The sequence below is a fragment of the Vombatus ursinus genome, unplaced genomic scaffold, assembly GCF_900497805.2.
Source record: "Vombatus ursinus unplaced genomic scaffold, bare-nosed wombat genome assembly UNPS02014773.1, whole genome shotgun sequence".
In the NCBI taxonomy this organism is placed as follows: domain Eukaryota; kingdom Metazoa; phylum Chordata; class Mammalia; order Diprotodontia; family Vombatidae; genus Vombatus; species Vombatus ursinus.
Genome location: NW_020954551.1, coordinates 43,751,090 through 43,805,262, shown reverse-complemented (window position 1 = coordinate 43,805,262; position 54,173 = coordinate 43,751,090). Strand labels below are relative to the sequence as shown.

The 54,173-nt window shown below is 39.6% G+C and overlaps 1 protein-coding gene across 7 annotated transcripts; it reads right to left on the bottom strand.

Annotated features, from left to right (window-relative positions):
• Positions 1 to 956: 956 nt before the first annotated feature.
• Positions 957 to 17,919, bottom strand: CNBP (CCHC-type zinc finger nucleic acid binding protein). Of its 7 annotated transcripts, none has more exons than XM_027863857.1 (5): positions 17,767 to 17,919; positions 8,689 to 8,829; positions 8,504 to 8,596; positions 8,148 to 8,349; positions 957 to 1,317 (listed from the first exon to the last, which is right to left on the bottom strand). In XM_027863857.1, exons 2-5 carry the CDS (start codon positions 8,810 to 8,812, stop codon positions 1,311 to 1,313), a joined length of 426 nt encoding a protein of 141 aa, XP_027719658.1. In that variant the 5' UTR covers positions 8,813 to 8,829; positions 17,767 to 17,919; the 3' UTR covers positions 957 to 1,310. The 7 variants fall into 7 exon arrangements, with proteins under 7 accessions (XP_027719658.1, XP_027719652.1, XP_027719654.1 ...); XM_027863851.1 differs by lacking the exon at positions 957 to 1,317 and adding an exon at positions 2,917 to 5,516 and having other exon boundaries at positions 17,767 to 17,913; XM_027863853.1 differs by lacking the exon at positions 957 to 1,317 and adding an exon at positions 2,917 to 5,516 and having other exon boundaries at positions 8,707 to 8,829; positions 17,767 to 17,913.
• Between the last annotated feature and the right edge of the window lie 36,254 nt (positions 17,920 to 54,173).

The following is a 54,173-nucleotide window of genomic DNA, read 5'->3' as shown; positions in this document are numbered from 1 at the left end:
ATAACCTATTACTCTTATCTTCCCTGTGGCCAAATTTCAATTAAAGAAATACAACTGTTAACGTGTCATTAAGTTCCTATTCAATCCAGGTTACCACAAAGCTTACATGAGTCTCATCATAGCATTTAAATAATTTTAAAACAAAAGTAATTTCCCAAATAGTCACAGGGTTGTTGCATTTTTTTTAGTTACATTTTTAAATAAAGTTATTAAGGGACCATTTTTTTGATACAGCACAAGCCTGAGATAAACAGGATTTTTCATTTCATCGTCTATGTACATGGATCCAAAAAAACAAAAAAATTCATTTTGAAACATCTTCTTGGGATACGAAATGTTCATATGAAACTTAACTGACTTCTATCAGCTCTGGTGTATTTTTAAGGGCAACTCGGAATACTCCTAATACGCATAGGACATTCTGAGTGTTAAGAAAAGTTCTCAATGCTAAGTTTAAATTTTATTTTTATCCATAAGTTCTTAGTCCTTAGCACAGGAGCATTTTATAATTAGAAAGCTAACATTTGCCTTATATTTACCACCACACTTTTAAAACTCATTAATCTATCTTTGGACTTCTCAATGTCTTTGGATAACTTAGTTTTCTCAAAACAAAGTATACCAGTTTCTTTTGTTTCATCTTGGAATGACAATGTTCAAAGCAGCCACTTTCTGAAAGTAATGTGAAGAACTGCTTAGGGTAGGCTAGGTATCACCAGGGATAGGCAATTTGCAAAGTACTCAGCTAAGTAGAGAACTCTACCAGGCAGAACCAGGCCAGTAGAGAGTAGGAGTAGATGGCTTAAGGAACAGTTACAAAGCAGCTGGGGAGTCAAAAGGAAAAGGCAACCAGAGAAGATATATTCTCTATTTCTCCCTAAAACAGGGAGAAGAGGGAGATACAAATATGAACTGGAGATCTTTTGGCACCCCATTAAGTTTCAAAACAAAATGCCTTTCATGACACATTTGTGGTATTTTAATTAAGATTGCCAGAACACCTGTAATCAGAAATCCCCCAAGCCAAGCATCATTTCCAAAAAATTATCTGATCCAAACCCCTATATTTTTACAACTTTAAGTGGATATGCTTTGAAAGGTGTCAAATTGAAGTACTCTGTTGATCCAGAGAACAGGTCATTTTCTAATGCTGAGTTGGATTCCTGAAAGCACAAACCTATCATGAGTCCTTGGTGCATTATTTGCCTTAGATGTAACCAATGCGTCAGTCAGTAAGTTAATTCCATCACCGAAGCCTTTCGTTGCTGAAGGTCACATTAATTCTTTGGGGCAGGAGTGAAGTTCTTGACCTACCACCTAATACAGAGGAAGAGAAAGGGGGAATCTTTTCAATTAAAAAAAAAAAAACCTCAAAACAAGAATACACAGACTGATTAAATTAACAAGTCATTTTATTATTAAAATTTTATTTAAGAAAAAAATGCTGGCATCATGGAAGATGAATGGCACTTCATAGCAAAATGTTAACACAAGGTAGTTTCCTTGCTGGTCATACCTGGGTTGAAAGTAATACTCAATTGGTAAAGAGCATGGTCAGAGGTTGACCTTTCCAGATTTCCTTAATTTCCAAGAGCAACCGTTTGAAAATCAGCATCTTTAACCCCCAGGCACTTCTCCTGTGTGCATGCCTCCACTTCTAAGAGAATAGGTGGCTCAACACAAGCCAACTCACTACTACCAGGAAAATAATTCCTAAGTGCCAGAAAACACAGAACTGCATCATGATGTCAGCTAATTACCCTAACCATAACAGACACTACTAACTACTTCTTCCTTCCACCTCTTTGATGGTATTGGGCAAGAGTAGACTGGCTTTCCCCCCAAGAACTGCCATACAAACTAGGAAAATGACTTACCACGTCGAATGTTTCTATTAAACTCTTTTCCCCTCAAATTCTTCAGTAATGTTCAGTAACAGTTTTATTCAATAGTACTATTTAACAAGTACAACTTAAGGTTTAATCTTTCCTCAAAATAGAATATAAACTTGCTAAGTTAGTGGAAGAACACTGCTCCACACTTCTAGCAAGCCCATGCAAAGTGACATCCAGAAACATGTGGGTCACTTGCATTAAGGCATTGATGTGACAAGATTACACTTCAATGAAATTTGACTTAGCTATGAATATTTGTCATCCAAAGAGTTTCTCTTCAGGTACTACAATGAGTAACCACTTCTCTCCAATTAAACAAGTAAAAGAAATGTTACCAGGATATGACAGGGCAGTGTTAAGAGTAAGAATGATCAAAATCATTAATTAATAGAAGAGAAACATTACTGAATCAAAAAGGCCAAGGAAGAAAATGGTGTAATACAAAACACTGGTTATTTGGAATTTTATACTCCTGGCTCCGGTTCCTTAACCAACCCATGACTCAGGTCTGATTTTAATAATCCACAAAGAGAGGAAAAAATAAAGGGAATGAAGAGAGGACAAAGGAGAAAACAACATTTAATAGTTCCCCTAACAAGTATATTAAGTTCAGGAAGGACAAAAAAGGTACACTAAAGTGCTTCTGAAAACTCCTTAGAACACATCTTAAAGGTTAAGTGTAAAGTATTGGCTTTCTTGTGTTTATGTCTCTCCTCTGGTGGGAGGAATCAATTTCCAGTTAGATAACCCTGCTGACCCAAAGGGAAAAGTCACCTCTCCCCAACACAGACCACATTTACAAAACACCATTCATACATACATCAACAAAAATTTTACATCTAACAGTAGTTCCTACACAGACAGGCTGGACAGTGCCTTCATCCGTTCCAAGGCATCATTCCACACTGATTTTCACACACCCAATTACTCAGGCATAGTATATTAATAATGTTGCACAGCAAAGTGTTTATACACACACACCAATCCATACACAAATAGTGCATCAGCACCCTCAATTAGATTCTTTCTAAAAGGAGCATTTCCATGTTTAATGTGTTCAGGCTACATGAAAGCAAGGTAAACTTAAAGCAAAAATGGAATGTATAACAGAAGTGAACACTTTGTGTTCTGGTAAGAACAGGTTCTTGTTAAGCTCTCCATAAACAAAGTTCCTAGGCACCACCAATGAAAAGATGGATGAATGAATGCAACAGCTCTAAGACCAAATGAAATTCCCTTCTGCCTTCCCAACGTCCAGCTCACAAAGCCTCCTGCTTCCAGTCTTGGCATATGCCTTTCTATCCTATATGTAAGCAACATAGCCTCAAGACTCTTCGCCTGCCAAAGCTGGGCTAAAGTTGATGCATCAAGCTGTTTTACACTGAAAAACAACTAAGGCTTATACCAAAAAAGGCTTAGGCTAATATATTTCTAGAGTAAAAGTTAACATTGCCCCAAGTGGGCCACAATTTTGTCACCTTGCATTTTACGTAATGTTTGGGTTTTGTTGGCAAGCAGTATCCAGTGATTCTCTAAGATTGGAAAAATAATCTTTTTTTGATTTACTAAATAGCAGAACTGTCGTGTGTACACTAAACTTTTGCATTGCTTCATACGGAGTATAAAAAATTTAAGTCATTGTTGTTTTGATTAGTGTTTATACCCCTAAGTTGACTAACCTGCAGCAGTTTTCACTAAAATAATTACTGCTTTTTATTTAAATATTACTTTAGCATCCATTCAACATCCTGGGAAATGTAGTATTTATAACCATATTTTCCTTTCCTTTTGGCCAAGTCATGGTGGCCTAATAGTCTCTGAAACTCTCAACTCAACACATTGAAATACCCACACTACTATGGACCCCCTAAGATGAAGGAGGCACCAAGACCTCAACCTTAAAGTGATAACTTGTCAAAATTTGCATGAAGTGAATAACTGATAGAGGGAGCATATTTAAACCCCCAATCAGAAGGCAAAGGCAGATTAACTTTCCTGGGGGTAGGGAAAGTTTTCCCTTTTATTTGTGTATCCAAGGGGCTAAGCCCAGTGCCTTGTTTATAATAGGCACTTAATTAAACATTTGCATGAACCCCTAACTATATCCATAGTGGAGCTGCAGTATGGTAGTTGAGTTCATGGCAGTAGCAGAAGACCTGGCCTTGACTGCAGCTCTGCCCCTGCCCTCACTGGGCTGACCTTGGGGAAAATCACTGAGAGAGACTTTTTAAAGGTTCTTTCCAGCTCTAATATTGTGGAGGTACAGTATGTCAGATCTACATAAAGACCAACGAAGGTATATGGCTAAATCGAAGCAACTGTGTTGAGATCACTTAGAAATATGTAAAACCTAAAAAACTGCTATTATGAATATGTAAATGGATGATAAAAACCAAAGCTTTAAATATTTTCTATTCTTTTGCAAAATAATCTGACACAATTTTTAACCCCATGCCTTTCCATGTTTTAATTGCTAACTTTTAACCATCGAAGACATGATTGAGTTAGTACAAAAAGAAAAGTCCAAACTGTCAGCTTTTCAGTCCTCCACAGTCCCCTCTTTAATATGGCATTTTGCACTATGTACATTAATGAAAATTTGAAATAAACAAAAGGAACTTTAGTCAAACTCCCCTTCCTCCTCCAGCTTTATTGATAGTTTAAAATTACATTTCTATGTTCTAGGACTTCAGTTGCTTTTACCATCTGACTTTTAAAAACTGATTACAGCAAATGAAACTCAACAGTTGTCTAAGTGATATAGTATACAAAAATAACATCTTGATTTCTGTGAAAATGCATTTCTCTGCAACTCCTGAATAGCTTCAAATTATGCTTGCTCTGAGCATTGATGTTTACTCTGGGTTTTAGATTTAGTTTTTGAAAAATTTATTCCCAACCTTGCCTTCACCATCTGTATCTCCAGCATTCACATTGCGACGGAGTTGTTACTGTTTAGGTTTTTATCCTGATTTCTCTCTCTCTTATGGCCATTAACAGGCATACACATCTTTTTACTCCCACTCGACTAGATGCTCTATGTAGGGCCTGATACAGATGTTACTCGATGTTATTTAACAGCTACTGAGGTCAGACAATCCAAGGCCATCATTATACTACAATTAAAGTTACTTATGGAAGTTCAAAGACACTTCCACATTCTGTTTTACCTCCTGCATGGGATCACATCCAAGAAACCCAGAAAGGGTTTCCTAGTCTGACTCAACTCTTCCCATTCGTTAATCCCTATTCACCAGTGGCGCGGAAAGGGGGTTCTTTAACAAAGCATTATACATAACACCTCTACCAAACTAAACATAAACATTTTTTTGTAGTTAAATGCAGAAAGTCGATTTTTCCACCCCTTTCCTCCTTTTACACGGCAAGTAAAGCTCACTGGCCTGGGAGTAGCCTCTATCTGCCAACCTTTGGCCAGTGAAGAGGATTCAGAGAAAATAATACAACCATCAATCAGAAAAAGGAGGGGCGACAAAGGAAAATAATTAAGCTGTAGCCTCAATTGTGCATTCCCGTGCAAGATGCCCTGACTCGCCACAGCGATAACAGTTGACTTCACTTGTCTTGCTGCAGTTGATGGCTACATGACCAGTTTCACCACACCTAAAAAAAGAAATTAAAGAGTTTTCACATTGATGCTCAGAAAATGTGAAATTGTCTACCTAATCATTAGCCATTGCACAAAATTAAAGCAATGATGTTTAGTGCCCCAGACAACTCTACTAGTTCTTTGAGACAAGACAGTATCACACTAATCAAGCAACTAAGGGGAGGAAACTTAATGGTAAGGATGAGGAAGTTTTGCACTATTATTCTATTCAAGCTTTGATACCTAGTTCATTCAAAGTTTATTCTGAAAGCAACCAAAATCAAATCCACACAACTGGCCCAAATTTTGTCATACTTCTGTGTGTATTTAATTCTAACGGTATATGTTGTGACAAAGTAGAGGAAGGAGTTTCTCTTCTGATACAGCCTCACAAAATGACATGGTAACATTTGTAAAGATATTTTTAAGTTAGCAAAACTAACACATGCAACAGATTCACTTACGAATCAAGTCAGAACTGAGAAAAACATAAACTTAAGAACATATAGAAAACAGTGTAGCAGCACAATCCTTTGTCAGACAAGAACTAACAACTCTCCTACAACCTGAAATTTTATTAGTTTTCATCTACACTAAATCCTGAATAAATGGGCTTTTTGTTGATTTGATGCCGATGCAAGAGTTGGAATGGAGAAGCAGCTCCCTACTTCCTCCAAGAAACATGTTTCAATAAAAACCCAGAACTGACTGTTAATATTACTAAAACACACCAAACACCTCAGTTATGTTCTCACTTTTACCGCTTACCTAGTAAATCTAAGTTCTTGTTATCTAGACAGTTTCTCATCTCTCGTATAATCTATCAGTATCTAATCACCATCACTAGGTTTATTCTCTACCAGAGCTGTTAAACCAGACCAGACTCTCTATAAAAATGATTCTTGAAGAACACCTGGACACCAATCCTCCAAGTTTTACAAAATGCTTCAGTATAAAGCCCTGTAATCCCTGACCTAATTCAACTGCATGTTAACATTCAAGCCAATCTAAACCACAAGATATTTGCCTTAGATTGAAATCAAAGTACCACCACATGATTTAAGAACATACTACTCGGATGTCTCTTCTAAATATCAAAAACTAGGAATTTCCTATTAAGAATTTACCTTTACCAAAGAACATATACACTCCAGCACTAAGTGGCTTAAACATCCACATAATAAGAAACTAAACTGGCTAAACTGGCAAAATTTCCCCCTTGATTTAAGGTAGGTCATCGACCTCAAAATTCTAGTGCTAGATAAAAGAGGGACTCAAGATGTTAACTCTTCATTAGTTATAAATAAGATTGACGACATGCACAAATGAGTAAAAATTCCTAAAATTAAACCAATAAAAAAGTCTTCCTCACATCCACTAAAGGCATAGTCATACCAAAAACAACACCGGAAATCGAAGACTAGGATTTGAACCAGGACTCCATTATCTCCCGGTTGTGTAACTGGACAAATACCAAACTCAGATCTTAGTTTTTCTTCATCGCAAAATGGGAACTAATATCACTTGAGGGCAGTATACTACAGCAGACAGGGCACTGCTACATTTGAAGGCAGGAAGATTTAAGATGTTCAGATCCTACCTCAGACACTAGTTTATTTGACCCCTGGTAAGTCACATCTCTCTGGTGGTGCTGTGGATAGAGCGATGGGTCTGGGAGCCAGTGAGACCTAAGTTCAAATGTCGTCTCAGACACTTACTACGTGACCCAGGGCAAGTCACTTCACTTCTGCCTCAGCCTCCTCATCTGTAAAACGGGGATAACAACACCATCTACTTCCCAGAGTTGGAAGATAACATAAACAGATATTTGTAAATTGCTTTAAATAACGAAGCACTATATAAATATTATTACCTCAAATTTGTCATATATAAAATAAGGGAATTGAACTTGATAGCCTTTAAAGTCCCTTCCAGATCTAAAATCAAGTGTTCTACGTCCCTCTCCCCATACTTAAGGTGTCCCAAAAGTCTCAGTACAGTTTAAGGTATTAAAGCCTGAGTTTAGGTAGGTGGTATGTAGCAGTACATCTATTGGGGGGGAAGAAAGACAAGAGATTTTGTGAGCTAGGTTAAGAGAGAAATACGGCTATACAGAAATTCCTAAAGAGGGATGAGAATGACTCTCAGAATAAGCTTTCTAAATGAAGACAAGGAAGGGGCTAAAGAACAAGAGTTTACACGCAACTACACTGTGCCTTACTAACCCACTATTCCATTTCACTTTTTCCTCACTGTCAAAACCAGATGCCGATAAAAAAGTGCTGATGATCTATCTAACACTAGCAAATCTTTTGCCCCATATTTTAAGGAATATAGCTGTAGGATCTATCAAGTGCTTAACAAATAGTGCCCATCAAAACAAAAGTCCAGATATTTTTGTCATCTTAGATGACTTTCTACTTGTAAAATGAGAAAATTGTATGTAGCTATAGAATACTTTCTTTTGCCCCAAAGTCCAGCTCACATACCACAAGAGGACTCTGAGAACAATGTTAGAATCTCACCTGGTCACAAACAAAACCACACTGTGTGAAGTCCTCTGAGGTACAGGAATTTAAGTCATAACTTCAGGACACTGCTACTGTCCTTATTTTTCTAATTTAAGATTACACAGCCATCCTTACCTATAGCATTTCACTTTGGTGCAATCTTTCTGAATGTGCCCAAACTCTCCACACGAATAGCACTTCTGCTCGTCTGCATGGTCACAGTCACGAGCCAAGTGGCCAGGTTTGCCACAATTGTAGCAGCACTGCTCTCTCTCCCGCTTCGGTTCCTTGCAGTCCTTGGCAATGTGGCCACCTCTACCGCAGTTATAGCAGGCTTCAACAATAAGGAAAAGAAGCAGACCAAGACTATAAAACCTTTATAAACTGAAGATGAATTTTATACAATCTGCTACACAAAAGTCTTAAGACGGCTTCTTTTTATGCTTACCACTCTGCAGAGGAGGAGGAAAAATGAAGTGTTAAATACTTACCATCCTCCTGAAGATCACAATCCTTGGCAAGATGACCAGACTCACCACAACGGTAACAGATGTCTGGAAGAGATGAAGAAACAAACTGGAAACCTATTACAGACGGGAAACAAAGAGTTGGGAGATTAGACCAACCTTGGTAATTGTATGTTTTGAAATTTCAAAATTTTTTCCAACAAAAATACCTCTCGCTGAGGTAAAACCACCTCTTCCACGGCTCCGCATTCCTCGGCCACGGCCTCCTCCAGTAGGGCATTCTCGGGCCCAATGGCCAGAGCGTCCACATTTGAAACACTCGTTGCTGCTCATTGCTGCACTTAGATCTTCTAAACATTAAAGAATACAACCATTAGAACATCAGAAATAACTTTCAGTGACTAAAAACATGCCAGCGGAAACTGATAATGACTGCAAAAGGGGAAGGGATGGGATGATGACATCCCTCATATTAGTAATTTCTTACAAAGTATGAGTATGTGGAACCATGTGATTTAGGAATCTACAAAGAAAGTTAAATACTCTTAGCTTATAAATTAGTAAAAGAATTGTTACAACAATTCTTTTCAATTTGATTATACACAAAAGGTTTTTTAAATACTGCATGGCTTCATAAAATAATTACTGTACATTTAAAAATATTTTGTAGTTTATATATTTTCTTATTTAATGAGCGTATTTTCTATCTGTTTTATCGATGATCAAACTGCTTCAGAAGTTAAATGACTTACCAAGACTCATAGATAGTGACTAGAATTCTGGTTCTTAAATTCAATGCTTTTTCTACTAAGAGATTATTCTAAATTCAAAACAATGTAGTTCTAATTAGGAAATTTTGAAAGACCACCTGTCTTCATTTGTACCAAGCATAGAAGCATTTTTAATGTAAAGAAGAATTTCAAAGTATAAGGCCTTATGTATCATTGCATTCACTAAAGCACTCATATAGTTAATGAGGATTCAATTAAAACATATTTCTTGAAGTTATTGTTATAAAATATGCTGCTCTGATCCTGGGGCTGTAGTTACATGTCAGAAACTTTAGAAAAACAAAACAAATCCACTCCAATAAATAAAGGAAAAAGAACTTAAAATACATTAAGGAAAATACTTTTCTAAATTATAAAAGAGACAGATGGTTTCTCAGTACTGACTAAATTACAGCTCTTACATAGTACTGACATCACAAGTGCCAAATACTTTTTATGTCTACAATTAAACTAAGAACTGTCCCTTAGCAAACAGTCCATAATTCCCAGCAATAATGGTGTTCCATAATAATTTCAGCAATTACTTAACTACCATAAAGTTCATCTTCATCTGACCTTAACATTAAGCTCACTACTAGAATGTATAAATGTAATTCACAAGCAGAATTTGACTTTTAATCATCCTCCAGGACTGTTTCCTCATCTGAAAAATGAGTTGGACTAAATCTTCAGATCTAAAATTTTGTGACTGCACAGGTCCATTTTTAAGTCATCTATAAAAAGCCTTAAGAGGGATGGTTTATACCTCAATAGCTTACTTCTGTAAGCTATGTGAACAGTTATTCACATAGCTCTGCTATGACTAATCTACCATAGAAATACCTTTGCACCACTCACACAAGACCAAGAATTTGCCAAGATATTTAAATCTGGCAAGGTTCAGCTTCCAACTGGTCTGACACTGGAGTGGGTTGTAAAAGGGGTCTGAACAAGTTCATTCCCAATAAATTTTTTTGTTAGAATAGGATTTTCCTTGGAGACCCAGGGATGTACTAGATGACCTCAAGATTTTCTTAGCCTATAATTATGTTATTAAAGCAAGGATAAGCTCAGGATAATAGAGCAAGTCATACCAGAAAGGAGCATGCCTTGGGGTTTTTAGTTTGTCTTTAGTCTTTTAATTATTACTCCCTCAATACTAGAAATCAAAAGATACTTAAAATCAGATTGTCGTCTTAGACCCTCCCAAATTCAGAACTGTTTTAATTGTATTTCAAATCAAAACATTTTTCTTAGGTTAACATGGTAACCTCATTTTAGACAACTTACTGTCATTTGCCAGTATAAGAATTAAACCACAAGTGCAAGGTACTAATATTGATATTTAATTGGAAATTGATACCATCGGAAGAATGGGGGGGGGGGGGGGGGGGGAGGGCAATGGCATTAAGTGACTTGCCCAGGGTCACACAGCTAGTAAGTATTATATGTCTGAGACCAGATTTGAACTCAGGTCCTCCTGAATCCAGGGCCAGTGCTCTATCCACTGTGCCACCTAGCTGCCCCTACCATTGAAAGAATTTTGATAGGTCCAGTTATCGCAAGTCATTCTAATGGAAGAATTAGTTACTGATTATTCACACTTCATGGTTTCTTCTAATTTCTGCCAATAGTCATTTTCAGAAAAAAAGAAATTGTTTTTAAAGTTTTTTTCACTCAACAATGCTAATATACAGCATACATTAAATATCTTCTAGGTTTTTCAAAAACAAGCTTACAAATCGATAACCCACAATATGATAGTATTTTATGTATCTCATAATAAACACCAAGAGTATGCTTTCACGAAGACAAATACAATTCCTTCAAGATTCCTTGCAGTAATAAATCTGACAGGACATATTATCCTATAATGTGTGGTGCCTCCCCCATCCCCAAGCAGACATGCTAAAACAAAAACAAAGTAACCTCTGTACCTGCCAGTTTCTGCAAGTATACATTTAGTACACATTTAACACTTTTAACTTTGGTGCCAAGCCACAATGAAAAACCTTAAAAAAGCAATTATAGAATGTATTGAGTAAAAACACCAAGACCAAAGTCAAGAAGCACAAGGAGCTTAATATAAGGAAGCCTCAAGAATACTACATACTATGCCTGTATATCAAAATCAGCAAAACTAATTCATTTCCTAATCAACAATCAACAGTTCAAATCCATGTTACTTCATGGAACAAGAAGAGCCTGCCCGCTTTCATCTTAAAATTTCTTTGAAGCCCTACCAAACCGTTATATATAAGACAGAGACAGGGATATCTACAATGCCACAGAACACACACTTGCACTTACAAAAATGGTGCTGTTAAGGAAGCAAATTTAAAATTCACATATAATAGGAAGACTCTTACTACAGGGAATTACATGATCATCCAAAAAAAAAAAAAAAAAAGAGCTGCTACTTAGTGGCCGTTTTTCAGATACTGTTTACTGAGTGGAGATCCTCCTATACAAAACATGATTAGAATTTAACTTTTAAGTTGATCATTGATTTGTATGGTTTTATATTTTAGATATATACCTTTGCTGGAAATAAAATTTTACATTATGAGCTTTCCACTAGGGGGGGCTATAAAATGCAACACTGCTCAAAGTCAAAAGGTGGGCAAGTGAACAGCAAGTGAGCTTTTTCTTGTCTGTGGCTCTAGTCCCCAGTTTACAAGGTCCAATACTTGCACATATGCCAAAACTTAATTTGAGCTCTCTGTGTAGGAACTCTCTACCAGCTTGTAAAAGTTCCCAGTAACATGTCAAATTTGATGGGTTGGCTGGTTTTGCTCAACTGCTGTTTTTAAATTAATTTTTCTCTTTTCAAAATTATTACAAGGGATAATTTGCCAGGTAGAGGGGCATATGCAGAAATGAGAATAAAACGAGAGATACCAATAATTCTCAAAAAGAATTTCTAGTATCATTTTGTCAAACTTTTTGATCTGTGATTTTCAGGGTAGGGAACCCCTCCCCACCTCCCAACACTGAGAGGTTTTTGAAAAGCCAGCTAGCTAGACAAGACTCAAAACCTAGCTCTTAGTGACCTCCAAGACTACTTGCTTTCTACTACTGATGCCCGGTTGATTCTTTCAAGACAATTTTGAAAATTATAAATTTTGCATATATGTCAATAAGGAAAACAAAGTCCCTGATGCAGATTAGCATTAGCCCCATTCCACTAAGGACTTTAGATTTAAAAATTTTAAATTCCTATTCAAACGTCCTATTCACAATGCTATCATTATAGCTGAAAATTTGTATTTATAATTACAAAATTACCTTTTTCCAATAGTCAATTTAGAAAATAAGTTTCTAATAAAAGGAGATTCTTAATTCCCTTCTTTTGACATATTACTTTTTAAAAACATGATCTATCCTGTGTGACCTTAGGAAGAAAATACTCAAAACCTACATCGTTTGTCTAGGATGCACACAGATCTAGTTTCTCTTTATAAAGGCAACAGACATCTTTAAACAACATTTTATTTTATTCTTTAATTTTTTTAAGGCAATTGGGGTTAAGTGACTTGCCCAGGGTCACACAGCCAGTAAGAGCCAAGTGTTTGGTCTGAGGCTGAATTTGAACTCAGGTCCTCCTGACTTCAGGGCCGTTTGCTCTATGCACTGAGCCACCTAGCTGCCCCCTAAATTACATATTTTAGAAAGATAACGAAATGTTATTTATTGATGACTGTCAAATTAGTAATTGAAATTATTTTTTTTTTTTTTTTACATTTCATGAGATTGAAGGCATTGTAAAAAAGCAGGACTGGAGACCAAGCATGTTGAGTGGCCCAGACACAAACCTAAATCTAACTATGAATGTCAAATCCTAAGTGTTTGAGGGAAAACCAGAAAAGTTCCTTTTATGACAGGCATATATGTAACCACATATTTGCTAAGTATTAAATAAAGTCACTGTGGCAAAACTCTCTCAAATACTGGCAAGTTAAACTCACCCCAAGTTTTTCCAACACCTACAGAATTCTTTACCTACCATTCAAAGACTTCATGTTTGTTACTCTCCAAATAGGTCAGCATACATATAATTTCCAATGGCATCCAGCCAATGAACAAACTTAGAAAAAGGAACAGGCAGTTCTGCTTAGGCTCTACTACTTTCCTATGTTTCTAAGCAAGGTTGTCCACTGCTACAATAGGCCAGTGATCAAAAGGGTGGTCTAGAGAAGCTCTTTGAAGAATTGCATTTTTTTTTTTGCTTTAAGTTTAAGATTATGCCACATTTTCTTGACGTGAGGCATTTTTGTATTGTTAGGACAACTACTACAAATTGAGAGTTTAAAAGCAATTAAAAAAAAACCTTAGTTCCCCCAAAGATTCTTGAAATTGTACAACAGGCACAGATGAAAAAGTAAAATAAGCTATTTGGGTTTACTTTTCCAGCACATTATCCTTGGGATTGGGCATGAAGACCTGGTGACGTCCTGGTGTCATCTCTACTCCAGAAGGCAAACAATTATAAAGAAATTATAACATTTTGTCTTTTACATGTCACTATAAAACACTTCTGACATATTCTAAGTATCATAGCAATTCAAATGAATCTGTTGTATTTAATATGGAGTACATACTGGGCATTAGGTTCTTACCTTATGAATAAAAAACCAAATAATTTGACTTCTTTCTTTTTACCAGATTTTTCACATAAATAATGGCAATCAGGAAAACTACTTGTATCCTTTTTCATCTAGGAGTCAACTGTGTCACTATAATTTTAAATCTTGCTTCATCCAATCTGTATAGTCAAAGCACTCAATTTATTCATGGCTCTTCCAATTTTTACAGGTTACAGTACAGGCCATTTTCCTTAAATGGTATAAAACAAATTAGGTTATCTTAACCTTCAATTTATTAGTTCCTTTCCCAGCTGAAAAACTTACTACTTTCACCTTAAGAGGAAAAATTAGTAAATTTATTACATACTCTACCTTTTAAAGATCCTTAAGAATATATTCCTTTTTATGGCCAACTCTGAATTATCAAAAAATACCTATGAGCTCCATTATTACAGAGAAATATAAGTCAAATATTATAAAATTTCATTTTACCCAATAGTTTCAATCTTCTCCCCTTCAAATCTTACCAAACTTGACGAAAATTTTCAAAATTGTCTTTTAAGTTTCTTTCATTGGTCCATCCTCTGATGAAGGAGTCTAGGCAAAAGGCAACTAATAAGAAGCCAATGACAAGGTAATCGGTCATTGAATCAAGCAAAGATACTGTCTACTGAGCAAGACTTAGGAGTTTGCTCATACCCCAAAATTGGTACCCCCTCATTTATCTTATGTAAATAAAGTTACAAACTAAATAGGTAAGCAGTTTTTATAATATGAAAATTCTCTATGCATAGGATAGGTTGATCAAACGAAGTAGTGTAACTGAAAAAGAACTGACTGCTTCAGAAGACCAGAACCTAACACCTTCCCCAAACTGAATGGCCAGTGGTGCTGCAGAGGTGCCCCTCCTTATCTGCAAAATGAGTGCTGGCCCAGAACTGAGATGAATAATTAAAAAAAAAAAAAAAAAAATGAATGAGTCACTGCCAGGCCCTATTTAAAAAAAAATCTTGCAGATAATCTATATGGGGTTGTAGAACCTTTGATTCTAGTCACACCACATGAAATAAAGAAAAATTGGCAACCCAAATGTCCAACAGAATGGCCACAGAAATAAATCAGCTGCACATTAACATGACAATAGAGATCTGGGGGGGGGGGGGGGGGGAAGAAGCATCCAGGGAAGGATTCAGACTTTGATTAAGGTAGAGCAAGGTACCACCCCCATTTTTAGAGATAAGAAATCAGGCTCCAGAGTTTAAATGTCTCACCCAAGGTTCCATAAGCTTTGAAGGGTGTGGGGAACAAGAGGTACCAGAATACTAAAGCCCTAGTTATATCAACTGTCAAAAGGTAGAAATGAAAATGACATAATGTTATGAAATAACATTAAGTGAGGAAAAAAAGGCAGGACAAGTTATATTCAGATTATTAAAGGTATATATACTAATCAGTGTTTTCTATGATGGAATCCTACAATTAGAGTTAGACATAACTTTGGCAATAACCTAGCTCAACCCTCTAATTTTATAAAGAAAATTAAATTAGATTTAACAAAAATTTAAAAAAAAAAATAATCTGAAATGGTACATTGTCCTAAAAGAGAATTTAATGTTAAGATTGCTTTAAAGGTTCTATTTTTTGAAAATAGCTTTCCATAACACAGTGCTCTCATTGCTTTAATAGCTATTTACATCAAAATACTGTGCATAGTCATTCTTTGTTTCTCCATCTATAAAATGAGCAGTCCATTCCACAACAAAGGTTGTTTTAACAACTTAAGTAGACTAAATCAGAATGTTTACTCTGACAACCAAAGGAAACTTCAATAATTTTAAAATACATAGGCTTAATATCTTTAAAGTATTAGGATAGAGATGAAACATAATAAAATCCATATACCTTATTGAAATGGAATTGAATTGTACCCCATATTGGTTACGTTAAACAAGTGGTCAAATACACTGAGTTTTGAAAATTGCTCCAAGACTATTTAACTAACACTTTGAAAGAAATGGAATTTTTTATTTGGCTTTACATTTTTTTTTTCAGTGTACAAGTATTATGCTCCTTGATTTAAAAAAGTAAACAGCTTTTTGAATTGGGGGGAAAACCCACTGAATTTCTCCTCTTACCACTGGTAAGAAATGTGACTGACAATAGTGCTTTGCAGAACACTAAATATCATTTAGAGGACACTCAATTTTTAATAAGAAGTCATACACACTTCATACTTGAAATAAAAATCTTTCTCCCTCTCCCCAATAATCACACATGATAGTGTATTTTTTACAGATTTGACTTAATCTTTTTACAGGTACAGTCTACGTAACTTGCTGAAAATTTCAGTACTGCAAATTGTCAAATGCAAAAGAATATTATGAATGTAAAATACTGCAAAACAGTAACCTCAGCATGGAAGAATATTTATTCAGTACTCAGTATTTTCATGGAATATATTCTAAACTGAACAGCTTTAAACCTGCTTTAAAAAAAAAAAGGATGACCTCATAAGAGCATAAATTACTATTTGAAGTGATGCAGATATCAGCCTCTTACCCCTCCCCCATTACATCACATAGGCCAAAGGCCAGTGATGTGGGGGGGTTGGGGGGAGGAAAAAAGACATTGAGAATATGGCTTTAGGGAACCCAGAGAGATAAGGTTACTGATATTCCGTGACTTTTAGTTTACCTTTAATTAAGCTAGTAAATGAAAGTATACAGTCATACCCTAATAAGCTAATAAGCTCTTCCAGCTTCCTTACTATCTATATTGTTCCGATCTTCCTTTGGGTGGGAAAAATCGAATATTACCTACCAACTGCCTTAGTCACGGCCAATTTAGGCTACAATTATTTAAATAGGTTTTTAAGACTCTCAAGGCCAGATGTAGCTATTTTACTTTAAAAATGCCTTCCAGCTCAGGCCATGTGGTTAACATGTGGAAACATGACTATATTTTATACAAAATATAATCTCAAAATCTTCAATTTGGATGATCATCTAGTTCCAAAATCATTCGTGACCAGATATGGATATTGACTAAATCATTTTTAAATTCTTGCAAAATCCAAACATTGAAAAACCAACTTGCATTAAAATTTTCGAAAATTTTTTTTAAGGCTTAAATGCTTTGAATAGACTAATAAGTCTAGCAAAAATCGGTGGGCTTTGGGGTTTTCTGGTTAACTTGTTTAAAGAACTTGGATTATGTTGTAAAGAAGACAGCCATAAAATGCTCGCCTTACGTCAATAAAGACGCAAGTAAATCATTTGCTTTTGATAACCTTAGGACCCTAATGAAGTTACCAGACAGACTCCTGGAGGCCAAACTTCCAAAAGCACAGGTCTAGTCCACGGGGCGCCCCGGACCCATCGAGGCACATGGCCCTCGCCCGGGGGCCCCTCCGCCCCGAGCACATGGTCGGCGCAGAGCCTCCACCCCTCCCCCTACCCCCCCCCGCACCCGGACACTCTCCGCTGCCACATGGCCCCCTTCTCCCAGGCTCCCCGCCACCGCAGCGGCCGGCCCTCCCTCGTTCCCCCCAGGGACGTGGCCGCGGCCGCTCGGGCGCCTGAGAGGATTCGCCGGGCCCAGCCTCTTCTCGTCGTCGGCGACCCCGCGCTCTGGCGGCCTAGAGACTCGGGGCCTGTGCCCCGGCCCAACCGGCCGAAGGGCGAAGGGTCGCCCTTGTACCGCCGCCGCTGCGGGGCCAGAGCCGGGGAGGGCGCCAGCGGCGGCTGCAGGGCTTCCCGCCTGACGCAGCGGCGGCGGCGGGCCAGAGCTCGGCCGCCATCGCTGCCGCCTCAGCGCACCCCCCCCCCACCCGCCGCAGCCGCTTCCCCTGCTGGACTCGGGCAGCCCGCCCGCCCCGGCCCCGGCCCTGCCCGACCTCCGCCCCGCTCCCCGAAACCAGACGGGTGGTTACCTAAGACGTCGAACAGGGCCCGCGGAGGTAGCGGGGTCGGACGCTTCAGCTCCCGAGGAGGGTAGGGGGACGACGGCGGCGGCAACGGCTGTTTATTTTCGGGGTCCCAGCCTGCGCCACACGCGGATCTGCACACGGCCCCACACACGCCGTTGCGCACGGCCCCTCCGCCTCGCCCACGCGGCCAATCAGCGCCCGGATTCCGGTGGCCCAATCAGCGCCGTCCGCAGGGAAAGGAGGCTCCCCCTCCCTCAACGCCTCCTCCACCTCAGCTCAGCCCCTCCCCTTTCTCTTTCCCGCCTTCCCCTCAGTCCCCTCCCGTCAGGCTCCAGGCCCTGGCTCAGTCAGTTCCCATTTCAGGAGCGGCTATGGCGTGGCAGTGTGTGGAGCCCCTGCCTCGCCCCGAGGGTCCGCTCTGCTCAGCGGTCTTTCCTTCCTCGCCAGGGCCCGGCAGGGAGCCCAGGCCCCTCTCTCCCCAGCCGGGTTTGGCGGTCGCTTGGGGGCGGGGGTCTGCGGAGGCGATGCGCACATCACCTACTCGGTCATAGACTGTGCCCCGGGCCGGGGCTCCCTGCGCGCTGCCGGCAGCGCAGGCACGGCCAGCGCGTGTCACAGTGCAGCTCTGTGAGCACGCGCACACCCCCTCCTCCCCCCAGTAACGGCCCCTCTAGCTCGAGCCCGGCCCCGCCCGCAGCCGCCGGGGAGGCCCGGAGAGGCCTGAGGTCGGAGCGCGGGCCACTGGCGCAGGAAGAGCGCAGCCTCGAGGCCTCGGGCCTGCCCAGAGCCGTGCTTGAAAAAACACTTTTGACCCCAAAACCCAGGCTAGGCAGGAAACTCCTGAATGAGGCCGTGAGACCTGTCCGTCCGGAGAGCCGGGCCTCCGCTCCGGGGCTGAAGGTCCCCAGCAGTCCCCCTTCGGCCCCCGCAGGGACCTGCCTGGCCCCTTGCCCTGCGCCCCAGAAGCCCCCTGACGACGCAGAAGCGAAAGGCTTCTAATCTTTGATGTGCCCTCATTCTCGTGCTAAATGTGCTTTTAACAAACGCCGAGCTGTAGAAGCCGCTTCTCGAAATAAGCAGACTGAATGGGTTACTCTGAAAAGCCATTACTGGGGGAACAAAAATTAGCGGTCGTTTAAATTCAATGCTTTTTTTTTTGGTGGGGGGGGGGGACCCTGGTCTGGACCTGTGGTTTCATTGTTGTATGAATGAATAAAAGAAAAAGCATTTCTTAGGTGCTTACTGTGTGCTGGCTACTTGGCTAAAGCATGGGGATTACAAATACTGACTTGTGGAGTTCTTGCCTTCAAGGAGCTTACATTCTAACCAGGGACAAAACAACCCATATATGAGAGTGGGGATGGTCCACAAGTAATTTAAGCACCGTGTTTGTCTGTTTCTGAAAATGACGTAACCTGTGATGTCTTGACTTGTGGGTGAACTAGATTTGAGCGAGGCAGAGTTGCACAAAGTCACCAGCCTCACTCTTCCAGAGTCAACAAAAGTCCAGTGGCAAGGCAAAGTCAAGAGGACTGGCGATGACCCAGGATGCAGTGGCTGACCTGCTTCTACCATTTCTGACCAAGCTCTAAGCTCTTGGGTTGCTTTCATGACCATTGGAACAAATTGTTCTCATCCACCCATTCCAACTGGACATGCTTGGGGTAGATGTCCCCCTAATTCACGGATGGGTTTGAGGCCTGTCCATTGCCCTCAGCCTGTAGGGCTGCTTGTCTGCAGAGACAGTTTTACTACAGTATGGCTGCTGCTGGTGCTACAGCTTCTTGGAGCCACAGGTGAGAGCTGGGTGATGGGTGGATACCAAAGGTGGATGAGCAGCCCTCACATCAGAGATGCTAGTCCTCCCTGAACATCGTTTACACCACATAATTTTGGAGGGAAGTCAAAGAGAAGGTTGATTGGAAGGCGATTGAGATATCCTTACCCTGTCATCTCCATGTCACTTACCCATTACTGTTCTCAGAGCTAGAATTAAAATGGGAAAAGAGAAGGTTCATATCATGGACATGACCTGGAAGTTTTGTGGTGATGGGCCTGACACACAATCTCTGCCCAAAGTCACAGAGCTGGGATGTACAGTTCTGCATTAAAGTAGGTAGGTCTTAGAGAGCAACAGGCCCTAAGACATTTAGGTGACCAGGAACTCCAATACAGAAACTTCTCCCAATGCAAATTGACAACCACTTTACTTTTGGTCCTAGAAAGGTGCACTGAGAAGTTGTGACTTGCACCAGGGTCTCTGCTGTCAATAATGTTTACTTAATGAGCAAGTCTTTAACATAAGTCCTCCTCACTACCAGGCTCAGCCTCTCCATCCACTAAGCCAAGCTGCTGCTTCTCTATGGAAATACAACAAAAAAATTAATTTAGTTCCCATTTTTGAATCATATTGAATAAAGTCAAATATTACTGTATATCTGATATTTACCTACTAAGATATAACAATATCTGAATAACAATATACTTTTTCATTCATATAGGCTTATTTCCAAGGAACTTACATAGCTTTATATGTTTTTTCCTCTAATTTTATTAATCTTAAACCAATACCCTGAATGAGTAGGAAATAATTTTTACTACTGTCTTTTCCAGATGAGGACTCAAAATAAAGTGAGGTTGTGAATTGCCTAGAATACAACATAATAATTTATGTTTAAATGGCTATAGTTTATGAAGCTCTTTCCTTACAAAACCAAACTTAATTATCCACATTTCACAGGTGAGAAAACTGAGTTAAATTGAGAAAACCCCAGAGAATTAAGTGACTCGTCCCGTACAGCTAGGAAGTGCTGGGAGAAACCCAAGTAGAGGAATTCAGGCAGAACACGGACAGGAGCTACAGGGCAGGAGCTATGTCTACTAAGTCCTGATCTGTATTGTTGGGGAGAGTTCCCACACTGGAAATCACAGTCCCATTATAGGATGAAAGTGAAAATTATATGTTATAAAGTTCTTATTAGGATGTTAACCCTTCCCTGACACGGTCCCTTGCATATACTACTAGGTGGTTAATAAATGTACATATATTAAATAGAATTGAATTGCCATCAGTACAGTCTCTTTAGTCACTTTAACTTCACACAGTGCAAGAGCTCCAACCTTCCAAAGGGTGATACGATTAATGTCCTATCTCTCGTATCTGTGGGTTTTTTGAGGCAGCATGGTTTAATAGGTTAAGCTTCAAACCAAGAACCCATATTTTTAAAGACCTAGTTCTTTAATTTATCTATTAATTTGATAAAGTGACATTGTAAAAAATGTTAAACTATAATATAAGGATGAATTAGCGTAATGTAGGGTTTTATCATTAAGTACTCCAATTTTTAGTTTAACCTTATCTACATTTCTTAATCTAGCAATAAATACTTTATAAATAATTGAAAATTAGTCACACTTTTTTTTTAAGCTAGAAACACTATAATGAAAATGGAATACCTTCTAGCTTTATAAATAAGCCTGAGCCAAGAAACTACCAAAGTCTAAGAAATTTAGTTGGGAAGGTAAATAGTGGAATAATAATAATTACTCTGACATCAGATTATGTCTACTTTTTTTGGGGGGGGCTGTTTTTAAAGGGACTAAAATCCATATTTTAATATCTGTGATACTGCTACCCAAAGACACTCAAAGAATTTGAAAACCAAAAGGCGCCTTATAGATCATCTGCTCTAACTTCCTTATTTTTATAACCGATGAAAGAGGCCTAGAGAGTTTAAGTACTTTATCCAAGGTCACCCAGCTAAGAAAGAGGCAGGGCAAGACCTCAAACTAAGGTCTTTTAAATTCTTCAGGTTATCCAAAATACTCTAGTCAATGAACCATGCTAGGAGTTCCTCTATAATATAGTTTGTAATATTGAGTGGGTTTTTTTTTTAGTTCTTTCTCTACTAGTAAATAGAATTCAGCTTTATCAAATAATATTTTAAAATCACTTTTCTAGTATCCTTACACTGATATTCAATTTTCAATTTTAATTGAGTCAAATGAAAACTATAAATCAAACAGTCAAATTGTTATGTAGGCATTAGAGTTCTAAAAGTAAGATTATTCAAATTTTTTTTTTTTACTGGAACTTCCAGCAGGTTACCATCTAATTTACATATGGGTATAAAAATACATTTTCCTACATCTCTGCTATTGTGTTATAAAGATCAATGAGTTAATGGTCATAGAGTACTACTAGCTCAATCAATTTAATAATTTATTCTCTTGAAACAGTCTTAATATGATTTTCTAGGCATAAACAGTTCATGAGGTAAGCAAACCCTACGTATGATAGACCCTGAGAATTTGTGGACAAGCTTTTTCTAAAAAATGACATACTTAGAGAAGATATATATATATATATATATATATATATATATACACACACACACAGAGTAATATATATATAGAGAGAGTTATATATATATATATATATATATATATTACTTGTTCAAACTAGTACACTTCCAAAATATTATCAAAGTGTCCTTATTAAGAAGATTAAAGTGTCACAGATTTCATCAAAGAGAACTGGGGGTTTCCATGTGTCATCGGGAAGACTAAAATGAAACTAATGTATGATAAATTATGATCTAATTAATTATATTGGTGGTCTGCATAGAGTCTAAAAACGAAGTTTAAAAAGTCTTGAAAAAGAAGAGACAAAGAATAAGAATTTGTCAATATGTTTTCAGCGCAGTCTAGGATAAAAGATCCTCTAATTTAATGTCCTGAAAATGGAAAAAGGCAATTCCTGAAACCACCATAGTATGATGGAAATAGCCCTTAAGACTATCCAACTACTTCTGTTTTAAGTCTATACTCACTAAGTAACTTTCTGATCTGTAATTTTGTGTCCTGAATGGATGTCATCACCAGGAAAGCACTGTCTGTGCAAATGAATGGTAATATAATCATTTGAGGCTGGTATGTCACTACTGTGATGAATAGAGGCACCTTGGCTTATCAGGTTAGTTAGTGTGAACTAATTCTCAGAGCTTGATAGTTTCTGAGTAAACTAACAAAATTGAGTTTCTGCCTTTTCCAAGGTTGGACTCAAACAGTGTCATCAGGTATAACCTGTGCCTTTCTATTCCACTGCTACACGTTCCCATGTAGCAAGTAATAGTCTGCCATGATACTTTGATTTATCTCACTGAGTACTATTTTGGAAAGTTCAAATTACCTTCTGGGATTTTGACGGTTGTTTCTTGCAAATTTGGTTTAAAGTCTGAGAGGATTTCTTAAACTTGGATTTATATGATCAACAATGGCCTTCGGACTGACTTATTTCAGTGATGTTTTTCTTTAGTGAAAGAATAATGTTGGGCATGTAGGTGGCGCAGTGTGTAGAGCACTGGCCCATGGAGGACCTGAGTTCAAATATGGCCTCAGACACTTGACACTTACTAGTTGTGTGACCCTGGGCAAGTCATTTAATTCCATTGCCTAGCCAAAAAAAAAGAATAATGTCAACCCAGCCCACCTGAAAACTCTGCAGCCTCAATCCTGCTTTATAGGTAAATGCAATACCCTTCTTTGTGACCTATCATCTAGGTAAAATGCACTACAGTTACTAGTTCCTGTTCTGGAGGATGGAGGGCCATTTATCCATGAGTATTCTTTTAGAAAATGTTTCCACCATTTAGTAGCACATCCAGATCCTCAATGTAGCACAGGATTTGTCCACCGAAACTGGGCAGTCATCTTGATGTAGACTACTTCACTGACCTTGCATTTCTGAAGCACGGCTAAATGATATTTAAGGTGTTTTTATCTGTCATTGCTACATCTCAGGGAAACTGGTTATTTGGGTAGTGTCATATGTTACCTTCAAAGAGGAAACAGCTTCTTGTTGGCCAAAGCCCGTGCTGCTTTCTGGGAATCTTCAAACTTTCCTTTACTTCTTCACCTGTTCCTTCTATTTTTTTCTCTGGCTAGGGAGGAAACTGAATTTCCTCAGTCCTGAAGAAAAAAAAAAAGATGTTTAATGTATGAGCTGGCATTGGATGCTTAATGATTGCTACAGTCAACACCCTCCTTCAAAGGCTGAGTCATCTTTGCAAGATCTGCACTGTGAGACTCCCTGATGTGGTACAATATTTATAGAGAAATAGTCTATATATTTGCTAAAGCTGTGGCTAAAATATAATATTTACTATTATTTTGATAAGGCATTTCATAAGACATTCACTCATTAAAATAGCCTGCAATGTAAATGAATATTTTTAACACCACAGTGCTTGCTGACAGGGATACTTTATGATCTTTCCGTATGTGAAATAGTTAACCATTGGATTTAATGTAGCAATGATTTATCCCAAGCCATAAGAAAAACATGAAGACAAAGATTAAGACTTCTAAGGTGCCTATGCTATTAAAATAAGTGCCAATTGCCATTTAAGATATCCTTATAGATATTTTGTTTTTGCCTTGTTTTTTAAAAAGCTTTGTTCTACCCAGCAAACTGACCAAGAAACCAAAAAAAAAAAAAGGCCAGTGTTGAGGGACTGGGAACACAGACATACTAATACACTATTGGTGGAGCTGTGCTAGGAAACCATTTAGAATCATTCAAGAAAAGTAACTAAACTGCCAAAAAGATATGAGAAAATGTGCCTCCTTCCCTTCTTTTCAGAGGTGGGATTGTTCTGCATATAGAATATGGCATTTACCAGGATCCAGTAACAGACGACTGGCCACTGGGGACACAGTCCTTGGAGCATGCTCATATTTGCCCTTCCAGTAGAGTTATGCAGAGCATGAATAAAATTCCTTGCCTGGCTTTGATCCAAAATGGAGAGGCTTGGTGAACCCTTGCCTGGATGTGAGTGACTGAGGGGCTGGTGCTGTGTGGGCAACATGTAGTTTTTTTGGGTGTTCAGAGGAGCCAGAACTAAGTTCCCATATAAAAGTGTTGAGCATATGATCTCTCACTCTTTTCCCAGGGTTTTTGAAGGAGCGCCTGGATGATGGGGGAGGGGCATCTGACCCGTTTTTCTTCCTACCCAGCAGCCAAACGTCCCTGCCTATTTCTTTTGTATTTATTCTTCTCCCCTGATCCCTATTTCTTTTGTATTTATTCTTCTCCCCTGATCTTCGGTGAATGAGTATGTGGTGAGGGAATTAACCAGGTTATGCCCTTGTGAGATTCAGAAGGTCGGAAGAGCCATCAGGGTTCCCTTAACAACTGGAGTCAGTAGAAGAGATCCCTGGAGCCAATGACACAGCAGTCCAGGCCCTGCTTAATTCAGCCCAGCAGGCGTGAGTCAAGACACCCAGTCAGGAGCCAGCTGAGCTGGGAGCTGAGCTAGGGAATGACTCATCATTGCCAATTCAAGGCCCCAATGCAAGCTTTGTAAGAAATCCAAACAGGAAGGAAAAGGACTACCAGGGCCAGAAGTCACAAGGTATACCACAGCCTCACACCTTCTATACACATATGCCGGCCTTCCTTCGTACTTACAACTTGGCTCCACTCTCCCTAGGTACCTTCTATTTGCAATGGTAGAATGCACCCCTACTCTGAAAAGATGTTTTTGTTATTTTTATCCTGCTATACCTTCAAAGTGAGCACTCCTGTAAAAGCTAACTGAGGCAACACCCTGCTTGCTACTTGATCTCCCTGCCACAAGTCTCTCCCCAATCCAGTCCATTATCCCCTCAGTTGTCAGTGATCTCCCTAAAGCACTAATCTGATCTTGTTAGATCCCTCTCCCACTCAGTAAATGCCAGTGACTCCCTGTCACCTCCAGGATCAAATATACAATCCTGGTTAGCATTCAAAGCCCTTCACAGAGCCATCAGGGGTTCCCTTGAAAACTGGAGTCAGTAAGAAAAACCACTGGAGCCAATAGTGCAGCTGCAAAGCGACCTGTTTGACTCAGCCCAGTAGGCGTGAGTCAAAACCACGTATTCAGAAAGGACTCAGCTCAGCTGAGCAAGGGAGCCAAGCAAACTTGGTGGGGAGTCGAAGAAGGTGAGATAAGAACTGCTGGGGTCAGGAGTCACGAGGTGTGCCAGCCCTACATATTCCTAACTTTCAAAAACTGCTCCCCTTTCTGGTCTTCCCACACCTATACAACCACTCCCTCCCGCAGCCTCTGCCGCCCACCTCCACATTCTGGGCATTTTCCCTGTCTGTCCCCCACACCTGGAATTCTCTCCCTCCTCATCTCTATCTCCTGGCTTCCTTGAAGTTCCAGCCAAAATCCCACCTTCCACAAGAAGCTTTTCCTGATCTCCCTTAATTCTAGTGCCTTCCCTGTGCTGATTGTTTCTAGTTTATCTTGTACGTAGCTTGTTTGTTTGCGGTTGTATGCTGTCTCCCCCTTTAGACTCTGAACTCTTTGACAATCTTTTATCCGTACCCCAGCAATTAGCACTGAGCCTCGCACTGTGATTAATAATTGTTCATTGACTGGAATGACTGACGTCAACTATATGATTGATATTGGAGAAAGCATAACAGATTGGGGATCATGAGAGATAGTACTAGAAATACCAGCCCTTCAGAGTTACCTGATCATAGAACCTAGAGGGAAGAAGCAGTCAACTGACCTCTGGGGACCCGGCTGCCAGTGTATGAGTTGGAGAAACGGGAGGCATTTGGTTCCTGAGATGGTTAGTTTTGCTGACTGTTTTTTCCCTTCTTTTTTTATTCTTTGTTATAAAGGAACTCTCTTGGATTGGGGAGCAGTGACATTATAACAAAAGACGTTAACTTTTTTTTTTAAAAGAAGTGACTAGACTTTTTATACCCTTTGATCTAGTGAATGATTCCAGTCCTGAGAAGCCAAAAACAAACCAAAAAAAGTAAATAAACATAAAGTTCCAATATGTTCCAACAAAATCATAGCAGCACTTTTTGCGGTAGCAAAGAACTGGAAACAAAGTGAGTGTCCGTTAATTGAAGAATGAATAATATTAATGTAAAGCAATATTAAGATTTAGTTAAAATTACATTAATTATACATTAAGAATTCAAAGAAACATAGTAAGAGTATGAATTGATGCAGTGTGAATAAGTAAAACCACAAGAACAATATATATAATGATTATAAAAACAAATAATCAAAACAAAAGGAATCTGGACTTTTGAGTATTGCCATAACCAATCTTTTTTTTTATGAGAATAGATAATAAACCATATCCTTTTTCTCTGGACAAAGAGGTGGAGAAGATTGGGAAGGGAGGAGTTTGCAGAATGATGTCTGCGTTGCTTTCTGTCTATTGTTGCTCATCTATTTTTTCTTTTGTTACAAGGGAGGATTCAATTCCAGAATAGAGGTGGGGCTTATATTCAATGACAGTGACATCAATAAAACATTTTTTTAAAAAAAGCTTTGGGTATTTTCAACTTCCTTAGGCCTATTAATTCTATTTAGTTTCCCTTTCACGGTTATTTACATTATATATTTGCATTTGACTAGGCAATTTTAGTTTTTCTGTTACATTGAAGATTATTTTTGCAAGTGCAACAAGTAATTTTTTTCTATGCTTATTTTAGTGATTCAGACAATAGGAATCTGAACTGATTATGAGAAAATATACATGAAATATATTTTTATATTTTAAAAAATTAAGGAAAAAGCCTTTGACAAAATACACCACTATTATTCAATATTGTACTAGAATTGCTAGCTATAGCAATAAGACAAGAAAAAGAAATTGAAAGAATAAAAATAGATAATGAGAAAACGAAATATCACTTTTTGCAGATGATATGATGGTATACTTACAGAATCAACTATAAAACTAGTTGAAACAATTAGCAACTTTAGCAAAGTTGTAGGATATAAAATAAACCCACATAAATTATCAGCATTTCTATATGCTATCAAGAAAACCTAGCAGCAAGAGATAGAAAGAGAAATTCCATTTAAAATAACTGCAGACAATATAAAATACTACCTACCAAGACAAATGCAGGGATTATGTGAATAAAATTACAAAACACTTTTTACACAAATAGATACAGATCTAAACAATTGAAGAAATATTCATTGCTCATGGGTAGGCTGAGCCAATATAATAAAAATGACAATTCTATGTAAGTTAATTTACTTATTCAGTGCCATACCAATCAAAGTATCAAAGAAGTATTTTGTAGAGCTAGAAAAAATAGTAACAAAATTCATCTGGAAGAACAAAAGGTCAAGAATATCAAGGGAATCAAGTTTTAAAAAGTTAAGGAAGGCAGCCTAGCAACCGCAGATTTCACACTATGGTAACAAAACAGCAAAACAATCTGGTAACTGGAAAAAAATAGAGCAGTGGATCAGTGGAATACATTAGGTACACAATATATAGTATTAAATGACCACAGTAATCTGGTGTTTGATAAACCCCAAAATCCAAGCTTTTGAGGTAAGAACTCAACATTAGACAAAAATTTCTGGGAAAACTAGAAAGCAGTTTGGAAGAAACTAGACAGAGACCAACATCTCACAATGTATACCAAGAGAAGGTCAAAATGGATAAATGATTTAGACATAGAGGGTGATATCAAAAGTAAGTTAGGGGAACATGAAAAAAAATAACTCAGATCTATGAATAAAGGAAAAGTTTGGGACCAAAGAAGAAACAGAGATTACAGGAAGTAAAATAGATAATTTTGACTACATTTAATGAAAATGCTTTTGCACAAACAAAACTAATATAGCCAACATTAGAAGGAAACTGGGGAAAATGTTGCAGCAAGTTTCTCTGATAAAGGTCTCATTTCTCAAATATATAGGGAACTGTGCCAAATTTATAAAAAATAAGAGGCATTCCCCAGTTGATAGTCAAAGGATATGAGCAAGTAGTTTTCAGAAGAATAAATCAAAGCTATTAACAGTCACATGAAAAAATGCTCTAAATCACTACTGATTAAAGAAATGCAAGTTAAAACAACTCTGAGATACCACCTCATACCTATCAGATTTGTTAACATGACAGAAAAGGAAATGATAAACACTAGAGGAAATATGGAAAAATCGGGACACTAATTCATTGTTGATGGAGTTGTGAACTAGTCCAACCATTATAGTGAACAATTTGGAATTAAGCCCAAAGGACAATAAAACTGCATATATACCAATACTAGGTTTGTATCCAAAGAGATCAAAGAAAAGAGAAAAGGATCTATTTGTTCAAAATAAAATTAATGGCAGCTCTTCCTATGGTGGCAAGGAATTGGAAATCGAGGGAATGTCCATCAATTGGGGAATGACTGAACAAGTTGGGTTATATGAGTGTGATAGAAGGCTATTTTGCTATAAAAAACTATGAACAAGATGGTTTCAGGAAAAACCTGGGGAGGCTTATATGAATGATGCAAAGTAAAGTGAGCAGAACCAAGAAAACATTGTACACAGTAACAGCAATATTGTAAAGATGATCACCTGTGAGAGACTTAGCTACTCTGATCAAGACAATGATCCAAGACAATTCCAAAGGATCTGTGATGAAAAAAACTATCCAGAGAACTGATGATCTCTGAGTGCAGATTGAAGCATACTTTCTTCACTTTCTTTTATTTTTCTTGGGTTTTTTTGTTGTGTGTTTTCTTTTGCAACAGGACTAATACGGAAATATTTTGCATGACCTCACATGCATAATGGAAATCAAATTGCCTTCTCAAGGAGGGAAGAGAGAGAGAATTCAGAACTCAAAATTTTGAAAAATGATTGTTTAAAATTTTTTACATGTAATTGGGACATTTAATAAAAAACAATTTTAAAAAATAAAATAGGATTTTATATTAAGTATAAAACATAAAATAAAAGCAGAATTAACTTAAAGAATACAAAAATGTTAAAAGTTAAATATAAAGTCAGGAGAGAGGGCATTAGCAGTTGAGGGGGATCAGGAAAGATGTAGAAGGTGGTACTTAAGCTGTGTCTTGAAGGAAGACAGGAATTCTATGATGCAGAGTTGAGGAGAGAGTGGATTCCAAACAAGGGGACTGGTTAGTGTAAAGCCACAGAGAAAGGAGATAGATTTCCTTACTTTAGGAACAGAGAAAAGGGCAGTTTGCCTAGATCACAGTGGGATTAATCAAAAAGCAGTAATTTATGTATGAGTCTGGAAATATAAAAGCTAAACACTGAAGGTTCTTTTTTATCCTAGATGCAATAAAGAGGCATAGGAGTTGACTGAATTGGAAAAATCACATTGGCAGTAGTGTAGAGATGATGGAGGGACCTGAGGCAAGGAGAACCATTAGGAGGCTGTAACAGTAATCTAGGTGGGAAGTGATGAAGTCCTGAACTAAAATGATGGCTGAGTATTGAGAAGACAGGTGCAAAAGATGTTACAGAGGTAGAAATGTCACGATTTGACAACTGATTGGTTATGTGGGGTTAGGAAGATTGGGGAGTCAAGTATAAGGCCAAGGTTATGAACATGGAAGACTAGAAAAATTGTGGTGCCTTTTAGAGAAATAATGAAATTTGGAAGAGAGGTGGGTTTAGAGGAAAAATTAATGAGTTCTATTTTGGACATGCTGTGTTTGAGATGTCTCGGGGACATCTAGTTTGCAATGTCCAATAAATTGTCAATGGGCCAGTTTAGATAGATTGATGATTAGAGAGGGAGGGGAGATAAGCAAGGATGTACTCTGGTGGAGAAAGAGTAGGGGGAGAGGGATCAAGGCACATGTAGGAGACTGACGGAGAGAAAGGCCACCTCATTATCAGAGACTGGGGGGAAAGGAAGAGAGAAGAGGCTTTGAGATAAAGTGAAGGGGAAAAGAGAGAGTTCTTGTCAAATGGCCTTCGTTAACTCAGTAAACTGAGATCCTCATCTGAGAAAGGGGGAAGCATGAGAAACATGAGGACATCAGAGAAGTTTTGGAATAGCTTCTGCGGGGAGTGAGATAAAAGAATCAATTAGGGGGCAGCTAGGTGGCAAAGTGGATAGAGTACCGGCCCTGAAGTCAGGAGGACCTGAGCTCAAATCCAGCCTCAGACCAAATACTTGACACTTACTAGCTGTGTGACCCTGGGCAAGTCACTTAACCCCAATAGCCTTAAAAAAAAAAATCAAGAGAGGAATAAAAAAATTGTCTTGCTGCAGTGAGGACTCAGTTGAAGTTGTATAATATGAACTAATGACAAACCCAAACAGCAAGGCTGTGTGATTTTTCTCCACTTCTGTTCAGTAGCCGATGAGTAGGAATGAAGGAGTCACATGGGAAGAATAATTCAAGGCTAAGGTGTCCCAAGGGAACAGCCAGGAGAGAAACAAAGGGGTAATAGATTTGAGAGTAGAGGAAGGTGCAGAAATGATTTGACTACCTAACTATCAGGTGGAGATTAGAAAGGGAGGAAAGAGAAATCAGAGCATGGATAATGGACTTAGAAAGTGCTGAGAGGTAGAACCACTAAAGGTCAAGATAACAGCAAAGGGCTTAGGAGGGTTGAGACAAAGGGAGAAAATGGAATGAAGGAAGTTTATGATCAGGTAGAGAATTGTTAAAGTTTTTCACCTGGTAAAACTTAAAACTTATCTTTCTATCCCCTTTATGATGTCCCCTTTTCTTGTAGCATATATGCAATTGCCTGCCCCAAAGTCCCTGGTATCTTCAAGGTTTCCTTTGGGGCTGCTTTACTCAAGTGGGACTCCAAGCTGTGTACATTCAAAAGCTTTCTCATCAAAATGTATTATTTTTTGATCAATTATTGGATGATGCCATAGAAAACATGCTCCCCCAGTTCACAGATAATATAAAGGTAGTGGGGAACACGTATTACATTAGGCAACAGAGTCAGAATCCAAAAAGATGAAATTTTTTTTATGTAAGTTCCTTAAGCAAAGAAAATTTTTTAATTAATTTATTTTGATTTATCTACAATCACTTCCATAAGCTTTTGAGTTTTAAATTTTTCTCCCCCTCCTTCCTCACCTCCCTTCCCAAGACAATCTGATATAGGCTATACATATACATTCCCATTAAACATATTTTCACATTAGCCATGTTGTAAGGAAGAATTAGAACCAATAGGAGGAACTACCAGAAAGAAGAAACAAAACACAACAGAAGAAAAAATAGAAAATAGTATGCTTCGATCTGCATTCAAACTCCATAGTTCTTTCTCTGGATGTGGATAGCATTTTCCATCACGAGGCCTTTGGAAATGTCGTAGATCCTTGTATTGCTGAGAAGGACTAAGTCTATCAAAATGTTAGTCATCACACAACATGGCTGTTACTGTGTACAACGTTCTCCTGGTTCTGCTCACTTCACTCAGCATCAATCTATACAAGTCTTTCCAGGTTTTTCTGAAGTCTGCCTGCTCATCATTTCTTATAGCACAATAGTATTCCATGACATTCATATACCACAACTTGTTCAGCCATTCCCCAATTGATGGGCATCCCCTCAATTTCCAATTCTTTGCCACCACAGAAAGAGCTGCTATAAATATTTTTGTACGTGTGGGTCCTTTTCCCATTTGTATGATCTCTTTGGGATGCAGCCCTAGAAGTGCTATTGCTGAGTCAAAGGGTATGCACATTTTTATAGCCCTCTGGGCATAGTTCCAAATTGCTCTTCAAAATGGTTGGATCATTTCACAACTTGACCAAAAAAAAAAAAAAGGTGGAATTTAATAGAGATAAATGTAGTCCAAAGATCAACCTTAAAGTTAAAAGACTGGGAGTCATCGTGTATGAAAAACTTGGGGAAAATCTTTTTTCCAGGGAAAAAGATCTGGGTTTGAGAGTACTACAAGTGATATAATTCACAATGTGATGTGGAGAATAGCTTTAAAAAAAAAAAAAGAGCTAATATTATCCTAGGCTACAAGAAGGAAGATATCAGATCTAATTCTATGACTTAGCAGGGCAATCCTAGAGAACTGCCTGAAACACACAAAGATTAAATGAGTTGTCTAGAGTTATATATCTAGTAAGAGTTAGTAGCAGGATTTGAACCTGGAGCTTCCTGATATCAAACACAGAATTCTACCACATTGTATCTAGGAAGCGGAGTTTCCAGAAAAATGGCAGTGATAGAGTCCTGCTGACCTGGTCAGTTGAAATATTGTGTTCAATTCTGAATTATAAGGAGGATTTATATAAATAAAATTTTATCCAGGATGATGTTGTGGGGAACATAGTATGTGAGGATTGGTTGAAGGAACTAAGTATGTTCCAGATTTATGGAGGACAAGATGGCAGTCTTCAAGCATTTGGAGAGTTTTCATATGGAAGGATTATACTTTTCAGCTTGGCCCTAGAAAGCAGGACTAGGAATAATGAGCAGAAATTGCAGTGTCAGATTCAGAACGGAAGGGAAAAACATCCCAACAATTAAAACTCTCCAAAAAGTGAATAGGCTGCTTTAGGGAGGCACTTGCTTACTGGAAGTCTTCAAACAGAAACTGAATGACTACTTGTTGGGAATGTCAGAGAAACATTGGACTAGATGCTTTCAACTATGTGATTTTGTAATACCAACCTGTGTCCCCATTCCCTTAGGCTCACTTAGCTAATTTAAGCATGCTAATTCATGCTAAACTGTTAATGGATTAACTTGTTAACCCTCAAAGATAATATATTTATTTTATGACATACCCAAAAGATTAACAAATGGGAGTGGTTTTTTTTTTTTAGCACCTTTGGTAGTAGTGGTAGGGAGAAATATTGGGAGAGCTCAAAACAAGTCATATTAATACTTACCCAATCTGCCTGCTTATCTAAAGGCCCAGAGGAACTATAGTGATGTGTGCACTAAAGTTTTAATGGAGAGCCCTAAGGAATATATCATTGCTATTTAAAATAAAAACGGATGACTACTTTTTTTTTCCAAAGTAAATCAATTTGCAGATTTAACACATTAGTCAGCTTCCAGAAGGAATAACTATTTTTAAGTTCAAGAAAAGCATCAATTATTGCTCTGTGGAATCAAGTTCCAGTCCATATTTATTATGTATGTGGGTACTATCAGACAGACCAGAGAAAGCTGGGGAGCCTGGAATGTGCATGAGGAGTTTGGAATGTCTGTGTAGTGTCAGTTAAACTGGTTTTTCCTGTTTGTTGCCATCCAAGGGATGTGTGGATGAGTCAGAAAGCAGTAGAGATGAATGTTGGGAGAGCAAGGATGAGGATGATAAGAGAGATTTTTAAGCATCCTGGCAGTTTCTACTCTAGCTTCAGCCTCTGAATCCTAAATGAGCATACAGTGTTAGCATAAGTGGCCATGGGCACAGATTGTACCCTTAACCCGGAATACACAGCAGTCCTGCAAATTCACACCATTAGTTAGTGGAAAAATGCTTCTTAAAGACACTGGGTCACACAGCTGGCCCCACTCCAAATTGTGTAGTAAATAAAGGTAACATAAATCAGATAAGATGTGATCTCTTGCCATATCTCCCATTCCCAAGAGCTTCCAATGCAGTTAGAGAAACAGGTTGAAGCCTTCCAAAGGGAGGCAACCAGAATGGCCAGAGACGGGCAACCCTGCCTTAGGAGGATTAACTGGAGGAACTAGAGTTCTTTAGCCTGAAGAAAAGATTCAGGGTAATCCTGATGGCTACCTTCAGGTATTTGCAGGCTTTCATTTAGAAGAGAGACTAGACTTGCTCTTATAGCATGCAGAGTGAAGAACCAGGAACAAGAGGTAGAAGCTGTAGACAGGTAGATTTAGACTTGATAGAATAATGATAACTTGATAATAATAATAGACTTGATAGAATAATAATAATAATCATATCACTTTAAGATTTTCAAGGCACTTAACAAGTATCTCATGTTAGCTTCACAACAACCCTTGGAGATAAGTGCTATTATTATCCTCATTTACAGATGAGGAAACTGAAGCAGACAGAAATGGAGTGACTTACCCACTGTCACGCAGCCTGTAACTATCTAAGGCTAGATTTGAACTGAGGTCTTCCTGACTACAAATCTAGCACTTTATCCCCTGGGCCACCCAACTATAAGGAGAAGACTTCTTTAGAAGAGATGTTCAGAAGTGGAATGGTCCACTTCCCCAAGGTTGTTGGGTTCCCCATCACTATTCACTGCTAAGTTGGGACTGAATGAACACTCCTCAGGAGCGTTGTTGAGAAATTCCCACATGGGTAGCATTTGGACTGGATGACCTTGGAGCTCTCGTTCAACTTGGAGATCCTATGAATCTGAGAGTAGAGTACCCCGACAAACCTCTGTTAAGTCCTACCCAGTTACTGGTTAGCTTGTTGGGCAACTCTAGGGCATCTGAATTTAAAAGTGAAGAGTCAATCAACTAGTAATTACTAAGTGCCTACTATATGTTTCATACATATCTGGGGGGACAAAGACAAAATCTAAACAGTACTTGCACTCAATAAACTTACATTCTATTTGGGGAAACTACAAATACATATCCACTGTAGGTATTTACAAAATGAGATGATTTTGTCAGGAGGTCACTAGCAGCTAGAGGGATTAGGAAAGGTTTCCTGTAAAAGGTAGGACATGAACTGACAGCTGAATGAGATTAGGGATTCTCCAGGAGAGTGGGGAAGAGGAAATGTATTTCAGGTAAGGGGGAGAAGGAGTGTCCACTGTGAGCAAATAGATCAGTATAGCTAGACTGTAGAGTACTTGGGATGGAGTAAATTGTTGGAAGACTAGAAAGGCAGAATGACTAATTTGGGGAAGGGCTTTACATGTCAACAGCATTTTATATTTGATCTGTAAGTGACAAGCATACAATGGCCATGACATGGTCAACCCTGTGCTTTAGGAAAATTCCTTTGGAAGCTGAAGAATCATGGATGGGGTAGGGAGTGACTTTAGGAAAGGGGAGCAAGTAGAAAACCATTGTTATCATTGAGGCATCAGGTGAGCATGATTGGGCTGGCATTGGCGTGGTGGTTGGTCAGGTGGAAGAAAGGGGATTCAAGAGTAACTATCACATCCATGGGGCATTTCTTCTCTTAAAATATAATCATTTATGTGAACTTATATGGTCCTTGTCATGTCCAGCTCCTGTCAATTATTTTCTAGAGAATTACGAATATATTAGTAATCCACTTCCACGGTGTCTACAAATCTTTGGCCTCTCTCATAACTTTTTCCTGATCTTCCTTGTCCAAGAGAAATCTCACCTTCCTCACCAATTCTCACCAGGTGTCAAAGTATTTACTGATTTAATTTGGATAGTCTCATCAAATTCTTCATAGACTTAACTCTTCAACCTCTGCAACAGCCGTTGATGCATCAGTTAAAATCACGTTCATGTCAGTCTTTCTGTACAAACTTATCATGAGTATTTTAATATGATCAAATGTTCCATATGAATTGTTTGTCACTGACTTTGTGCACTTATTAACACCAATTCCATCAATTGCTTCATCTGTTTCTCCAAGGACCGTCTGGGAGCATCCTTTCATTTAGCAGCAACTTCTTCCTTCTGGTTTTATTCATAATAGTTATGTCAAAATTGATGCAATTCAGCTCCTCCAGTAGTCTCTCTATTCAAAGGACAAGGATGTCACCTCAAGCAGCAGCCATGTTAGTTTATAGAGAGTCTAAAGGTGGTTTTATCATAGCCTTGATCCCTTTTCTGCCATCTTCCCACCACTGGCTGCATAATATGGAGTGCCATTTTGTATTTTCCTTTGTTGTATGGGTACCGTGGTCAAAAAATTCATCACCAAATGGCCAATCAGTGAGTGTCTCCGTACTTAGCTAGGCTGATCCTCAGAAAGCAGAGTTGCTTTGTTACTGGGACCATACTTGAAGCCTTTCTAGCATGGTAGAACGTGTTAGAGCTTGAGCTCCACTGACATATCCTTTGAGAACCAAGGGTCACCTCCATCCCAGGATGAAGTTTCAGAGTAGGACTCTGTGGAGGAAAGAAGGCATATGTGTATAAATACTGTCATACTGAAATATTGTCATGTAACAAGAATGAGCTATAGCAGATTGGTACCCCGGAGATACTAAAAGAACCAGAGGAAATCCTCCAGCCCACTGAGTGGATCCTCCATAGAGTATTTATGGGAAGACGCAGACAAGAACCATACAGAATGGTGAAATGTGCGGCAGTTGCTATTTGCATGGGTGGAGGAAGTACTACATCAATAAAGTCAAGAATCCATCAAAGTATTATAAATATTAATCCTGTGAGAAACCAACCTATAAATACTTGCAGATCATGATTCCTAAATTTTAGACTAAGGTCTTTGGGGGTGAGAGATCCACAAATGATAACAATAATAATAATAATAATAATAATAATAAGCTAACATTTATATAGCACTTACTACATGTTCACTGTGCTAAGTGCTTTATAATTATCTTTATAATTTATAATTATTTTCCATTTTATCTTTACAACAACCCTTTGGGATAGGTGCAATTATTATCCATTTTACACATGAGGAAATTGAGGCAGAGGTTCAATGACTTGCCCAGGGTCACACAGCTAGTAATATATAAGGCCAGATTTGAATTCTGACCTTTCTGACTCCAGGGCACTCTATTCACTGTGACATCTAGCTTGCCATTATCCTAAGCACTGCCATTTTGGTCTTTATTTAGCTCCAACAACAACAACAAGCAAAAATAAAACCACTGCCATTAGGGGATTTGTAAAATTTATTGACAACCGAGAAGGAGGTCCATGAAGTTGTGTGACGTCAGAAAAGGGTCCTCAAACTTGACAAGGCTGGGAACCATTGATCTCTATGCTCCTCTTCAGATCAACCAGGGGTTACAGAACTGCTCTAAATGTGCAGCAGAGCTCACAGGCCAAAGGGATACAGGTAATCTATCTTATTTTCAACAAGGCTTTGATTCCGTCTCAGAATGTTCTCAACACGCTGAAAAGTATGATCTCGAAGATACTTTGTCAGATAGTGTTTCTAGGGTTGCTCAATTGCATACATTTCCATTGTTTGAGTAGAAATGAGCGTGACTCCCTCTCCTTTCCCCCTTAAATATCTAAGGAAGACTGCTATTTTTTACAGAATTCTGTTATCCCTTCAGCTTCCAAGACAAAGTCATCTCCTGGTTTTGTTCTTACTTCTCTGGCATTTCCTCCTCCTCTCCACTATATATAGGCATCCTCCAAGGCTCTAATCTATTCTTTCCCTTTCTTATATTATCTGCTCTGGCAATAAATGTTTGTTGAATCAAATTGAATTGGTCTTTCCCACTATCAATGAACTGCTTCAAGATACCATATCTATCCCACATTTTCCATCATGTTTGTATGACAGTTCATCTAGATGCTGTTATTTGCAATTATACTGATATTTACATCATATGCTTCTTACTTGTTCGTGTATTATATTTACAAGGTATGAGTGCCTGACTGGGTCACAATCAAAGGTATTAAGTACACAAAACAGATCTTGATTTAAAAAATTTTGTACTGCATATAGATTGTATTTGTGTAAATGATCCTCACATGAAGTCATAGCAGAGAACATCTTAAATAAAAGTTTTTTTTAAATCATTCTATAAAAATGGAACTAAAGCCACCAAAATTTTAGATTTTACCTGAAACAACTTGAAGGAAGAACTGTATTCTAGAACAGATTTTGCTATATTACTAGCTGGGTGACCATGAGCAAGTCACTTAACCTCTCTGAGTTTTATCTTTTCTTATAAAAGGCTTCTAATAATATTTGTACTTTCTCAAGGGTTATAATGAGGGTCAAATGTGATAATGCAAAGAATGACTGTACTGTAAGAAATGTTGTATGTGATGAATATAGAGAAGCATAGAAAGATCTATATGGACTGATGCAGAGTGAATCAAGCAGAGCGAAGAAAACAACATACACAATAACTACAACAATGTGACTGGAAAGAACTACTCATCAAAAAAAATCAAAAGTGAATGTAACAAAAATAATGATCAAGTATGACTAGAATAGAGATATGAGAGGACACCTCCAACCCACTCCTTTGTTGAGGTGGGAGGTCTGCAGGGTTACACAGTATAAGTGTTTTCTAACTTTTTCAGTGTATGGATCAGTTGTGATTTCTTCTTTAACTCTGGATGTGGAGGAATACTGGGGATAACAACTATGATGGTATAAAAATAGAAGACATCCATAAAAACTTATTTTAAAAAAAAAGTCTTGCTGTAATGAGGACCCAGTTGAAATTAGGTAATATAAATTTGTAGTGGGCCCATTCAGCACCAGTTACATTCAGAGCAAAATATGTGGTTGATGTGAGTAATGCAAGGTTGGGGGTTTGGCTGGGCACAGGAAGGCTAAGACAAGCAGATTCGAGGGTGATAGAATGGAGTTGGCTCTTCCAGGGGTCCTACTAGGGAAGGGAGGAGAGTATAGCCAGTGCACAGCTGCTGGCCTGGGTGGAGGGGCAGAGAGGACAAAGAATGAGGGCAGGGGTCATAAAGGATCATAAGGAAAGGTGGAATGAAAAAAGGTTGTGACCAGACAAGGGAGTTCAGAGTTCAGAACGAGGAAGTATCCTGTAGCCTCATTAATAACCGCATTATTTCTCTCGGGTCCAAGGCTCCAGTCAATGCCCCAGAGACTCCCAATGAAGCCGTAAAACCCAATGCAGCCTCCATAGCCCTGGCCTTCTTTCCAGGGCAGGATTCCCTGGGATCCCGCCGGTGCAAGCCTGATGCAAACTTGCTGCCCAGGTCCGAATGAGACACAGCTTCACCCGGAGGTTCCTGATTTGTCTTCCCATAAATAATAACCTATCCACTTAGTTTTATTTAAAAAACACGAACAACTGCCATCTGCAGGCCTTCCCAAGGTCCCTGCCCCAAGCGGGCCCAGGAGGTGCCGTCCAACTCTTACTGCACCCATGTTCTCCAAGAGCAAACTGAGGCTGGGGGAGGAGGCTCGGGGCTTGGATTCCGAGTCCAAGGCCTCTGGTCCAGCGCAGAGATCCAGGCATGAGGGTGCCTGGTCAGAACCTCCAGCCAGCCACGGCCCTAAGCCGGATAACCGGAGGGCAGCGCGCGGAGTGGGCCGCAGCCCCGGGCTGGGTGGCCTCTGGGCAGACCTGCGGCCCGCGTCCAGGCCAAGGCACGCTGGGCTCGAGGGAGGCCGGGCCCGGAGGGTGGCTGGGGTCGGGGGGCGGGAGAGGAGGCTCTGGGGCCGGAGTGGGTGGGGGGTGGGGTCCTCTACGGGCGGGGGCGGGGCTTCGAGCGCAGAACTGCAGCGGATTGGCTGGGGTGTCTCTGGGCCGACCTCCTGGCCACCTTTCTTATACATATTGATGACGTGCTCCGGGGAACATATTGATTATTCATGAGTTTCGCGGGCTCTTCTGGGTCACGTGGCATTTTTCGCGCGAAAACCATTTGTCCCATAGCACGGCCACAGGGGCGGGGGCGGGGCCGGGAGGCGGAGGGTCGTGACAGAGGGATCCCCTGGAAGCGGACTCGGGGGCTTGGAGTGACGGAGTGGAGGCGGCTCGGATGAAAGAGGGATAAAGAAAAGAGGGGAGGAGGGGAGAGAGAATGGGAATGTTGGCGCGTGCGCAGTGAGCAGGCGAGGGGTCCTCCTGGCTCCGGCGGGCCGGGGGAGTGAAGGTAGAGCCTTCGTTCCACCTGCATTTATTTAGCGCCTATTGTTTGGGGCCCCGCCTGGAGAGAGAACGGTGGGGGCTGCCCCACTGGTGGAGAGCAGAAGGGAGGTCGTCACCCGGGGGCCGTAACCTGGAGGGGGTGCTGGGTGGGGGCGGGGACAGTCTGCGGGGGGCCGGACGAGACTGGAGCCCAGGACAGAGCTTCCTCTCCCCGTCCCCGTCTACATGTGTGTGCATTGAAATGAGTCAGGCAAGTTAAACGTCTCCTCTTGGCTACCAGACTGGGCAGGTTTAGGGCAGGAAGGGCCGAGGGGGGCTCCCTGGTCCAGCATCCTCATGTTAGAAATGAGAGAGGAGCCCTAGGCCCAGAAAGGTGAGTGACTAGACCAGGGTCATACAGCTAAGTAAACAATAAGCAGGGCCAGGGTTCCAAGGGAAGGCCTGTTCCCCGAACTCCAAATCCCGCCCCCTTCCCACTGGACCACAGTGCCAGAGTCTCTGACTCAAAAGCAAAACAAAACCTTTTATGAGCAGACAAGAGATAGAGAGGTTCACAGTAGGTAAAATGAATATTTTTGATCACATAAACTTAAAGTTTTTTGCACAAATAAAACCAATGCAGCCAAAATTAGAAGGAAAACAGGGAATGGGGGAAAAAACTGATGGCAAGTTTCTCTGATACAGGCCTCATTCCTCAAATACATAGGGAACTGAGCCAAATTATAAAAATAAGAGCCATTCCCCAATTGATAAATAGTCAATGGATATAAACAGGCAGTTTTCAGAAGAAAAAATCAAAGCAATAATCACATTTAAAAAATGCTCTAAATCACCACTAATTAGAGAAATATAAGTTAAATCAACTCTGAGATACCGCCTCATAGTATCTGATTGGCTAACATGACAGAAAAGGAAAATGATAAACACTGGAGGGATGTGGAAAAATTGGGGCATTAATTCACTGTTGATGGAGTTGTGATCTAGTCCAACCATTCTAATGAACAATTTGGAACTAAGCCCAAAGGACTATAAAACTTCATACCCTTTGACCCAGCAATACCACTACTAGTTTTGTATCCCAGAGAGATCAAAGAAAAGGGAAAAGGACCTATTTGTACAAAAATATTTATAGCAACTTTTTTTTGTGACAAAGAATTGGAAATTGAGGAGATGCCCTTCAATTGGGGAATGGCTAAACAAGTTGCAGTGTATGATTGTGATAGAACACTACCGTTAATAAGAAATTACAAGGGAGGTAGTTTCAGAAAAACCTAGGAACACCATATGAATTCATGCAAAGTAAAGTGAACAGAACCAGGGGATCATTGTGCACAGTAATAGCAATATTGTAAGGATGATCAACTGAAAAACTTGGCTACTCTATTCAAGACAGTGATCCAAGACAATTCCAAAAGACCCATGATGGAAATGGCTACGTGCCTCCAGAGAGAGAACTGATGAACTCTTGACTACAGACAGAAACATACTTTTTTCGCTATCTTTAGGTTTCTTGCTTTTTATTTATTTATTGCAACATGACAAATATGGGAAAATGTTTTTATGACTTCCAATGTATAATTGATATCATATTGCTAGCCTTCTCAGTGAGTGCTGGAGGGGCAGGAAGGAGGACGAAAATTTGGAATTCAAAATTTTTTAAAAAGGAATATTAAAAATAAATTTTAAATTGTTTTAAAAATAAAAAGTATAAAAACTTTATTTACAATTTAGCGCTCCATTTTCTTTTAATGTTGAGAAAACAAAAAGTAACATTCAAATGGAACTTGTTAAAATTCAATGTAACAGCACTGTGATGAAGTAAGTGTTTCAGATTTTTACTCTTATTTGCCAAGCTGTTTCATTGAAATGGGCATGTCTGCTGTAAGAATCTTAGCAGTGTTTGGTAGGACATACCTATGTGAGTGTAAGTAGTTATTTTCACTCCTGAAGACTTCACATAAAGTCATCACATAGGATGACTTTAACAAATGAACGTTTATCATCCATACTGAAAACTGGGTTATCACAAAAGCTTATTATACCTGCTATTGACAAAATAGTTTCTGGCAAAAGACGCCAAGTTTCTAGCAAACTATTAAATTAATTTTGAATCTTCTTGTGATATATTTTGTAATTATTTTGAATATATGATATTAAAACACAAAATTATATGCTTTTTATAATTCCTATGTGATATGTATGCATGTATATAATATACATATATGAGTATACACAAAAATTGAAAACAAAGTCATATTTACAATAATGATGTTTTCTACATATTAGTTATAGCTAGTTCCTATCTGATTTTGATGTGTTGATGTATTAATAAAAAAAGAAATGGTGTTTTCTAAGTCAATACATGACCTGTGGAGATCCTTGTTTTATGGTTTAGCAGACCTGGCTTCTATTTGAGTTTGATATCACTGGTCTGTAACATCATGGTTTCTTCATGTTCATATTTTCACTGAGAATTTGGAAAGGTAGGAGGCCCTGAACACATCATAGAGCAGTATGGTGTGTTTCTTCATTTGTATAACAAATAATGCTAGTTTAAATCCTTGTTGGTCAGAAGTTTCTCTGCCCCGATGGCAGGTGGCTGGGATTAATGTAGTCCCAGGGAGCCCTCCTGACCCCTTGCCAGATCCAGTTCCATAATAAAGATCAGCTACTGTCAGTCATACCCTCATCCCTAGAAGTTATTCTGTACCCAACACCAGAGGATGTACTGGGACAGTGGTGTGCTGGTAAATGTTTTAAAATTACTCATCATTACCTTTTTCTCCAACACTTTCTTCAGTCTAGACAATTAACAAAGCAATAAATCAGCCTGATTGGTAGTGCTTCTCTGGGGTGTAAATGCTCATACTGACAAATGAACCATCAGCCCTCAAGAGCCAGCCTGTCCTCGGGGACCCCAAGTTCTCTGTGGCTTCTTGCAGAAAGTGGGGTTTTAAATGAGACTTCAGAGGACAGCGAAAGCAGGAGGTAGACTCCAGAGCTTTTCAAGCATGGGAGATGGCCAATGTCACTGGATCGCAGAGTGGAGAGTAAGGTATAAAAAGACTGGAAAGGTAGGAAAGGGCCAGGTTATAAAGGACTTTAAAAGCCCAAAAGAGTTTAGATCTTAGAAGTAACAGGGGGCCACTGGAGTTTACTGAGGTGATCAGATCTATGCTTTAGTTAAGCATGCTTTGATAGTTGAGTGGAGGACAAACTAGAATGGCTGAGAGCCATAAGGAAAGGAGACCAACAGAAGGTTATCACAATAGATGATGGTGGGGATGTCAGAGAAGAGAGGACAACATACACAAGAGATGTTAGAAAAATAAAATCAACAGGGCCAAGCATTTGATTAGATATGAGAGGTAAGCGTGACCCAGACTGTGAGCATGGATGACTAGGATGATGGTACCTGGATGGTACTAGGGAAGAAGGGACGGTTGGGGGCGGGGAAAGATACAAGTTGTTTTGAACAAGGAGAGCCCCAAGCACTTAAGAGTAAATACTGTAAGACAGGGGACACTGGCCCTGAAATCAGGAGGACCTGAGTTCAAATATGGCCTCAGACACATAGCACTCACTGTGTGACCCTGGAAAAGTCACTTAACCCAGACTGCCTCACCAAAAAGAAAAAAAAGTATATGATGGGGTATAAAATGTGAGATGAATGGAAAGGTAGGAGGGAGTTAGGTGATGCAGGGCTTTGAATGCCAGAGGATTTTGTATCTGATGCTGGAAATGATAGGGAGCCACTGGAGTTTGTTGAGTAAGGGTGTGACATGGCTGTGCCTGAATTTTAGGAAAATCCCTTTGGAGGCTGATTGGATGATGGATTGGAGTGGGGAGACACTGGAGAGAGGCAGACCCACCAGCAGGCTATTGCGATGGTCTGAGTGCAAGGTGATGAGGGTCTGCACTAGGGTGGGGGCAGTGTCAGAGGAGAGAAGGGAGCATATCTGAGAGATGTTGAAAAGGTGAAATCAACCGGACAGTGGTAAGAGATTGGATGCAGGGGGTGAGAGATAGTGAGGAGTCCAGGATGACTCCTAGGGTTGGGAGTCTGAGGGCCTGGGAGGATGCCCAGTGGCTGCTCTAGAAAACAACAGGGAAGTTTTGGAAGGGGGTAGGATTTAGGAGGAGAGACAGTGAGTTCTGACATGTTGAGTTTAGCCAGTGCTTCTACACAGCAAACTTGTTTAGGTCTGTCAGTACAGATCAGCACCTCCTTCGCAATTATAGTCTCAGAGAGGTGCCTAGGGCACTGAGAGATTGAATTGCCCAGGGTTACCCAGCTGGTATGTGTCAGAGTAGGGTTTGACCCGAATCTTGCTAATTCCCAAGCCAACTCTAGCCAACATCACCCTGACTCCCAAGCACATCTCATTTTTACTATATTATTTGCTCCCCTACTTCCCCTTGTCTAATTTGTATTTTCAGGTATGCAGCAAAATGGAATGTTTTGTGTCTTTGCTTACAACATGAACCTTTGTAAGCACTGGGTGACGAGCCAGTAGAAAGCAGCACACAGAGGACCAGTATTGATATCAGTACTGAGAGAATGCTAGGAATTAGCAACAGGGTAAACAATGACGGCCATCAGAAAGCTCTCAAAGAAGAGCCTGGGGACAAAGCCAGCTTAATACAAGACGCCAGAGGACAAGAACTAACTGGGAATGAAACAGAAAGGACAACAGTAAGCAGGCACTTCTGCCTGCCGGAGTGCTGGACCAGCCCTTGGGCCACCTGCCCTCTCCCCTTACTTAGCTCTGGTTCCCATCACTTTTCTACCGTCCACTTTTCTGTGTGCCCTTTGGAAAGCTCTGTTTTAAAACCAATTCTTCATCTCATATCTCTTCCTCTCATGTCCCTTCTACCTTCTGGCACTTCCTGAAACCTAGCCTTCTTTGGAAGACACTAACACCTGGAACCCTCTTCAAAGCTGGCTAGCTGCCCCATCTCTTCTCCCTCCTGACACACAGGGACACGTGGAAGAGTTGGCCTATTTCTTGCTTGCCAGTGAGACCCTTGTTTGTAGAACAGGAAGGATTTCTTTGTTAAATTTCACTTTCATCTATGGACTTCCAGGTCACTCTCCCTCTTCCCCAATAAGGTCCAATCCTTGTTTCACAACTGTCTTCTCCACCCTAAATCCTGACCCCTTTGCATCCTAACTTCCTCAGCCTCCTCAGCTCCCATGCTCTCTGTCTCTATTCTATTTCAACCACACAAAAGAGTAGTTCTAAATTAGCCATTCCCAGGGTTTCCACACCAGATCAACCACATTTGCCTCAAGGACATCATCACAAGTACCTCATCACAAAAAGCAAGGTACAGAAAGAATCTGGACTTTGAATCAGAACACACTGGGTTCAAGTTTGGCCTCCACCACTCCCTGACCCTAGGTAAACTGTCTGACCTCTCTAATCTGCATCACCATATGTAACCTAGAGGATTATTACAAGGATCTACTAAGAAAATGTATGTGAAAGCAGCTGCTTTGTAACAGATTATGCGAACAGAATCAACATTGTAAATCTATTATTTGTCTTCTATGGTTCCTGTGGGGCAGGAGCTAATAATCCCTTTGAACCTGAACCAAGTACTGCTGAGAGCAATAGGTAAGTAAGTAGTGATATCAAGAAGACCTGGGAAATGCAGAGCCTGAGAATCAATGGTTGATCTTAATGAACACAAACTTTGATACTTTGATGGATCAGTGATTTTATCAAGTGGGGACATGCCTTCTGCTGATGTACTATAGATCAAAATCCTTTCATACTATCCAAGAATCACAGAGATTCTGAGTTAAATGGGATCTCAGACGCCATCTCGTCCAACTCATGCCTACGACAGAATTCCCATGACCAGCGAGTGGTCAACTGGAAGACCTCCGGTGAAGGGAGAGCCTACTTCCTCCAAAGGGAGACCATTCCATGGGGCATGGGTCAGATGCCCTTCCTTATTCTGGTGGCGTGATTCCAGTTTATTCTTATAATAATAATAGCTAAAACGTATATGGCAGTAGCAGGTTTCTTTCCCACCAGCTGCTCAGCTTGGTTATCACGCATGAACACCATGCTTTCCCCCAGGATGTTTATCACCAAAAATCTCATCATCATGAGATTTCAGCTTTGATAACAAATATTACCCAAGTATCCTCAGTTGATTGTCCCTTCTCATTGGAGCAAAAATTAAAAAAAAACCCAAATAAAACTCTCCTAAAGCCTCTCTTCCCTCCTTCAGCTTCTTCGTGTGTATTGTCCTTCCTTCCCCATTAGATTGTAGGGGCAGCTAGGTGGACAGAGTGTCCAGCTTGAAGTTGTGATTTCAAGTCTGGCCTCAGACACTTCCTAGCTGTGTGACCCTGGGCAAGTCACTTCACCCTGCTTGCCTCAGTTTCTTCATCTTTAAAATGAACTGGGGAAGGAATGGCCAACCACTCCAGTATCTTTTTCAGGAAAACCCCAAATGGGGTCATGAAGAGTCAGACACAAAGAGTGAACAACAACAAATTAGACTGAGGACAGGGATTGTTTTTCTGATTCTTATTTGAATTGCCAGTGCCTGGAACACAGTAGAAGCTTGATAAATGTGTACTGAACATTGTCCTAAGGCAGATCATTCCATTTTGGGATAGTTCTAATAATTAGGAAGCATTTCCTGACTTCAAGCCTGTCTTTGCAACCTTCCCCCAGCACTCTGGTTTAGTCTGGGCGCGGGGGTGGGGGCCAAACAGAACAAGGCCAGTCCCTTTTTGATTCATTTGATATGCTTTCAAGCACTTGGAGGTAAACATCAGGCATCCTTAGAGTTTGTCCCTTCAGGCTAAACATCCTCAGCGCTCCTTCCCCAGACAGTATAGAATTGAGGCCCTTCATCATTCTGGCTGTCCTCCTCTGGACACTGTCTAGTTTGTAAGAATGATGACTAAGATATATATGGTACTCTTCAAGTCTGCAAAGGGATTTACATATATTGTAGGAATGAATGAATAAAAAAGCACTTATTAAAACCTTACAAATGTCAAGCACTACTGTGGAGTCAGGAGTTCAAATCCAGCCTCAGATAACTTACTAGTTGTGTGACTCTTAACCCTGATTGTCTCAAAAAAAAAAAAAGGCAAGCTAGAGATACAAATCTGGCTTCAGACACTACCTATGTGACCCTAGGCAAGTCACTTAACCCTGTTTGCCTCAGTTTCCTCATCTGAAAAATGATCTGGAGAAGGAAATGGCAAACCATTCCACTATCTTTGCCAAGAAAACCCCCTCCAAATGGGGTCATGAAAAGTCGGACAGAACTGAAAATAATTAAACAATAATAACAACAGCAAGAATACAAATACAAAAAGCAAAGACAGTTCCTGCTCTCAAGGAGCTTACATTCAAATGGGAAGAGACCACACACTAAGAGAAGCGGTGACCCTTAGGTTTGGAAAGTTATTAGGATGGAGAGTTATGGGAGTAAATTGATAAATTCTATCCAGTAACAATGGCAGAATTGATTTGATGGGGGGGGGCAGTTGGTGAGGGGAAGGCTGGAGAACTGGTAATGAACATTTAACAGACGAGGAAACTCAGGCTGAGAAGGGTTAAATGACTTGTCCAGGGTCACACAGCTAGTGTCTGAGATAGTATTCAAACTTGACGTCTAGTGCTCTATCTACCACACAATGACCTTCCTAAAAGAAGATATCCAGAACTGAATACAGTAGACCAGATATGGTCTGATCCAGGCAAAGTACAGCATGATGCTCACCTCCTTATTTCTGAAAACCGTCTATCTTAATGTAGTCCAAAGATTCGCTTTGTTGGCTGCCATATCACACTGATGATTCATATTGAACTTGTGGAAAACTATAAGTCTGTGATCGTTTCCACATAAACAACTGTGAGAGATGGCCTAAAGTGCAGTTCCCTCAGGCCTAAGTTTCACTTTTCTAGAAAGCCCTGACTTGAGTTTCACCTTTCTCAAAAATCCACATCATCACAGGCAGTTCCCAAATATAGGTATGTTTGCTTCTATTGGGTATTAGTTGCCGCGTTTAGATTGTAAACCTTGAGTACCCAGCCAATGGGGGAAAGAGGTAAGAGAGTGGGAGAAGGCACAAGTTAGGGCTATAAAACTTTGCTTCTCACAGGTGCGCTCCCTGGCTGGGCTGCTTGAGGGACGAGGGCTGTGCCCTTTCTCATGAGAAAGAATAAAGACCTTTTTTGATCTCTGATTCAGACTCCAAACTCTTGATTTCGGTGGTCACCGTCCCACACGCAACTGTCTGTTTCCCCCCTACTATGCTGCAGAATTGATTTTTAGAACCCAAGTATAAGACTTTAGATTTATCCCTATCAAATTTCATCTGATTAGGCTCTGCCCAATATTCTAACCCATTGAAACCTTTTTAGATCCTGACTTTGTTACCCAGTATGTTAGTTATACCTCCCAACTTTGAGTTATCGGCAAATTTGATGAGGACATCCTTGAGAGTTCAACATATAAACATTACTGAACCAGACCATTATCACAGACAGAACTGTTGTCCATAACCATCTCGGCATGACGTTGACCCAAAAAATTTTAAGAACAATGTTTTTAATACAAATCACCATAACAAATACTTATATTCTCCAAGCTATGTGGAATGAAAAGCTTTCAAAATATAGAGACTTTGAAGAAGAAATAAAAATCATATACAAAAAAAAAAAGCATGAGATATATATTGTCCCCATCATCCTGCCTGCTACTGGAATTGTCCCTAAGATGATCTCAGTAAGCCCACCGAGGAAGAGCTCTAATGCCAACACTTTTAATCAATTGCAAAATGGTAGCTATTTTATCTACCTGTGTAATAATCCACAGAATGTTAATTATAAAATAGAAATGGCAAGATGCTAACTTACCTCAGGACTATTTTTATCTGAAGTCTATCAGAAAAAGGTGAGAATAAGATGAATAATAATAACAGATACATACAGTATAGTGTTTTGATTTTGCAAGGTGCTTTACAAACATTTTCTCATATGAGCTTCACAACATCCCTATGAATTAGGTGCCACAGGCATTATTATCCCCATTTTACCAATGAGGAAAGAGAATCAGAGGTCCAAACTAATAAGTCAGGATCAAAGTTTTGCACTGTCTCCACTAGGCTACTTAAAAAGAAGCCATATGTGTGTGTATAGATTTCTAGTATATACATGTCTATATACATGCGAATGTATACATACATACCTATATAGGAGATGTGATTAAATATTAAATTATTAAATTAATTAAATAATTAATAAAATAAATTAAAATATTAAATACATTTTTTATGTCAGACATTAAAGTTCCATTACAATTGAGTTTTTATAGGAATTTATTTGTCTACTGGATTACATATGGCATTTTGTACTAATATCTTATTCTAACAGAGAACTTTTATTCATTTTGTAAAACAGTTTAGAATAATACTATCAACAGTGGAATTATAGAGATAGCTTACTTTATGTATTATGTATTTCCTCAATTCATAGAATTTTAGAGCAGAGATGCCCCAGAGGGGTCACCCTGAAGAGTGAGCCATAATTATGTTAAGGGTATTGTGGGAGAATCCCTTGAAGAGATCACTGAATCCCACTGATCCAGGGGTCTCTGGATTATTGTAGTTGTGTCCACAAACTTTGCTGTGCTATGTGCCTCCCATCATTAGCTACCTTTGTGCACTAGCATAAAGAAAACAAATTCAACTAATCCAAAATGTTGTATTTAGCAGTCTTTTTTTTTTTCCAAATTTGAATTCATGTTCTTTTAATTCCTGGAAATTTTATCATTCCTTTTACAAACTGTAAAATATCCTTCTAATGGTAAGCAGACATGGTATTTGCTGATACACATTAACCAGAGATGATGACCTTTGAGAAGCAAAGCACAGACTATATTGAGAAAGAGTATAGTAATTACTCATGGGCAACAGCAGTGAGAGGTATTTAGAGGTCAGTGCCATACTTAGTTACAACACCAGCCCCTAAGAGCTGGGTAATGCTGATCTGCTGATCTGAGTCTGTATTTGGACTTGCAAGAGGAGAAGGGCAAAATCTGAAGCAGTGACAATCCTAGGAAGGGGGAAACTATGTGCGATGTAGGGAAGTAAGCCATACCTACCAAGAAAAACTCTGCTGTCTGACGAAGTTCAAATTCAGAGTAGAGCCCTTCCAGCGCAGGTATTATAATGTTATTTTTAAATGATTATGCAATACCTGTGTGTGTACTTTGACTATAAATCAACATGGACATCATATTAAATTTCAGGTAACTTTTTTTTTGGCTGTCTTAAATAGCACAGTTAGTCCAATAGACCTACTAGGATTTAACTCATTGGTTAGAAAACAATACATATTTCAACTAACTTTTAATCTGGTGTTATTTGTACTATTCATGGTTTAAATTCTTCTTAGGCTGAGCAGTAACTCCAGTAGGCTTTTGGAAACTTTTTTTTTTTTTTAGGCAACTGGGGTTAAATGACTTGCCTAGGGTTAGGCAGCTAATAAGTGTCTGAGGTCAAATTTGAACTCAGGTCCTCCTGACTCCAGGCCCAGCATTCTATCCACTGTGACATCTAGCTGCCCCCTTTTGGGGACTTATGATTAAAGGCAAGATAATTTAGACTGAAGTTAGGATTGGAAGGTTTGAGTAGAATTTTGTAGGTTGTTGATATGAACCATTTTGAGCCCCCCATCACCTGAGAAAGGCCTAAAACCTGGATTGGCCAATCAAGAGAAAGACATTTTTGACCCACTCCGAGCTTAACCTACCATAATGCCTCTCATGCTCTGGCATAACAGACATTTGCTCTCTGAGTAAATCCAAAATGCCCCTTCTTGTGTCAGCAACTATGAGGCCAGATGAAATTGATCAGGAACATTCTTCTGTTTATGACTGTCCAGGGCAAGATGCCTTGAACCGGACACTATCTTGAATAATGGGACTTTTCTTATCTTGGTGTTTTATGGATGTGTGTTATGCTGTGTTATGCTAAATATATAGTCATATTAATGATAAAAGAAAAACAGACATCCTGTATCTATAGTTTCAATTGACATTTTGGCACTTAACCTTATTGTATTTAAAATCTATCCTATTAAGAAATTTCTTTCTCATATTATGGTTAACACATATGGAGACCATAATTTTGGTTGACACAGGCATCCTGAGTTGGGATTCCTCTAAGTGTATAAAGGGTCACTTTCAGCTTGTTTACCTCTAAGTTCAGAATTACTTTCTCACTCCATGCACGCATGCATGATTCTCTGGCTTAATGAGAATAAATAAGCACATTAGAGCACATATAGAGAGGCATACAGCACAGCTTGATTCTGTTTGTTCCTAGGTCAAACCTTTGGTATGGTGAACCCCATTCTGTTTGTTCTTGAACAAACCCTTGGTAAGGGGGAACCCCATTGATCTCAGGACAAACCTTTGGTTAAGGGGGAAACTAATTCTGTTTGTTTCTTTGGACCAAACCTTAGGTGAATGGTTAACACTAAGTTGTGAATAGAGTTTCCTCTCTTCTCCACACCCCAGATATATGTGAAATTTTCTCTAGTTCTGCAAAGTTTAAGGCTCCAAAGAAGTGCTTGCAAAAGACCTACTCTCCAACCTCCGATGTATGCTTTGCTGGACAACATTCTGAGCATGTCTGGTCAAATGAGCTCCAGATCTTGTTCAAGAAATCAGGGATCAAAACCTGACTCTGGGGCTTGCCGGCTGTGTGATCAGAGGCAAGTCACACAGATCTCTCTGAAGTGGACATAATACTTTCACCACGAACCTCATGGGATAATTTAAAAAAAATTTTTATTTAAAAAAGTTTTTTATTTTCAGTTCCAAATTCTCTGTCTCCTTCTAACCTCTTCCCTACCCATTCCAGCTCATGGAATCGTTTTGAATAACATGTCTTGCAAATCTTAAAGCACTTCATAAATATGAGTTATTACAACAATAAAGGGCAACCGAGGCAGCTAGGTGGCTCAGTGGATAGAGTACTGGGCCTGGAGTCAGGAACACTCATCTTCCTGAGTTCAAATCCAGCCTCAGATACTTACTAGCTGTGTGACTCTGGGCAAGTTTGCCTCAGTTTCCTTATCTGGAAAAGGAAATGGCAAACAACTCCAGTATTTCTGCCAAGAAAACCTCAAATGTGCCAAAGAGTTGGACACAGCTGCCAACTATTGAACAACAACCAAGGGCAATTGCACTGATTAGACTGCGCTGCTGAGTTTCATCTAGGACAAGAGATGGTCAAACACGCTTTCGATAGAGAGGTAGGGCTATATGGGCGTGTGTTGTGTACAGTGTCACATGTGGTCACATTATTGATTATTTTCACTTCACTACTTTTTTCCTAGTTACAAAGGAGTGTTCCAAAGTCAGGTTGAGGGGGCAGCACGTATTAGGAAAAGACTATGCTCTAAACAACAAAGGCATCAGGGCAACTTTTTGAAAAATCAAAGTGTACAGAAGAAGGAAAAGAGAATTGTTACATTGTTATTAGTTGGACATTATAGAAAATATACGACTTTTGTACATGGTAACATATTAAAGTCATATACCTTTACAGATCATCTAGTCAGATTCCATTTTAAAGATAAAAAAGCCAAGGCTAAGATTCAGTGACTTGCCCAAGGTCACGAGAGCTGTCTAGTGACTGAACTGGGAAGAGGCCCACGGGTTCTCTGACTTCTAGTCCAGTACAGAGTTATAGTTGTTGTTGCTGTTTGTCCTTAGTTTTTGAAGAGGACCAGTGCATCAGGAAGGTGAGATTAACACTTGAAAATGAATTGGATTTAAGTGAGGGAGTGATGAGGAGATTCAAGTAGACTGGTCAATGAGAAGTGTATTATCTCAAGTACCTCAAAGCCACTTAGGAGATTCAAGTAGGCTGGTCACTGAAATACCAAAACTGACTGGGGCCTCTTCACCCCTCCTCCCCTCTGCCCTCAGCTGAACAATGGAATAATGATCCCACCCCTATTCAACCTGTCGCTGTTTATCTCATCTCCCCGCCCACAGCAGGTTTTCCTCTATAAGAATCTCTAGCTTCTTCTGGTTAGTGGGTGTCTCCCTTTAGGGGATGTCCCCTTTAAGCAGGCATCTCCCTTAAGGAGCCATCTCCCTGACGTGGCCCTCTCCCTTGGGGGGGAGGGTCTGCCTTAGGTGGCTGTCGCCCTTCTGGGGGCTGTCTCGCTTAAGAAACCGCTGTTCCCTCTTAAAGAGCCATACCCCTACCCCTTAAACTGGGGTCTCCCTTCAGGGGCAGAGGAGCTTGCTTGGTGTGTCTTTACTTAATTTACTTAAATTGAGAGAATTCATTCGATATTACCCCGCTACACGTACACCACCAACTTCTACATTTTAGGATGCCCCTGAATCTCTGCAAGAGGACTGTACAAAGTCACCAGCAAAGTCACTTTCCCCTTTCGGAGCCATCTGGCTTCAGGGGTAAGATACGAATCAGGACAACTGAAGATGCCCTTCCCCCATTCCCCACCCCCTACCCCCGGTACAGAGTAAGTGCTTAAGAAATGTTTGATCAATTGTCTAACTAGATTGTTTTTCTTTTAAAAAAATTTTCTTAGTGGGGACTTAATCAGTGACAAATACAAATATTTCCATATAAAAAGAGCAAAAAAGACATCTGTTTAGGAAACTGAAAATTTTTGTTAGATTGTTTTTTCAAAACAAATCAAAACTAACAAAAATCTCTCTACTTAACGATGTAGTAATAAAACTGTCCTGTCTGTATCCACTTATGAACTTTATTTTCTTCTGCATATTTTTCATGTTTTACTTATTCTGGTCTCTCAGTCTCTCTCTCTCTCTCTCTCTCTCTCTCTCTCTCTCTCTCTCTCTCT

Coding starts and splice junctions, on each gene's coding strand:
- CNBP (XM_027863851.1), bottom strand. CDS start 8,812: ATGAGCAGCAACGAGTGTTTCAAATGTGGACGCTCTGGCCATTGGGCC. Junction 8,597..8,688: donor TGGTTTTACCTCAGCGAGAG/GTATTTTTGTTG, acceptor CGTCTGTAATAG/GTTTCCAGTTTGTTTCTTCA. Junction 8,350..8,503: donor TTGTGATCTTCAGGAGGATG/GTAAGTATTTAA, acceptor TCCTTATTGTTG/AAGCCTGCTATAACTGCGGT.